The sequence below is a fragment of the Ictidomys tridecemlineatus genome, chromosome 5, assembly GCF_052094955.1.
Source record: "Ictidomys tridecemlineatus isolate mIctTri1 chromosome 5, mIctTri1.hap1, whole genome shotgun sequence".
Taxonomy (NCBI): domain Eukaryota; kingdom Metazoa; phylum Chordata; class Mammalia; order Rodentia; family Sciuridae; genus Ictidomys; species Ictidomys tridecemlineatus.
Genome location: NC_135481.1, coordinates 175,271,234 through 175,343,322, shown reverse-complemented (window position 1 = coordinate 175,343,322; position 72,089 = coordinate 175,271,234). Strand labels below are relative to the sequence as shown.

General features: G+C 41.8%; 3 protein-coding genes across 3 annotated transcripts in view; 2 read left to right on the top strand and 1 right to left on the bottom strand.

Annotated features, from left to right (window-relative positions):
- Nucleotides 1-26,089: 26,089 nt before the first annotated feature.
- Nucleotides 26,090-30,263, top strand: Defb116 (defensin beta 116). The gene is made up of 2 exons (XM_078049078.1): nt 26,090-26,125; nt 29,769-30,263. Exons 1-2 carry the CDS (start codon nt 26,090-26,092, stop codon nt 30,000-30,002), a joined length of 270 nt encoding a protein of 89 aa, XP_077905204.1. The 3' UTR covers nt 30,003-30,263.
- Nucleotides 30,264-54,736: 24,473 nt separating this feature from the next.
- On the bottom strand, nt 54,737-59,225 carry LOC101954789 (beta-defensin 115). The gene is made up of 3 exons (XM_040274758.2): nt 58,965-59,225; nt 56,878-57,033; nt 54,737-54,877 (listed from the first exon to the last, which is right to left on the bottom strand). Exons 1-3 carry the CDS (start codon nt 59,056-59,058, stop codon nt 54,867-54,869), a joined length of 261 nt encoding a protein of 86 aa, XP_040130692.1. The 5' UTR covers nt 59,059-59,225; the 3' UTR covers nt 54,737-54,866.
- Nucleotides 59,226-66,161: 6,936 nt separating this feature from the next.
- Nucleotides 66,162-72,089, top strand: part of Defb125 (defensin beta 125) — a 14,626-nt gene continuing 8,698 nt past the window's right edge. Inside the window, exon 1 of the mRNA XM_078051573.1 lies at nt 66,162-66,501. The gene's annotated coding sequence lies outside the window, so the exon portion shown is untranslated. The remainder of the gene's footprint in view (nt 66,502-72,089) is intronic.

The window sequence follows — 72,089 nt, the reverse complement described above, 5'->3', positions numbered from 1 at the left end:
AAATTGATTCTCAGGATGAGACTCTGCTGCTCTCTTTCTGAACTCATGCAATGCTGATGAAATTGCATGCCCTATATTTTATTTGTTAAAATCTCTCTCTCTCTTTTTTCTACTGTATTATAAATTTTAAACTTGTGTCTCCCTCCCACTCTTAGTAATCATTGGTATCCCAGCATTGTTCCTTGAGATATACATCCTACTCACTGTGAGTGAAACAAATCTCAACAGTGGTAAAACATTCCCTCCTCCTATGCAGTCTGTTAGAAAAGCAGATACTATTCAGGTGATAAACTGTTCTCATGAAGATGAATGCTGCGGTGTCCTGTGAAATTAACCTTCCCTTCCACGATGTGTAGGATTGCGATTGGTTGTCGTATCTGTTACACCAGTCACTTCTATCTCATCTCAAAGATCAGAAAGTCAGAAAGGGATCATGGATCCTTTCCACTCCTCCCAAGAACTAATCAAGTGAAATGACCCCACCAGTTTGTTATCTAATCCAAATGTTGGACTCCTTTGAATTAATGATGGCCACGAAGAAAATATGGACACAACCGTATCATTTTACTCGAGACTTCAGATAGATCTGTTCCCTCCCATGTTCTCAGGAGCTGCATGACCGTGGGAGAGACAGCACTATTCCTTCTCCAGCCTCCCCTTCTACCGCTCTATCTGTAATTGCTGTACATGCCGTTATTTAGCATAGAGGTGGACGCAGGTCACTGCCCACGTTGCTTTCCTGCCTTTCTTCTGCCCCCGGTTCTTGTTCCCACCTGTCGGCCTCTGTCTCAACAGTGCCTGGCGCAGCTGAAGGTGTGGGAGGTTCTTCCTGACTCCTTCCCCGCAGGAGAACCGGGGCAGTGGATTATTTTTAAAGTTTGTCTTTGTTCTTTAAACATTTATTTTTTTCAGTTGTAGGTGGACACAATACCTTTATTTTATTTTTATGTGGTGCTGGGGCTTGAGCATGATTACCCCAGCCCTTCACTGTTTTTCCTTAACAATGATCTATATATTTCAAAAAGAAGAAAGGATTTTGAATGTTTTCACCAGTAGAAAATGTTGAATGTTTGAGAAGTCAGATATGTTCACCCTGATTTAAACATGGTATACACATTATGGGAACTTCACATGGTACCCATCAATATGGACAATTTGTATGTTTTTATGTATCCGTTAAAAAGTAAATTACCCCCAAACTTTCCATTGTTCCATTTGTGTTTCACACAAAAAAGACAAATGGATTTTTTTGAATAATAATAATGAAATCTATTTTTTTAGCTTTACTAAGGTGTAATTAGCAAAATATATATTTAAGTTGCATGAACTGATGTTTTGAAATATATATATATATATATATATATATATTTAGTGGAATGATTACCATAATCAAGGTAATTAGCATACCCATCAACTTACACCATTTTCTTTACTTTGTTTAATTTAATACCAGACAAAATAGACTTTCAGAGAAAAAGAATCATTGTATTTAGACCTGGTGGTGCATGCTTGTAATCCCAGCTATTTGGGAGCCTGAGGCAGGAGGAGCACAAGTTCCTGGCCATCCCGGGCAACTTAGTAAGACCCTGGCTCAAGATGGAAAATAAACTGTTTATTTTTATTTTAATAAAATGTTTATCTAATTACAAAAATGTTTCTAAGTATATTTTTATACCTAACAACATAGCATAGAAAAAATATATATATGTATATAGAAAGAGTCAGAAATAAACAGAAGTAAACAAAGGAATAGATGAACCTACAATTCAAGTGGGAGATTTAAAAATGCCATTTTGATAGATGATATCAGTAAACACTAATGAATAAGATTAAGCTAATATACATTATAGAACACTGTGAAGATATTATACCATAAAATCTAACAATGTGACTCTCTACCTGAACAGATGAAAAGACGCCTGTGGTGGCCTCAAATGATACAGACAAACTTAGAAATTTCAAAAACCAGCTATAGCAAATAGCTAATTGAGAAAAGGCAAGAACTCACCACACATGCTGCAAATTAAATGCCACAAGTTTGTGGGGACTGTTACAGATATTAAAGGAATGGGAGCTCCCTTTCAACAAGGAGTCCCACTAACATCTCAGCGGAGAGCCTGGCCCGGGACATTAGCAGAGCTGATTCTCCAGGGAAGGGGAGATGGACACACTAGCTCAAGGGTTTATGGAAACAAGTGGGTGAAGAAGAGCCAAGATCATTTGGAAGAACAAAATTATAGACGTTACATTTCTGAATACTGAGATTTATTAGAAGACCATATTGATTAGGAAGATGTGCTTCTGATACAAAGATCAATAAATGAGGAAAACAAAACGGAGTCTGGAAACAGAACGAGTTCTGCATGATCACAGGAGACAAGGAGCACAGTGGAGTACCAGGGGCACGACAGGGGTTTCTCAATAGATGGTCCTTCGTCAGGTGAGTCGCAGACCTGTGCACCTGTCTCCTGAATGACAGGCACCCTCTAGCCTATCTGCTCCATGTGGGTATGGGAGAACACTTCCATCCTTCAGTCAAGTTTGCTATGTGGGTCCAGTCACCAGGAGTTTCAGTCTGTAACACCAGCGTTCAGATTGCACAGCTACGGTGGAGTCGTCCCTCATATAGGTAAAACTGCCTTTAACTTTTCCATAGATGGTTCCATGCCCAGTACTGAATTGCTCCCATAACTAGGTTCCATCCCGTGGTTTGGTACTAGTGAGTGTATCCTGTACCTGTCCAATGGCTACTTCTTGTTAGTGTACAGAGGTGACAGCTTATGGCAATTTTTCATCTATATTTTGTTACAACAAAATTTTTAGGTGTCTAGTTCCAAATTATCCCCCAATCTAATTCTAATTTTGATTTTATATGAATTATATGTTTCTGCAATTGCTTTAAAGCATGGTCTGTCAGCATTTCTAAATCAGAAGAGTTAATACGTGTAGCCTTGTTTCTGAGCCCTCCTAACATGAGTTAATGTCTCTCTCAGTTCAGCCATGACCCTAGTTTGTTCCTTCAGTAAAAATTCTCCATAAGGGGGGGCTGGGGTTGTGGCTCAGTGGTGGAGCACTTGCCTAGAATGTGTGAGGCATTGGGTTCAATCCTCAGAACTGCATATAAATAAATAAAAGTCCATTGACAACTAAAAAAAATATTAAAAAAAAAATTCTTCATAATGGTAAAGCTCATTGTGTACAAGGAAAATCAGTCACTGGTGCTGGTCCGTGTGGGAAGCGTGTGTCCTGTATTGTCGCTCCTTCAGTTTGATGCTGGTGTGAGTTATGAGTAGTAAGGGCCATCCCAGCACGATGACCACCCAGCCCGTTGCTATGGAAACTGCCTCCATGTCAGCCTGGTAAGACGCCTTCTTAAGGTGTTGTTCCATAATCTGGCCACACGATGGCGGAAGGAGCCCAGGGAATCAAGCAAGCCCTTTGTATCTGAATTAGGTGTTGGGCAGGGTAGTAGGAAAAAGTTCAAGGAAGATATATTGAAAAGATGACTCCAGCATAGATAAGAAATCTGAACATTGGTATTACTGGGTGAAGGATATAAGTGTTCTCCTATACTGACATGGAACAAATAGGCTAGATGGGTGCCTGTCATTCAAGGAGACAGTTGTTGTAACTCAACTGACAAAGAACCATTTATTGAAAAAATCTCTTTCTCCTTCTACTCCATGTACTTCTTTTTTTTAATATTTATTTTTTTAGTTTTTGGTGGACACATCTTTGTTTATATGTGGTGCTGAGATTCGAACCCGGACCGCACGCAGGCCAGGCGAGCGTGCTACCGCTTGAGCCACATCCCCAGCCCAACTCCATGTGCTTCTTGTCTCACGTAATCATGAAGGACTAGTTCTGTTTTCAGAAGATTTTGTTCTCTGGGTTTACTGATCTTTGCATCAGAAGCACATCTTCCTAATCACTATAACTTTCTGGTGAATCTCAGTTTTCAGAAATTTAACTTCTATAATTTTATTCTTCAAAATGATCTTGGCATCAAAGGGGGGTGAGTAGAATAGAAAATGGGGAGCAGGGGGTGGAGGTTATGGAGGGCCGGTTGAAGTGCTGGGGAGTGATAGTGTCCAAAATATATTGTTATGTTGTGTGCGCTATGAATATGTAACAACAAAATCCACCATTATGTATAACCGTAATGCACCAATAAAAGGTGAAAAGTAAAAACTAATTTAAATGTCTTGCCTGTTCTCTGTCCATTTGTTTCCATAAATCTTCGCATTACCTTGTCAATTTTGAAAGAGCTAAAAAACCAACTTGTGTTTTGCTAATGGCGCGGGCCAGGCTCTCCACTGCAATATTAGAGGGAATATTTGCACTGTTAGTGGAATCCTCGTTTTCCTTCCATTTCTTTCTTTTAAAAATTTGTTCTTTTTAGATATACATGACAGTAGAGTGTATTTTGACATATTAAATATTCATGGAGTATAACATTCTAATTAGGGTCCCTTTCTTGGGGTTGTACGTATATAATGTGCTTTCAGTGGTCATGTATTCATACACGAACATAGGCGAGTTAAGTCCAGTTCATTCTACTGTCTATCCTATTCCCACCCACTCCCTTCCTTTCATTTCTCTTTGTCCACTCCAATGAACTTCTGTTCTTCCTCTGCCTCCTTGTGTGTGCTAACATCCACATATCAAAGAGAACATTTGGCCTTTGATTTTTGGGGAATGGCTTACTTCACTTAGCATGACAGTCTCCAGGTCCATCCATTTACCAGCAATGCCATAATTTGATTTTTCTTTATAGCTGCATATGTATATACATACCACATTCACAGTGGAACATTACTCAGCATTGTATATACCTACCACATTTTCTTCATCCTTTCTTCTGTTGATATGCACCTAGGTTGGTTCCATAGCTTAGCTATTGTGAATTGAGCTGCTATGAACATTGATGTGGTCCTGTAGTATGCTGATTTTAAGTTCTTTGGGTATATACTAAGGAGTGGGATAACTAGGTCCAATGGTGGTTCCATTCCAAGTGTTCCAAGGAATCTCCATACTGCTTTCCATATTGGCTGCACCAATTTGCAGTCACATCGGCAATGTAGAGTGTATCTTTTCCCCCCACATCCTCGCCAACCTCTATTGTTACTTGTATCCTTGATAATTGCCATTCTTACTAGAGATGGAATCTCAGTGTAGTTTTAATTTGCATTTCTCTAATTGCTAGAGATGCTGAATTTTTTATACATTGATTTATCATTTATATTTCTTCTGTGAAATGCCTGTTCAGTTTCTTTGCCCATTTATTGATTGGGTTATTTGTTTTATTGTTGTTAGTTTTTTTTGAGTTCTTTATATATCCTGGAGACTAATGCTCTCTCTATCTGAGGTGCAGGTGGCAAAGATTTTTCTCCCATTCTGAAGACTCTGTCTTCAAGTTCTTGATTGTTACCTTTGCCCTGAATAACCTTTTTAGTTTGATATTGTCCCACTTATTGATTCTGATTTTATTTCTGTGTTTTAGGAGTCTTCTTGAGGAAATCAGTCCCTAAGCTGACATGATGGAGAGTTGGTCCTACATTTTCTTTTACAGGGTGCAGGGTCTCTGGTCTAATGCCTAGGACTTTGATCCACTTTGAGTTTTGTGCATGTTGAGCAATAGGGATTAAATTTCATTCACCTACATATGGATTTCCAGTTTTCCCAGCACCATTTGTTGAAGAGGATATCTTTTCTCCAATGTACATTTTTGGTGCCTTTTTCAAATATAAGATAACTGTAGTTATGTGGGTTAGACTCTGTGTTCTCTATTCTGTATCATTTGTCTACAAGTCTATTTTGGTGCCAATACCATGCTATTTTTGTTACTACTGCTCTGTAGTATAATTTAAGGTCTGAAATAGTAATGCCACCAGCTTCACTCTTCTTGCTAAGGATTGCTTTGGCTATTCTGGGTCTCTTATTTTTTCAAATGAATTTCATGATTGCTTTTTCTATTTCTATGAGGAATGTCATTGGGATTCTGATTGGGTTGCATTAAATCTGTATAGTGCTTTTGGTCGTATGGTCATTTTGACAATATTAATTTTGCCTATCCAAGAACAAGGTAGATCCTTCCATCTTCTAAGGTCTTCTTTAGCGTGTTGTATTTTTTCATTGTAGAGGTCTTTCACCTCTTTTGTTGATTCCCAAGTTTTTTTTTTTTTTTTTGAGGCTATTGGAAATGGGTGGTTTTCCTAGTTTCTCTTTCAGTGGATTTGTCACTGATGTACAGAAATGCCTTTGATTTATGGGTGTTGATTTTATATTCAGCTACTTTACTGAATTCATTTATTAGTTCTAGGAGATTTCTGGTGGAATATTTTGGATCTTTTAGGTATAGAATCATGTCATCTGCAAATAGTGATAATTTGAATTCTTCTTTTCCTATCTGTATCCCTTTAATTTCTTTTGTCTGTCTGATTTCTCTGGCTGGGTGCTGTATTTTGTCAAATGCTTTTTCTGCACCCATAGAGATAATCGTGTGATTCTTATCTTTAAGTCAATAAATTACCTTATTGATCTCCGTATGTTGAGCCAAGCTTGCATCCATGGAATGAACCCTACTTGATCATGGTGCACTGTCTCTTTAATATGTTTTTATATACAATTTGCCAGTATTTTAGTAAGACTTCTTGCATATATGTTCATCAGGGATATTGGTCTGTTGTTTTCTTTCTTTGATGTGTCTTTGTCCGGTTTTGGCATCTGGTTGATACTAGCTTCATAGAATGTATTTGGAAGGTTTCCCTCCTTTTCTATTTCATAGAATAATTTGAGGAGGATTGGCATTAGTTTTCATTTGAAGGCCGGTAGAACTTGGCTAAAAATCTGTGTGGTCCTCGGCTTTTTTTTTATTGGTCAGCTTTTGTGGACATTGCTTTAAACTGATCTGTTTAAATTTTCTATGTCCTCTTACCTCAATTTGGGTAGGTCATATGTCTCTAGAAATTTATTGATGTCTTCAAGACTTTCTAATAGAGTATAAGTTTTTGAAATAGTTTCTGATTATTGTCTGTATTTCAGTAGTCCATCGTGGTTATATCCTTTTTCATAATGGATTTTAGTAATTTGAGTTTTAATAATTTTGAGTTTTCTTAGTAATTTGAGTTAAATAATTTGAGTTATTTGAGTTGGTAATTTGAGAATGGCTAGGTATTTATCAATTTTATGTATTTTTTTCCAAGAACTAAATTTTGGTTGATTTTTCGGTTTTTTTGTTTGTTTGTTTCAATTTCCTTGATTTCAGCTCTGATTTTAATTATTTCCTGTCTTCTACTGTTTTGGCTATTGATTTGTTCTTCTTTTTCTAGGACTTTGAGATATAATGTTAGGTTATTTATTTCATGACTTTCTATTCTTTTAATGAATAGAAAGTCATGAAATAAATAAAGTCATGAAATTTAGCTCAATGCTATGAACTTTCCTCTTATAATTGCCTTTGTAGTTCCCAGAGATTTTGATATGTTCTGTCACTGTTTTCAGTTACCTGTAACTATTTTTTTTTACTTCATCCCTGATTTCTTCTGCTAACCACTGGACACTCAATAGCATATTACTTAATACCCAAGTGTTATAATAACTTCTATTTTTCATTTTATCATTGATTTCTAATTCCATTCCATTATGATTGGATAAAATGCAAAGTATTATCTCTATTTTTTTTATTTGCTAGGAGTTACTTTGTGGCCTATTTTAGGAAATGATCCATGGGGAGGGGATGTGGGGGTAGAAAGATGATGGAATGAAAAGGACATCATTACCCTAAGTACAAGTATGAAGACACGAATGATGTAACTCTACTTTGTGTACAACCAGAGACATGAAAAGTTGTGCTCTATATGTGTACAATGAATCAAAATGCATTCTGCTGTCATGTATAACAAATTAGAATAAATAACATAAAATTTTTTAAAAAAGAAAATGATCCATGTACTGCTTAGAAGACAGGGTATTTAGTCATTGATGGATGAAATATTCTATATATGTCTGTTAAGTCTAAATTGTTAATTGTATTTTTTAGTTCTATGGCTTCTTTATTTAGTTTTTGTTTGGAAGATCTATCCAGTGATGAGAGAGTTGTGTTAAAGCCACCTAGTATTATTGTGTGGTGGTCTATTTTATTCTTAAAATTGAGAAGAGTTAGTTTGATGTACACAGATGCTCCACTGTTTGCAGCATAAATATTTATGATTCTTATATCTTGTTGATATATAATTCCCCTGAGCAGTATGAAATGACCTTCTTTGTCTCTTCTGATTAACTTTGGCTTGAAGTCCACTTGATCTGAGAATAGAAATCCCTGCTTGTTTATAAGATTCATGTGAATAATATGTTTTTTTTACTCATCCTTTCATTTTTGTTCTATAAATATCTCTGCCTATGAGGTGAATCTCTTAGAGACAGCATATGATTGGGTCTTATTTTTTAATCCAATCTGCCAGTCTATGTCTTTCAATTGATGAGTTTAGATCATTTACATTCAATGTTATTATTAAGAAATGACTTTTATTCCCTGTCATTTTGATTATTTCTATTTTTTAACTTAGTTTATCCTTTAATTGACTATCCTTCCTGTATAGTTCCTCCCTTTGCTGGTTGCAATTTTATTTTTCATTTCTTCTTCATGAAATATTTTACTGATTATGTTTTGAAGTAAAGGCTTTCTAGCTGTGAATTCTTTCAACTTTTGTTTATCATGGAAGGTTTTTATTTCATCACCAATTCTGAAGCTTAATTTTGCTGGATATAGTATTCACATCCTATATGATTCACATCCATTTCTTTCAGAGGTTAGTATATATTATTCTGAGACCTTCTAAGCTTTTAGGGTCTGAGTTGAGAAATAAGCTGAGATATGGATTGGTTTCCCTCTAAATCTGCCCTCTCATTTATCTCTGGCAGCATTTAAAATTATATTTTTATTTTGTATGTTGGTATTTTCACAATAATGTGCCTCAGTGTGGGTCTATTGTAATATTGTATATTTGGGGTCCTGTATGCCTCCTGTATTTGATTTTCCATTTCATTCCCAAAGCTTGGTAAATTTTTTTATATTATTTCATTGAAAAGATTGTGCATCCCTTTGGTTTGTATCTCCATGCCTTCATCTATCTAGATAAATCTTAAATTTGGTCTTTTCATGATATCTTATATTTGTTTCTTTGAAGTTCTCTTTATGGTCTTTTAAACATTTTTTTTCTCCATGGTCAACATTATTTTCAAGATTATATATTTTGTCTTTGCTGCCTGAAACTCTGTCTTTCAGCTGCTCTAGTCTGTTGGTGATGCTCTCCATTGAATTATTAATTTGGTTTACTGATTCTTTCATTTTGAAGATTTCCATTTCATGGTTTTTTTTTCAGAATCCCTCTCTCTTTATTGAAGTGTCTTTCACTTTCTGTATTTTCTTTCTGATTTGACCCCTTACACCGGTGTATTCTTTACCTCACAGATCAGTTTAACCACACCCTTTCTAAACACCTTCTTTGACATTTCTCCCACTGTGGTATTGGTGGATTTTGTTGTTGAAGTATTTTGGTTTGTTTGGGATGAATTGTTCCTATGCTTTTTCATGTTGTTTGTGTGTCCACCCATCTAACCGAATGGGTCTGAAGCAATAGTGTTTCTACCCTATGTACTTGTAGTATCCCTGAGGGTTTCTAGTACCCCATTGTTTAGGGGGAGACAAATAATAACAACCAATGCAAACAATATACAGCATTAAGCCAAGTAGTTCCTGCTATGACATATACAGTGTTAATTGTCACAATAAACAGATGTTTTTAGTTATTGCCCAAAGTAAATCAGTAAGTTGGCAAAAGGTTAATAATCTTGAATGGTTTACAGGAGAGAACAGAGAGATGTAAGGTGTAATGATTATGAGGGAGGAGGAGAGAAAATAGAAGTAAAAAATTAAACAAAGAGTGAAAAAGAGAACAGTACACTTTAGTTGTTAGCAGAAGTAAAGAGAGAATTTGAATCAAGGGAAATAAGTGAGAGAAAAAATAGGTAAAATAAAAATTAAAAAATAAACAAATAAATACAAACTTAAAAATAAACAACAATAATAAAAAAATATAAAACCAAACCAAAATATCCTAATCAAACCCCAAGCCCTCAAATACTGACACATGAAAAATAACTGACTTCAAAAAGTGCCAGAAATGATTAAAAAAGAAACAAACATATATAAGTGTCCATGACCCATTAAGGTCACAATTAAACAGGTGGAAAAAAGAATTGCTTCTACTGGAGTTCACAAACTTCTCTTCTCAGCAGTGTTTGGTGGGGTGGGCTTGAGTGTAGTGTCTTCCTCCACCCTGAGGGTGGGGTCGCTGGAGTATGGGAGGAGGCGGGGCTCCTGGAGGGGCGGGGCTTCTGGAGGGGGCGGGGCTTCTGGAGGCGGGGCTTCTGGAGGCGGGGCTCCTGGAGGCGAGGTTCCTGGAGGCAGGGCTCCTGGAGGTTTAGGTCGAGATAGGCTCCAGGTTCTTTGCTGAATGGGGATTGTTCTAAAGATTTTAAATCAGAGCACCTCCAGGGCCCAGCATTTGCAGGTCCACACTGGGGGACTGCACCCCAGGAATCTGCCATGGGTTCCACTTGTGCAGCAGAGGAAACAATCCTGTGTCCTCTCTGTCACCCACGAACCCCACATTTCCCGATCTGTGGGGCTGTCTCCAAAACTCAATCCCTCCCGACCCCGCCCTTTCATGTGTGTATCTCCCAGCCGGCGCTTGGAGCCACCAGACTCAAGGGGAAGGGGGGAGCCAGGTGGCTCTGCCTTTGATGTTCTCCTTGTCACTCAGGCACTCTGTGTCCTGCGGTGTGGGTCTGTCAGACCTGTGTGCTGGGCCCTGCTCAGGTTGGCCGGGGATCAGCTCCCACAGCTGCTGGCGGCCACGGCCCAGCTGCAGAAGGGTCCCTTCCTCTCTGCTCCCGGCTGCTGTGAGAGACGAGCCTTCTTTCCACCCAAGGGCAGTGGGCAGCGCGCCTTTCGGGTCAGTCGGGCAGTGTCGTGGATCTCTGATCTCTCCATACCTACACGTGCCACAGGCCTCCTAAAAATGCGGGTTCCCTTATCTGTCCACTCTGCTGGTGGGGGGACGCTTTGGCTGGTGCTGGCTGCGGTGGTGCTGGGCATTTCTTCCTTATTGTACAGTATTACTCCAACCTTCTGAGTCCCCTTCTGTCTTGAATGTCCAGAATTAATTCCCAGTAAGGTCCCCATGAAGTAGGTAGGAAAGTGACCTCCTCTATTTTGCCATCTTAAAAAAAAATATTTATTTTTCAGTTGTAGTTGGACACAACACCTTTATTCCGTTTATTTGTTTTTATGCGGTGCTGAGGATCGAACCCAGGGACTCACACGTGCTAGGCGAGCCCTCTACCGCTGAGCCCCAGCCCCAGCCCCAATTTTGCCATCTTGAAACCAAAGAAAGAGCTTCTTTCCAATTTCAAGGGGAATATAAAGTTCCTTGAATAAATGTAACATTTCACCACAAGATTTTGGTGTGTTTGCTAAGTTCTTTTCTTTTCTCAATTAGTTAAGATATTCTATTACTGGTTTTGAAATCTCTAAGCTTGTATCATTTGAGGTCATCATAGGAGTCTTCTCATCTATTCAGGTAGAGGATTAAGTTGTTAGATTTTCTCATGTATTTATCTTTGGAGAAATGTCTGTTCAAGTTTTTTTGCCCATTTCCATACCTAGCTTTCTTGAGGTATAATTCAATAATAGAAATTGAAAATATTTAGGAGACACAAAGATATATAATACATTTAAACTGATGCTTTGATATATATGCTATATATATAATATATATATAAATATTATATATAATATATTTCTCTCCATATTATATATAATATGTATAACATATATATTTATATATATATTGAAATAATCGCTGAAATCAAGCTAATTAACATATTCATTCCCTCATATTGGTTATCATTTTGTGAGTGTGTATGTGTGTGTGTGTGTGTGTGTGTGTGTGTGTGTGTGGGTGGGTGGGTGGTGGTGGGAACCCTTAAGTCTATGCTCTTAGCAAAATTCAAATATAGAATACAGTATTTTAAATATATATTTATTATTGATTTTAACTGACATCTAAAAGTGATACATGTCCATAGGGTACCATGCAATGTTTCAGTACATGTCCACATTGTGTAATGTTTCAATCAGGTTAACCATATCTGTCTCCTCAACAATCTATCATGACGAAAATGTTCAAAATCATTTCTTCTAGATTTTTGAGACGCTGGACATGATGGTTATCTGTAGTCACCCTGCTGTGTAATACCATATCAGAGAGTCCTACTCCTAAGTAGCTGCAATTTAGTACCCACTGATCATCCTTTCCCCTTCCCTTCCTCTCGATTACTCTCTCCTGCCTCAGATAACCACCATTCTATTCTCAACTTCTACGAGATCACTTTTTTCCTATCTTCTACGTACGAGTGAGATCATATGTTACTTGTCTTTGTGTGTCTGGCTTATTTTTCTTAATGTAATGATCTCTAGTTCCATCCACATTGTTCCGATTGAGAGGATTTCATTTCTTTTTATGGCTACATAGTATTCCATTGTGTATATGGACCACATTTTCTTTAATCCATTTATCAGTTAGTAGACACGTAGGTTGATTCCATTTCTTTGCTAGTATGCTTAGTGCTGCAATAAACATGGAGTGCAGATGACTCTTCAGCATTATGCTTTTTTTTTTTTTTGGATATATGCCCAGTAGTAGTGGGATTCCTGGATAATGGTTTTATTTTTAATGTTTTGAGGCACCTCTATATTGTTTTCCATAATAACTGTACTAATGTACATTTCTACCAACAGGGTGAAACTGTTCCCTTCTCTCCACATCCTCATCAGTACTTGTTATCTTTGGTGATTTTAATAACAACCATTCTTACTGCAGTGATGTCATAGCTGATTGTTGTTTCAAATTTGCATTTCCCTGATGAATTAGTGATGTTCAGCGGTTTTTCCACCTATCTCTTGCCATTTATATGACTTCTTTTGAGAAATATCTGTTTAGCCCATATTTAAATTGGGTTTGGGTGGTTTTGTTTTTTTTAATCTTTTGTTCTTTTTCATTTGCTATTGTTTTTTGAGTTCCTTATCTAGTCTGAATATTAATCCTGTAAAAATGTATAGTCTAAAAGTATTCTCTGCCATTCTGTACAGTGTCGCTCTACTCTGATGATTGTCTTCTTTGATGTAATTCCATTTGTCTATTTTTTGGCTTTGTTTCCAGGGCTTTTGGGGTTTTATATTATCCTTGCCCATTCTAATATCCTGAAGTATTTCCCCTGTTTTCTTCTAGTAGTTTTATAGTCTCAGGTGTTAAGTGTTTCATCCATTTGACTTTTTTAATTTGTGAGAGATTGCAGTCTAGTTTTACTTTTCTGCATATGAACACTCTTTCTTCTTAGTCAATTGTTTTAAAGGCTGTCCTTTTTCCAGTGAATGTTCTTAGCATCTTTGACAGAAATCAGATGGGGAGAGATGAGTCAAGTTATTTCTGGGCATTCAATGCTGTTCTTTCTCTCTTTCTTCCTTTTTAAAATGTAGGTACTTATTGCTATAAGTTCCTTCTAAATTTGGCTTTTTCCCTATCCCATAGGTTTCAGCATGTTTTATTTCATTTGTTTCAAGAAATTCCTTAATTTCCCTTTTGATTTATTCTTTGACTCATTGGTCATCAGCCACATTTAATTTCTATGTTTTTGTAGTTTCTAAAATTCCTCTTCTTTATTTTTAGTTTTAGTCCATTGTGGTCAGAAAAGATGCATGCCATGATTTTTATTTTGTAAAATTCACTGAGACTTATTTATGTCCTACAATATGGTCTGTCTCGGGGAATGTTCCACTTGCTGATGAGAATGTGAAATCTGTAACTGTTGGATGAAATGTTCTGTAAATGTCTGTAGGGTCCATTTGGTCTAGTATAGTTTAATTCTGTGTTTCTTTGTTGATTTTCTGTCTGGATTCTCTACCAATTTCTGAAAGTGGGGCATTTAAATTTCCAAGTCTTGTTTTGAGGTCTATCTCTCCCTTTAGGTCTAATAATGTTGCTTTATATAATTGGGGGCCCTGGCATTGAGTGCACATATATTTTAAATTATTACTTCCTCTTGTTGAATTGATTTCTTTATCATTATATAATGACCTCTCTTTTGACAGTGTTTGACCTGAAATCTATTTGACCTGAGATAAGTGTAGCTACTCTTGCTCACTTTTGGCTTCTCTTTATGTGGAATATCTTTCTATTCTTTCACCTGAAGTCTTTGTGTGTCTTTATTGTTGAAAAGAATTCCTTGTAATATCGGGTCTTATTTTTTCTTAAATACATTCAGCCAGGGTAAATCTTTTAATTGCGGAATTTAATTCATTTACACCCAAGGGCATTGTTAATAGGTAAGGTCTTACTCCTATTATTTTGGTAAAATTTTCCTGGTTGTATCCCGTATCCTTTATTTCTTTTCTTTTTGTTTACCTTTGTGGTTTTTTGGTTTATATTGATAAGGCTTGGTTCTTTTCTTCTTTTTCTTTTGTATGTCTGCTCCACTAAGGATTGTTAAACTCTCTCATGTTTTTATGTCCTCCTTTTCCTTATGTCACTAATTCTCTCATTGCTTGCTTGCTGAATCATGCATTCATTCAGATTTATGTCACACAAAGTGCCAACTGGTTGTAACTTGCCTCTGGTTCTCCCTGGGAGGGCAGGCCTACTTTGGCACCTGTGTTGCTGGGAAATCTCCACAATTCAGAGTGTGCAGCTGACTGGGAAAACTGAATAGCTATGTATAGAAAAATGATATTAGACCCCTCTCTCTCACCCTGCATAAAAGTCAAATAGAAGTGGATCAAAGACTTAGGAGCTAGACCAGGATCTTCACAACTGCTAGAAGAACAACCATCATGTAGGTCAACACTCCATTATAAAGGTGCAGGCACTGACTTCCTTAACAAGACCCCCAAAGGGCAAGAAATAAAACCCAAGAATCAATAAGTGAAATGCCACCAAATTAAAAAGCTTCTGCACAGCAAAGGAAACAATTAAGAGCATGAAAATAGTCTACAGAATGGGAGAAAAATCTTGGCCAGCTCCTCCTCTGAGAGGAGATTAATATCCAAAATACACAAAGAACTCAAAACACACACACACACACACAAAAAAAAAAACAAATAAAATCAAACAAAATCCAAAACAAATAACAAAATCAATCTCAATCAATGAACAAAGAACTAAACAGAAGTTTCTCAAAAGAAGAAACACAAATGACTAACACATATATGAAAAAAAAAAAGTTCAACACCTTAAGCAACCAGGGAAATGCAAATCAAAACTACACTTAGATTTTATCTCACTCCAGTCAGAATATGGCCATGATCAAGAATATGAAGTACTATAAATGCTGGAGAGGTTGTGGGAGAAAAGGTGCACTCGTACATTGTTGGTGGGACTGCAGACTAGTCCAACCACTCTGGAAAGCAGTATGGAGAGTCCTCAAAACAACATGGATAGAATCACCACATGATACAGCTGTCCCCTTCCTTGGTATTTTCCCCAAAGACCTAAAATCAGCATACTACAGTGATGTAGCTACCTCAATGTTTATAGCAGCACAATTCACAATAGCTAAATTATGAATTCGAACCAGATGCTCCATTAATAGATGAATGGATTGATTTCATTCTTTTTTTATGGATTAAGCCATAAAAAAGAATGAAATTATGGCGTTTGCTGGTAAATGGATGGAAATGAAAGACATCATGCTAAGTGAAATAAGCCAGACTCGCAAAAATCAAAGGTCAAATCTTTTCTTTCAATTGTGCAAGTTAGAGTAAAACAAAGGAGATGGAGAGGGAAAGATAGAATGATATAAAGAATCAAACAAATATAATTTAATAGATGAGCAAAAGGAAGTCAAGTGGAGTAGAGAATGGGAAAGGAGAGGGAAAAGGGGAGGGTCATGAACTGAACCCCATGCATGCAGGAGTCTGTTGGGATAAATCCAACCACTATGTATAATATAAGGCTCTAATAAAAAAAAAAAGTGTGCAGCTGAGATGTGTGACCCATGTCGTCCTTCTGCTTGACTGACTGACTGTCTCCATCCCTTTTAGTTCACTGCACACAATCCTGGCCCTTTTCCCAAACTAATAAAGGCAGAACACTGTCCAGCCACAGTGATTGCTATTCAGTCACCTGCAACGCTGCCCTCTGTTTTCCTGGGACATGTCAGTCATGAAGCCCTATTTAATGACCATGGCCATCCTTCTGACTCTGGTTCAAAAGTCTCCAGGTAACTCAGACCTGCTCAAAGGTTCTGGGGTCTTGCCTGTAGTGTTGGCATCTTGGTGGCCTCTGAGGTGACTCCAACTCATGTGGAGTAGGTACCACTTCGGCCTTCTCTGGCCTCAGGTTGCAGGTGTTGTCCCCAAGGCTCATCACGTGTTGAGGTCTCCTCTGGTTCTTCTCGGCCCGGGCAGATCTAGGAGGTGGTGGCTCCTGTGGAGAATCAAAGCATGGGTCACTTTAGGTAGAGCTGTCATGGGGACGGTCTAGGCGTGAGAGACGGGGTACAAGCTGGGGAGCTGTGGGAGGGACGAAGGGCAGGTGGAGAGTGGAGAGTGGCTTGGCATTGAGTGGTTTTCATGGTGCTGTGTTTGTGTTATGTTGTGTCATTGGGCCTGGGTGTCATCAGAAGAGAGAGGCTGGAATGGAAGTTGGGTGTTTGACTCAAGTGGGTATCTTAGGCAGGGTCTCTGTGGGGCTCATCTTGGTCGGGGCTGTTTATCCTGGGTTTTGGGGTGGTTTAGCTTGAGTAAGAAAGTTGAATTCATCTTAGCAGGTCTATGGCTATCAAAATGGGGAGAATATTATGTATCTTTATCAGAGACATAATTTGCAAATATTTTCTCCCATTTTGAGGCTGCTTTTTTTTTCCTTTTTGGATAATTTCCTTGGGTGTGCAGAAGTGATATATATATATATATATATATATATATATATATATATATATTATCCTATTTATCCCACTTATCTTTGTTGCCTGTGCTTTTAAGGTCATATCCAAGAAATCTGAGACCAATGTCAGGAAACTTTTCCTTTAGGTTTTCTTCTTAGAGTTTCCGGTCTTGTAAGTCTAATATATTTCAAGTGAATTTTTGTGTGTGGTGTAAGATAAGGGTCCAGTTTCGTAGATATCCCTACAGCACTCATTGGGGAGGGTGGCTTTTGTGTATAGATGCTCAGAATCTACTGTACAACATAGCTTTATAGTTGACAGTACTGTATGGTATGTTTAAAATTTCCCAAGAGAGTAGATCTTAACACAAGATTTGATGAACAAAAAATAATAAATAAGAGGACAAGAGAACACATTTGGAAGTGATGGATGGGTTTATGGTATAGATAGTGAAGATGATTTTGTGGGTGAATATTTATCTCCAAACTCATCAAGATGTATAAATTAAATCTGCATAGATATTTTTTGGCATATCAATTGCACCTCAATAAATTTTTTGGGGGACATGAGGGATTGAACCCAGAGACATTTAGCCACTGAGCCACATCCCTGGCCATTTTAAATTTCTATTTTGAGACAGGGTTTTGCGAAGTTGCTGAGGCTGGCCTGGAACTTGTGATCCTCCTGTTTCAGCCTCCTGATTGACTAGGGTTACAGGTGTGCACCACCATGCCCAATAAAACATTTCTTTAAAAAAGAAATGGGAAGTGTAAACACTGGGTGGAAACTATCCAGCATTATTTTCCAATTCTGAGGAAATTTCTCCAGTGTGATTTCCAGGGGAAACTGAAGAACAACTGTAGGAAGTGAAGATAAATCAAATCAAGTAGCTGCAATGTCCTCCAGGTCTCCTCTCCAACCTTGGCATGTAGAGGAAGGTATAGGAGCAGCCTCAGCCCTGCCCTGGGGAAACCCAGGCTGCTGCTTTCCTGAAGTGAGTTCAGAGGTTTTCTTTTTCTTTCCTTCTTTTTTTTAAACTCCTCCACTTTCTTCTCCCTCAACCTTCCTCCTTCCTGCTTCCTGCTTCCTCCTGCTTTGTGTCCTCCTCCCCACACAGGTCTCACCTTCTCCCATACCCTTATGGAGGGACACTTGTTCTCGGGCTCAGTAGACTCAGTTCCACGTTGGACGAGTGTAGATACCACAGGTGGATTTGAAAAAAAACACCACCACAAAAATGAAGGCAGTGTTCCACGCTTCAAAAGCGGAACACGGTGTCGCTTCCTTAATAACTACATATACGACTATCACCTGGCGGAATTTATGGGCAGGCACTGTTCTGGACAATCTTTTCTACCAGGGCAATCAAAGTCATTTCCCCCCTTTCATCAGCCCAAACATATGCATATGAAATTGAATTGATTGAATGCCAAATTTCTGTCTTTAAATTGATGTATTCCCCATACTGAGTGGAGGGCTTTTCATAGAGTTGATTTTAATGAATGTCTATTAAATGAGTGGATATATAGACGGCTTCACAGACATACATGGATGGGGCAGGATCATGTCTGGGTGCCCAGGGAGCACAGAAATGATGTGTCCCATTGGTCTGGGGCCCAGACAGAGTTGTTGGGAAGGCCCAGGGCATATATTTTGTTGTTTGTTTGTTTGGTTGGTTTATGATAGTTTAATTTGCTACTAAAACACTTCCACTGGGCAATGTCTATGGCTGAACATAAGAAGGCCCTGCAGGACATGGCTCTCGTTCAAGCAGAAGCCCAGAGTGTTTTCTTAGGACTTCTTGCAAAGCAGCCTTACTCTGGCCTCTTCTAAGGCTGACTGAATCAGAAATTCTAGAGACACCATGTGAGTATCCTTAAAAATTCCCTAGATCATCACACAGCACCAAGTATTGACTGCCTCCATCACAAACACAGCTGAGATTTTCTGATCTGGTGCAAACTCCCCCGTTCCCCTTCCTCACACAGGGTTACTAAGTTCAGGGAGCTAACACTGAACATGGGACAGAGGAGCAGGGACCATGCTGGGAGGTAGGAGAGGTCTCCTGTGACCTCCATCTGAAGATGAAGGGATCACCAAGGTGCTGTTTCTACCACATGGGTGTTGAAATCTGTGGCCACGCACGACAAAGTAGAAATGGGTTAGAAATGACCTAGGAGTGAGAAGTGATACAGTTTTATGACAAAACTTTATTTAAAAAGTTTTTTTTTATACCACTGTAGGTATAATCCTCTGGGGGCTGCCATGTGGAGGGGTTAAGGGAAGGGTAGCTTGCCAGATCTTCAGGGTCCCCACCTGTCCCTCTGGTAACCTCAGAGAGGGGATCTTGTGTGTCCTCACTTCCATTCTGTGTCTTTGGGAGATGGGGGAAGTCCCCCAGGTCAGGTGGCAGTCAGAAGAACATGGGTGTCACTCTAAGGAGGACCCCTGCAGGTCTTTTCCTGTGAACAAAGAGAGGGGGACACAAAGAGCAGGCCCCATGATGGGGGCGAGGATCAAGGTGGGACACACAGAGGTACCCCGATGGTGGAGAATAAGCCATTTTTGATTCCCTCTGATTAACCAGCGGCTGCTGATGTAATAATCCAGTTCCTCCTCTGGATTTGGGGGGCAGTTTATATATATATACCAGCTCCCAAATGTTAAGGCACCACCAAGGCATTTTTTCTTTTCTTCTTTATTTCCCTTCCTGTTCTCCAACTTCCCCTGAATTTGAAAACATTGGCACAGGGCTCCTCTTTCCATGCAGGTAATAACATCAAACTTTCTCTGTCCCACTTTTTTAAATGTTAATAGTGAATCAATTTATTTATTAACTGGAGCCCTCAGTGCGGTTAGAAATGGGGTGGCTTGGCACAGAGTCAGTGTTGACGATGGCCGTGGGGGTGACAGATGGGGGAATGTTTGAAAGAGTCCTTGAATACTGAACTGAGGATTTGGGATTGTCTGTTGAACAAGCTGTAGAAGGCCCCGGGTCTTTCAGACATGACGCAGGGAGACGTTACCTATGAAATCCTCTCATAGAGAAGGAATGTGTTGTGGGGAGCCATTCTCACACGTGACTGGGCGACTCCCGGTTTGGGTCTGAGGCGTTCTGGCTGTGTCGGAACTTTCCCGGCCCTCTCCTGATGAGAGAACCCGTCCGTGTGGGGGTGTGACTGACCACTGACCCCGGGGGCCCAATCACTGACCCTGACCTTGAAGTACGGCCCCCCCTCAACTTTCATTGGATGGAATTCTCCCCTGAATTTCTTGTTCCCCAATAAAAGGCTACTCCCTGGAGCGCTTGCGCTCTCTCTCCTGCTAGCCCTGAGTAATCCTTGCTGCCCTGCCGGGCGGTTAGAGGTGGGAACCAGAGAGGGGAGCCGTCTCGGACCTGGTCATAGAAATAAGGTAACTGAGTCTGTGTGTTTTATTTCGATCTCTGCTAGCTAACTTTTATGCCAAGAACCTCATTAATGAAACCATTGTGCTGGCCACATGGTGGAATTGGCGCCCAACGTGGGGCATTCTAGATTAGCTAGATTGAGTGGGAGCGCGCTATAAAGATAAAGATAAAAAATAAAGATAAAGGAAGTGGTGACAATTTGGGTCACAAAAGTACCTGAAGATATTGAAGGAAAGAGTCGTTAAATTAATTAAAATGGGAAATTCAACTTCTATGGATAAGGAAATGTATCTGACTATTTTAGACAGTATAATTAATCAGAAAGGAAAACAGATAAAGAAAACTCAGTTATTAGAATTTTTAAAGATTGTAGGTGAATATTGTCCTTGGTTTTATGAACAAGAGTCTCCAGATTTACTTACTTGGGAGAAATTAGGAAGGAAGTTACAAAAAGTCTGTCTTTCTAATTAATTACCTGGAGGCATAGATAATATTCAGAAAACTTGGACGGCTCTAGAAGTTTGTCTTTTTGAATATATGGGCCAGAGTTTGTGGCCCCCTGAAGACCTGTTAAAAGGCATTCAGAGGGCTGTTAGGTCTATTCAAATGGAAAATCCGCTTGAGGCTAAGTTAATTCCCTTTCCTTTAAGCCGTTTAAAAACAAAGGCACTAGTGGCCAAGCCAAAGCTTAAAAATGTGAACTTAAACTTGCAAGATCAGGCTAGCCCGCAAGGAGATTATAGAGAGTCCTAGAAAGTTCCCCGGAAGAGGTAGACGATCTTCCTGGGGAGGAAAATCCAGAAGAGATTCCTAGAGGAATCTCCAGAGTTCTTTTCCACCACGTGGCTTAGAAGCCCAATTTCAAAATGGCGACAGCGCAGAGTCTGACCATGACTTGCGGTCTGAGGGAGAAAAATCAGACGTTGAAATTCAGGACTTACAGAGAAATTTTAACAGGCTGCGTTTAACACCGCCTGCCCAGGCTATTCGAATTCAGCCAGTACCTGCTAAAAGGACAAAATTTAATAGGTTTGCTGGATTAACAATGACTTTTCTTACTCCAGTCCAGAGAGGCATTAAGAAGGCTCAAGAATCGGAGGAGGATACTAGCGGTTTTCAACTTTTTCCAGTTTTTGAGCAAGTTAATGAGCAAGATCAGAGAGTTAGAGTTCATGCTGTAATCCCATTTAAAACCATTAAGGAACTAAAAAGTGCATGTGAGACGTATGGTCCAAATTCGCCTTTTGTACAGAGCCTGATAGAAAATATTTGCTCACAGCCCCTTCCTCCTAGCTATTGGATTTCTTTAGCCAGATCTTGTCTGAGCGGGAGAGGTTTCTTGCTCTGGAGAACTTATTGGACTGATTTTTGAACTGAACAGGCAGAAAAGAACAAAAGACAGGATATAGAAACGCCAGTAGAAATGTTTCTAGGGACAGGTGATTTTGCTGATTTAGAAAGACAGTTAAATTATGAATTTGTAGTATACAATCAAATAACTGTGTGAAACGTGCCTGGAGACAGATTGTCTCCAAAGACCAATCCAATTTAGTTCTTACCAAAATCAGACAGGGTGCCAGTGAACCGTACTCAGATTTCGTAGCCCGATTGTACCAGGCTGCAAACAGGTGGATTGGGGACCCAGGGGTGAGTGAGTTCATTGTTAGGCAATTGGCATTTGAAAATGCAAATAAGTACTGTCAAGATGTTCTCAGGCCACACTGTAAAAAAGGGACAATTTCTGAGTTTATCCGCTTATGTTCTGACATAGACTCTACCCATTTGCAGATAGTAGCCCTAGCCGTGGCACTAAAAGAAACTTTGAGGCCACAGGATTTAAGACAAAAGTCCCATGGGAGATGTTACGTTTGTGGGAAAAATAATCATTTTGCATGCGAGTGTCGCATGCGCAATTTTAAGTTCAGGGCTCTATCTACTGGCGATAATAGATATTGCAGAACTCAACCCCACGTGGCGGATCAAGATGGCGTGGATCAGCCCGCCTCCTCACCATCATTTCCTCCTAGCGGGAGGACAAAAAACTTCCGGTCGGCCCCTCCCCAGGCCGAGCAACAATACGGGGAATTTGAGGAGAGGTCGCACAGTTTGACGTCACTGGAGCCGACCAGGACAGCCCGCGATTTTTACCGGAACAGAGATCGCAGACAGTTTTCTTAGGACCTTCAAGGACAGTTGAAGTAAATCCTGAAACAGGGCCAGAACAAATCCCTACTGGGATAATACTATAGGTTTAATTTTGGGATGTAATAATTTAAAGGGAGCCATTGAGGTGATACCTGGTGTGATAGATTCAAATTTTAAAGGTCAATTAAATGTTACTGTAAGGTCCAATTATGCCCTAAGGCTCACTCCAAAGGATACATTTGCCCAATTAATATTATTGCCTTGTGACTCAGGAAGGCACCTGCTGGTAGATTCAGTTTCTAAATCGCCGGGCAGAGTATACTGGTCACAGTTAGTACTACAAGAACCCCCTTTATTAGAACTTAAAATTAATAATAAAAAGTTCCTAGGAATAGTAGACACAGGGGCTTATATCTCTGTCTTTTCTAGTAGATTCTGGCCTAGGAACTGGCCTTTACATGTAGCACCAGCTAACCTAGAGGGAATAGGACAGGTTTCACAGCCCGCTCTAAGTGCCAACTATCTCCGTTGGGAAGATTCTGATGGGAACAGTGGAGTATTTAAGCCTTGTGTGTTAGAGTCTTTACCAGCCAACCTATGGGGAAGAGATATTTTAGCCAAAATGGGATTGTTATTAGTTACTCCAAACTCTATAAGGTCAGTTGAGGAAGTTAATCAGAGGTATTTTCCTGGAGATGATAAGAAGACTCTTCAGGAAGAGGATCTGTTTACCAACCAGTCTCCACAACAAAGATTAGTAAATGCTCCAAGCCAAAATTTTTACTAGGGTCCCTGAGTACTTCCCCGATCCCTAAGACAGCTGAAAAAATCACCTGGCTCACAGAGGAGCCTATATGGGTTTCTCAGTGGCCCATCTCAGGGGAAAAGCTTAAAATAATTCATAAGTTAATTGAGGAACAACTTCAGGCTGGTCATATTGAACCAACGCTTAGTCCTTGGAACACACCTATTTTTGTTATCAAGAAAAAGTCAGGAAATTGGAGATTGCTACAGGATTTAAGGGCGATAAATCATGCAATTCGGCCTATGGGATCATTACAGCCAGGACTTCCCTCCCCCACAGCCATCCCTTTAGATTATAGCTTGATGGTAATAGATTTAAAAGACTGCTTTTTCTCTATAAGGTTACATCCTGGAGATTGTGAAAGATTTGCTTTCACTGTCCCAGCAATTAATTTTAAGGAACCTGTTAAAAGATATTGCTGGAAAGTACTGCCCTGGGGAATGCGTAATAGTCCTGCACTGTGCCAAAAATACGTTGACCAGGCGATGGATCCCATAAGAAATGGCTTTCCTGATGCGTATATTATTCATTTTATGGATGATATATTATTGGCTCATGCTAATCCAGAGGTATACTTTCAGGAATTTTTACTCAGTTAGAGACTTCACTTACAACAATGGGTTTATGCATAGCTCCTCAAAAAATTCAAAAGGTGTCTCCTTTTCAATATCTAGGTCAGATAATTCAAGGATGTACAATCTGTCCTCAAAATCTTCAGATAAGAGTTAAGGAGTTACATACCCTTAATGATTTTCAAAAACTATTAGGAGATATTAATTGGCTGAGGCCATCCTTAAAACTAACTACTTCTAAGTTAAGTCCTTTATTTCAGATATTACAAGGAAATCCCTCTCCAACCTCTCCACGTCAGCTAACCTTAGAAGCTAAAACAGCTTTAAGGAGAGTGGAATATGCAATTAAAAATGCACAGCTTACTAGAATTGATCCTAAAGAAATAGTGTATTTATTAATATTTCCAACTGAACATACCCCAATAGGAGCCATATGGCAAAGATTAGGAGTTATTGAGTGGATTTATTTATCCCACTCCCCTCAAAAAACATTAATTCCTTTTCATGATTCCATAGCTCAATTAGTAATTAAGGGCAGAACTAGGATATTACAATTAATTGGATCTGAGCCTGATATCATAATTATTCCATTTTCTGTTCAACAGACTAATTGGCTTTTTCAAACTTCTAGCTCATGGCAGATAGCTTTTGCTGATTTTCCTGGCCAGATAGATAGCCATTATCCTCGTGATAAGATTATACAATTTGCATCATTAAGGTCACTTATTTTTCCAAAGATTGTAGGTGCACATCCTATAGATGAAGCTTTATCGGTGTTCACGGATGGTTCTAACTCAGGTAAAGCAGGTTTTTATAGTCATGTTCACACAGAGATAATATAAACTTCTTATACTTCTGCCTAAAGAGTAGAGCTTCAAGCTCTGATTTGTGCCTTAGATTACTTTTCAAATGAGCCTATTAATATTTATTCTGACAGCTTATATGCAGTCGGAGTTACCAAAAATATTGAAACTTCAGTTATTGGGTATACTTCATCACAGGAGTTATTTGAATTATTTCATAATTTACAAAAGACAGTGCTAATGCGAAAGTACCCATGTTTCATGGGACACATACGAGCCCATACTAATCTTCCAGGACCCTTAGTTTCAGGTAATGACAAAATTGATAAATGAGTAGCTTTTTGTCAACAGATGTCTTTATATGACTGTGCACTAGCTTCCCATTCCTTGCATCATCAAAATGCTTCAAGCTTACGTAAAAAGTTTAATATTACCAGAGAACAAGCTCATCAGATTGTAAGCCCATGCCCTAAGTGTGTTATTCACACTCCATCTCTGCCATCAGGGGTAAATCCCCGTGGATTAAAACCAAATCAAATATGGCAAATGGATTTGACTCATATTCCTCAATTTGGTAAACAATGTTATGTGCATGTCATAGTGGACACTGATTCTAGATTTATTTTTGCCACAGCACGTACTAAGGAAAATACTCAACATGTAATTTCTCATTGCTTAGCAGCTTTTTCCATTTTAGGGTGCCCTATGCAGATTAAAACAGATAATGCTCCAGCTTATGTAAGCTCTTCTTTTCAACAATTTTGCCAAGAGCTTAAAATTAATCATAAAACAGCAATTCCTTATAACCCCCAAGGTCAAGCCATTTGTGGAACGAGCTCATTTATCTATTAAGCTTCAATTACAAAAATTAAAGGGGGGGAATAGAGTTGTGACTCCCCAAAATAGCCTTAATCATGCCTTGTTTGTTTTAAATTTTTTAAACTGTGACGCAGAAGGCCACACGGCTGCTGAGAGACAAATGTCTCCCTCAGTAACAGGCCCTTTAGGCAGAGTTTTGTGGAAAGATTTACAGACTGGTCAGTGGAAAGGCCCAGACCCAGTGATGATGTGGGGCAGAGGTCATGCTTGTATCTTCCCAGAAGGTGCTTTTCGTCCTATCTGGGTGCCTGAACGTGCTATCAGACATGGAGGAGATAGAGCCCAGATTCAAGCGACTGAGGATCGACCCGGAGGAGCCCCTACCCAGAAGGAGGAGATATCGGAAAAGGATGAAGAAAGACCAGATTGAACCAGCCGAAAAGCTAATTTCATGGGAAGACATGAAGAAGCTAACAACCCAGGCTTCCCGAATACTTTGACACCTAGGAGAGAACAGGACCCCGGGATGATGATAGCAACAGTAATTGCCCTACTGGGCTGTCAGGTAAAGGGGAATCAAGTAGACACTTACTGGACATATTTCCCAGATCCACCCCTGGTACACCCAGCTGTGTGGACTGGAGAATCTATTCCAGTATTTACTAATGACTCATTCATGATGGGAGGATTTACAGATACTCATATTACTCCCAATCATGTGACTAGATTTAATTATTCTGGCTACAGTGCCCAATTACCTTTGTGTTGGTCACACGATAAACATGCTGGCTGTCTGAAAGTATCATTCGAAGAAAAGACAGCGATTGGTAGACCTAGACTGACAAATAATTCTATTTATGGGGACTTAAAACCTTATACTAGATCAGTAATTAAGATGGGACTTTCCCATGACAAGCCAGTCATTTCTGCAAAACCTCCACCGATACCCCACTGTCCAAATAGTTCTACAATTGAAATTGGCACCTTTCCTAGATGGATGGATTATTTAAATACCCTTCCCATACAACATAAGGTGTCTAAAGATAGTGGGTATATTTTAGACTGGTCTCCAAAAATTGATAAGAGACAATTACGAAGAAATTTTGCTATGACACCTGCAGGATTTGTTAGTAATATTTTGACTTATAGTGAAGGAGGTGTTCAAAAGGATGTTTGAAGTTTAATTGCTGCCTCAGAATTCTTACATTTTACAGATAAACCTTTACCAAAATTTGTCGGCAAGAACTATAAAGAGGGATCTTGCTATGGCTTACGAGCCTGTGTCCAATCTCCTTATGTTTTAATTATTGGAAATGTAAAAGTTAAATGGATAGATTACAGATATATTGTTACTTGTAATAAATGTAACCTAACCATTTGTATTACTAGGTATAATGGAGGAAAAGGAGTGCTGATACTTCATCAGCCCTCCTTCGTTTTATTACCTGCAAATATTTCAGAGCCATGGTATGCTGATACTGGTTTTCAAGTCTTACAGCAAATTCATGCCCAGTTAGCAACACCTAAACGTGCTATTGGAGTTATAATTGTTGGTGTTTTGGCTCTAGTCTCTTTTATTGCCCCAGTTATCTCTGCGTCTCTGACATTGTCTCAGAATATTCAGCATGCAAAATTTCTTAATAATTTAGCTCAAAATACTTCCAAGGCTCTGCGTAATCAAGTAAATATTGATGAAAGGATTGAAACTAAATTAAACGCCTTAGAGGCGACTGTTATAGACATAGGTAATGAACTTTCAGCCTTAAAATTTAAAGAAAGGCTTAAATGCCATGCTAATTATAAGTATGTGTGTGTTACAGCTGCCAAGTACAATGCTTCTCTCTGGGATTGGGAGAAGGTTAAAAACCATTTGTTAGGTATTTGGCAAAATAGTAATAATAGCTTGGATATTCTGGAACTTCATCACCATATCCAAGACATCCAAAATAATAGAGCTGATTTTTCGGATCCTTCTTCTTTGGCTAACCAAATATTAAAGGAGTTGAATGGATTCAACCCTAGAAATATTCTTAAACACTCCGCTTGGTAGATTATTGGATTATTCTCTTTGCTGTTAATTCTCTTTTGCGTTGTAATCATAGGATGGCGAGTCTTCAGAACAAGAATACAGAAACTCCAGAGAGTGAACCGCCACCTCATTGTTAAGAAAAGAAAGGGGGGATATGTGGGGAGCCATTCTCACACGTGACTGGGAGACTCCCAGTTTGGGTCTGAGGCGTTCTGGCTGTGTGGGAACTTTCCCGGCCCTCTCCTGATGAGAGAACCCGTCCGTGTCGGGGTGTGACTGACCACTGACCCCGGGGGCCCAATCACTGACCCTGACCTTGGAGTGCGCCCCCCCCTCAACCTTCATTGGATGGAATTCTCCCCTGAATCTCTTGTTCCCCAATAAAAGGCTGATGCCCGGCGTGCTCGCTCTCTCTCTCCTGCTAGCCCTGGGTAATCCTTGCTGCCCTGCCGGGCGGTTAGAGGTGGGAACCAGAGAGGGGAGCCGTCTCGGACCTGGTCATAGAAATAAGGTAACTGAGTCTGTGTGTTTTATTTCGATCTCTGCTAGCTAACTTTTACGCCAAGAACCTCATTAATGAAACCATTGTGCTGGCCGCATGGTGGAATGTGTCACAGAGGAAAGGACCTGGGCTTGATGGCATGTGGGCCGGGACTTGAATACTGGCTTGGTCGAGTATGAGCTGTGGGAATATGGACAGAACAGAGTCTCTCTTTGAACTTTAGGATCTTTACCTAAACAGTGGAGATTATAGCAGGGTTTTATGTGGGTTTAGTGAGATATCAGTTGTAGAATATCCGATACATAGTAGATTCTGGATCATACTGTAATAGATGGTTAATATCACTTTCTAATAGCTCCTTTGTCTTTGGAAAAGAAGAGCTAACTAATACCATTGGTGACTAGTATTTATTAAATTCTGGTTAAGTGTCAGGAATTGTGTGGATATTTTTCAGCAAAGAACCTGTATACACACACACACACCTGCACGTGCACATGTTGCTGTCAGGGTGGGCTTTAGCCATATATGGATTTTCTTTTTCTTTCCTTTTTTTTGGGGGGGGGCGGGTACTGGGGTTTGAACTCATGCCGCAGTCCGGCTGCAGCAAAATAACTGGGGGGGTGATGAACAACTTGTGTACATTGATACAGCAGGAGTGGAAGCCGTTTATTGTAGGACAGGAGTGGTATTTATACATTCTACACAGCTTATCTAATTAACATAAACTAGATACAGCAGTCAACCAATAAGGAATCTCCACACTTAATGGCTCGCTGGCGTTACTTCACAAACCACTCCCTCTGGCAAAATGCCAGGCTCCATCCAGACTTGTTTACAGACTCTAACAAACTCAGGGGCGCTAGACCACTGAGTCATGTCCAAAGCCCTATTTTGTATTTTGTTTAGAGACAGGGTCTCACTGAGTTACTTAGTGCCTTGCTTTTGCTGAGGCTGGCTTTGAACTCGCGATCCTCCTGCCTCAGCCTTCTGAACCACTGGGATTACAGGTGTGCACCACCAAGCCTGGTGCTTTAGCCATATATGGAAGGCACATGGTAGGGGTCTTTAAGGTGAACACATGTGTAAACACTTCATTTATGTGTGAATGTGAATCTGTGGAAAGATCTGACTTGTGCCTGGGATCCCGTATGCACTACTGCCCTGCTCGTGTTGCCTGGGACCTGTTTCTCTGGGGCCAATATAGAAAAAGAGACTTCCACGTTTGTGCCTGTGTTTCAAAGCGTAAAGATCTGCATGCTTAAGGGTTCAGATATGTGTGTCCTGTCTCTGAGTTGACCCTGGTGTCTCTGAGGAGCTGTGTGTAAGGAGATCTCAAACCTATAGGAACTTTGGAAGGTGTCCCACATGGGCTCACAGTGACCGCCACTGAAGCGCTGGATCCTCAGGAAAGACATTCCTATCAACACCACCTAATATCTAATTATTATATGCCAGAGGCCTTTCTGAGCTTTCTATATCTGCTAATTTAGCCATCACAAAAGCTTTAGGAACTTGGTTCTATTATTATCTCATCAAAGATGGCACTAGTAAGTGACTGAGCCCCTGGTTGGATGCAGGTGGTTTTGACTCCAGGTCCTGTGACTTAATGTGCTTGTTCTCTCTTGCTCTGCTCACGTTTCCTCACCTCTGTCCTCACTGCTTCGCAGAAACTGACCGTGGCTGTCTTTCCCAGGTGGCCTGTTCAGATCCAACAACAAGAAGGAGCACTGGAATCCGTGTGAGCTTTACCGAGGAGGCAAGTGCAGAGACGCCTGCGGCCACGACGAAATTCAGTACCTCTCCTGCCTCCCCGACCTCAAGTGCTGCCTGAAAATCTCTACGTATTTAACCAATTCTGACTCCAGCTCCAGCTTGCCAGTTACAAACACGTCCAGCTCCGCTCCAAGTTGAAGATCAACCACGTCTCCCGCTTGTTGTAGTCATTCCTCCCCCATCCTGCAACCCCTGCCCATAAAAATGCATTCCCTTTCCCGTGTGTGTCTTTCATCTGGGAGTAGTTAGGGCCGGACAGGAGAGGTTAGGCTGGGAGCTGGGAAGACACAGGAGAGGAAGGGGCCCTGTAGTACGGTGCAGTGATCTCCAGAGGAACCGAACGGGATGGATGCATAGAACTGACTGCAGGAATCTGTTGGGCAAATTAGGGTAAAACTTTCTGCTACAGCTGTCCAAAGTAGAATAAATGGGTTTTTACCCATTCACCCTGTGTTAAATTCTGGTTAAGTGTCAGGAATTGTGTGGGTATTTTTTCAGCAAAGAACCTGTATACACACCCGCACACCTGCATGAGTGACATGTCACTGTCAAGGTGGCTCTTCTTCTGTAGCTAATGTTGCATTTTCCGTCTCTTTGACTATGAACTTCTAGAACTGTTGTTCTTAAGTAAGGTCTCAAAGTTCTAGATTCCCAAGCTCGCCTCCGCTAAGAGAAACCTGGGTTTTGTGCTGATCACGCCATTGAAGTGGCCTTGGTCTCGTTTACCGCTGCCTCCCATGTTGAAAAATGTGAGCATTCTTTGCGTTTTTTTTTAATATTTATTTTTTAGTAGTAGTTGGACACAGTATCTTTATTTCACTTATTTATTTTTATGTGGTGCTGAGGATAGAACCCAGGGTCTTGAACGTGTGAGGCGAGCGCTCTACCGCTGAGCCACATCCCAAGCCCATTCTTTGCGTTTAACTTTGACTTTGCTACCATTTCTTGGTCCTTTCTTAAGTTCTTATCTGCCTTGACTTCTGGGTGCTCTTTCTTAGTTACTTTTAGAATTTATTCTGCCATCTGCTCCATGATATTTACAGTCGTTTCTCTCTCTCTCTCTCTCTCTCAGTTCCTCTCTCTCCCTTCCTCACCCTCACATTGCTCATTATTAGACAATGGACATTCCCAGTCCAAGCCAACGGATCAAAGGACATGTACCAGAATGTGCAGTTGCCTTTTATTTTGCATGTGGTTTAGCAATCTGGTGGTAAAGTTTAATTCTGTTTACATCTTTGAGACTCACTGACATTCAGACACACCGGGTGGGACAGAGGGTGAGGGCTTAGCAGAAGCTGGGTTTCAAGGCAGGACACAGAAATTTGCTAGCACAAGTCACATGATAAAAAGAAATATGATTTAATATTGGGAATAAGATATTGGTTCTGGGTTCTGCACAGCAGTCAGGAAAGATGACTGGAACTCCAGGTTTAAAGCACAAATTCCACTTCCCTGGTATCCACGTGTCAGACGAAGACCCGTGAATATGGAGTTGGAAGGATTCGTCCCTCTCCTGAATCACTGCCCAGCAGCTCTGCAATCTTGAGCAGCATCTGTCTTCCTCTATTCAGTCCAGATCACACCTTTGAGGTCCAGACTCAAGTATTGAATTACGTATTTATATATTCTCTGGGATGTCTTAGCCATCTCATACGCAAAATACCTCAACTGAACCCTAAATCTGTTCCCTCAGCCTTTTATCATCTTCTCTTCCCTAGTATTTAGCATCTACAGTTTGTCCCGTGGCTCAGTTCAGACACTTGGAAGTCACTCATGTCCCCCCAACTTATCTCAAGTCATCAAGGGAAAACCATCAAATGTGCTTTTAGCCCCTCCTCTTAAACTAATCTCAACTTAATGATGCAATTGGCATTTGTGTGATTAAAAAGAGGACTCGCTCCAGAGAACATGAAAAATCTCAGCTGATTGTTTTATTCCCTCAAATGCACATTTTTGTTCCTTTAGGGACCTGCTGATGACATATTCTTAACAAATCATGGGATTCCCTTTTGAAAAAAAATACACCTTTGTGTATCTTCATTTTGAGGGCTATCAGAACTTGTACCAATTAGAGGTCTGCTATTTCATAAGGTCTGTCTTCTTCTCTCCAACGTAGCGTCACTTTTTCGTACTCAAGTTCACTTTCTCCATGCCTCATCCAACAGAAATCTTTTGTTTTTTCACCAGGGACTGAACCCAGGGGTGCTTCACTGCTGAGCCACATCTCCAGCCCTTTATATGTTTTATTTAGAGAAAGGGTCTCGCTAAGTTGCTCAGGATCTCGCTAAGTTACTGAGACTAGCCTTGAACTTGAGATCCTCCTGCCTTAGTCTCCCGAGTTGCTGGGTCACAGGTGCCACCATGCATGGCTCAGTACCAATTCCACAGAGATTTGGGGGCATGTTAAGTCATATAAATCCTTTGATTTGGGTGTGTGAAGCACTGGAAATAAGTTGGTTCTCAGTTCCCGGCTGATGGGCATCTTCTCTTTCCTTCCTGAAAAACAGTTCTACTAAATGGCAAATGTGTATTCACAGAGTTTGAGTCTGATCAGTCTTGTGAAACGATTCGGCATAGTTTGTGAGAGGCTGGGAAGATGGAGGTGGAGTACAGGATGTGAACTGAGTTCACACATGGCTTTGCTTTCAGATCCTCTTCGGCGGCCACCTTCTGCTCCCCAGGGAGAGCCTGACCCCCCCCTCGAGCTCAGCGACCCATTGCACCTCAGTAGAGATGAGTAACTGAGGCCCACCACCCACACCTGAGGAAAATCAGGTCACTTTTGTTGAGTCACACCCCACTCTCTGGCATCTTCAGTCAAATGGTCAAGGAAAACAAGTCACATCTGCTTGGCTTATTTTAGATTTGTAATTGGTGACCAGCGATAACCCCCCAACTAGTGGTATTATTTCCTGCTTTATCCTGAGGGTAGGATGTCCCCAAATATTTAAAAGAAAAATCTAGAAATCTACCTCTTGGGCCAGAAAGCAGTCATGATATTTTTGAGGGAAAAAGGAGACTCACAAAGAAAATAAAAATTCTCTCTCTCCTTTGCAGGTACGCCTTCGAGAGACTGAAAAACAATAATGAACCTCAAAGGGAAAAAAAGACTCTCGAAGCCTTTTCAGATACATGTAAAAGCCCACTAGAAAGAGAGGGAGGGAGGGAGAGGGAGGTGGGAGAGAACAGAGAAAGAGAGAGACAGAGAAAGAAGGAAGACATTTGGTTTTGTTTTCACAATTGAAAACCAACCTGATCCCTGAGTTTGTATACCTCCAATATTTTTTAAATGGAGATTTTATAAAGTCTATTAAATTGCCTCAATATAAGAGTGAGTCCTAAAAGCATTCTTTCTAAAATTTCTTAGTGTATAAAAGAACACACCCTGGAAATAATGATAAATACCAACTATTCTACTTGGGTCAAATATACCAATGATATTTCACCAAATGAACTCTACTCTATAGAAATTAACCAGGCATTGTCTTGCACACTGGTAATTCCAGCTACGCGGGAGGTGGAGGCAGAAGGATTGCAAGTTCAAGGCCAGCCCCCGGAGACTTAGTGAGACCCTGTCTCAAAATTAAAAGGTCTGAGGATGTAGCTCAGTGGTAGAGCATTTGCCTAGCTGTTCTAGGCTCTGGATTCAATCCCCGGTACAGGAAAAAAAAAAAAAAAAAAAAGCCTCTTCTGCTGACCAAAACATAAAATAGAACAGTAGAGAATTCTCCCCTCAGATTATATTTAGGATTAGAAATGGTAAGGAAATAAGAGGAATTTATTTTATTTTGACTGATTATTTATTATCTCTAACAAGCTCTAACATTAAATACTTGCAACATTAAGCAATTCTGTGTTAACATATCAGATAATCTTTATTCTATAGATAAAAGAATAAATCCCTTCATCTATCTTTATTTATACATCTTATTTATTTAAAGGGATTTATTCCTTTATCTATATAATAAAGCATCATCCCCAAATAAAAACATTAAATATGCATTCTAAGTTTTTAACTAAAATGATGTTTGGAAAGGGACCAGTCTAGCAAACAATTGCTAAGAAAAAGAACCCCAAATTTGAAAATAAGTAAAAAAAAAAAAAAGATAGGTATCTTTTTAATAGAATGCTGGACAAATTCTAGCGATCTTCCTAGGATTATATTATTCCACTAGGGCTGCACACCTTTGAGCAATCTGACACTAGGCTATTTTGAAAGTTTCTAGAGGTAGATTACAAGTTAAAAAAATGATGTCTTAAAAAAAATCTGAAGAGACGTGCAAACTGTCCCCATACTTAACGCTGCTCAGGGACCCGGTGGAATCAATGCCGTTGAATCCCCTCGTTTTCCATCTGGCAGGACAGTACCTTTGCATGTCCTTGCCCTTTGGGATGTCAAATAGGTTTACATCGGTTTGCAAATTGGCCCCAGAATCCTTTTGATCATTTATATCATCACTTCTCCTCTGAAAACCAGTCCAAATATCTTACTGGCTTCTTCATTATTCATGAGTTCAATGCAATCATTGCCGTTTGTTTATTTGATATTCGCATGTGTCACTTTTTTACATTAGCATCTTCATGTTATGATTTCTACTTTACACTTCATCACAGTAAAGACACGGAACAACTAAAGCATAAAATGTGTAGAATTTATATTTTCTATCCGGTGACTTTTTTTGCGAGAAACGTGGAGAAATGGCAAATATCTTAGTTTGAAATAAGATTATATAAACTGTTTTTAGGTGACTAGTGCTTTTCTTCACACCATAGACACAATGATAAATACAAGCTATTTATCATAATTTGGGCCTGTAAGATCATAATTTGGGCCTGAAACAAGCAAGTCACAGATTAAGAACCCCAGAAGTATTTGAACCTAAGATCAGGGTCCCCTCATAGGATGGGTCATTTTGCTATTAATACAGTCAGATCGATCCATCTTTTATTCAAGGGTAACACTTTCTGCATTTTGAAAAAGAAATATTTTCCTACAATAAGGACAGAAAAATATTAGCCTGTATCTTCTGAATATTTTAGGATGTCTTGTTCATCCTAACACCTGCTCTGCTCCCAGAAGCCTAGAAGACAGTTGGCCCTCAGTATGTTTTTGTGGGTTAAAAAAAAAATGAACATTTTCTCATTTTGTTTTGTTTTCAGAAGTTTAAGTTTTTATACTAGGTTATTTATGTGGAGCATATTCATCTTACTTTTGTGAAAAGCAGGACTATGATTGCATTTCCCAATAGGTCGGACTAAATTTTCCAGCTGTCCCTCTTTTCCTGCTGATTCTCTATCTGCATTCATCAAGTATCAAAATTCCCTGTATAAGCCAGCAGGGGCAGTGGCTCCCACTTGTAATCCCACGGGCTCAGGAGGCTGAGGCAGGAGGATCCTGAGGGTGAGGTGCTAAGCAACACAGTGAGACCCTATCTCTAAATAAAATACACAGTAGGGCTGGGGATGTGGCTCAGTGGTTGAGTGCCCCTGAGGTCATCCCAGGTAGTCCCCTCTCAAAAAAAAAAAAATCCCTATATAAGCGAGCAATTTCTGGGCTTCCTACTTTGTTGCACTGGTATTTCGCCGGGCATCAAGATTTCTGTCTTAGCAATTATAATCGTGTAAGTAGTTCACATATTTAGTAGGTTCACTCACCTTCCTCATTATTTGTGCTCAGAATTTTCTTGTCAATTTTTGGCCTTCTATACTTGATATAATTTTTATTCATTCTTTAAACATATTATAAAAATATGTTGTGATTTTGATTGGCACTACATCAAATCTGTAGACCAACTTGGGGAAAAAGCAATATCTTTTCAAAATTGTATCTTAAGATCCATGATCGAGGACTATATCTCCACTTATTTAGGATTTCTTTATGACCTCTGGAAGAACCCCCGTCTCAAGGGTTGCTTCTGGGTTTCCAAGGCTATGAAAGGTAAGAGAATGCAGGCCATTAGCCAAGCTCAAAAGTGTCATTTGCCATTTCTCTCCTTTTATCATTGATTGGAACTGTATGGCCAAGAAACCACAAGCCTCCGCTGAAATTTTTTGACATTCTGATCATTAGTACCACTCCTGGGCTGGGGCTATAGCTCATTTGGTAGAGTACTTGCCTCACATGCACAAGATCCTGGGTTCAAACCCCAGCACCACACACACACAAAAATATCAACCTCAATGGGGCTGGGGTTGTGGCTCAGAGCACTTGCCTGGTACATGTGAGGCCTTGGGCTCCACTCTCAGCACCACATACAGATAAGTAAATAAATGTCTGTCAATGATTAAAAAATTTTTTTAAAAATCAACTCCTGCTCCCTCTTGTTAGAGCAGGGAAGGCCTTCACTGTACCCCCTCGGTGGGAGGTCAGCTTCCTTACCTCCGACTCAGCCAAGAACACAAGACAAGGTGGAAGTGCCTAGAAGGTGGTGAAAGACCCCCGAGACCCCAACCCAGAATGGAACACACGAGTCACTGGATGCAATCAGCAGGAGGGTTTATTCTTACATAGGCGCCCATGGATGCAAAGCAGTACCTCGGCCGTAGCTTTGGCAGCTTGCATGCATGGGCTAGGGGTTACAGGATTTTTATAGGCTGCAAGGGACAAGATTCCAACGTGGCACAGTAACAGCTATTTCATTGGCCCCCTCATGACAGCTTGGCACAGTAACAACTATTTTAAATGCCCCCCTCTCAAGCCCCTAAAAGTGGTCACAGGGGGCAGAGTGGTTTTGGGGACCCCACCCATGTGTTCCTATTTTTGTCCCCTTTTGCTTAAGTTTGCCCCTCTGGAATGTCTCGTGGTTTCTTGACTGTCTGGGACATTTTGCGGTTGCTTTGTGCAAGACTTGAGGGGCTATGTGCTGCTGAGTTTAGACATGAGGGCGTTAACATATGGGTTACAACATGGGGGGGGGTGTGGGGCATGGGTTGCCGTTAGGAGGAAGCATCTTGTGACTGCAGAGCAAAAGGTTATATATATTTCTTTTTTTAACATTAAGCTTAAGGCTTTAAGGCTGGGGTCTTTCAGTGGGCCCAGAGACCACAAGAACGTTCTCCCCCGTCCCCCCGAGAACCTGCGTTTCCTAAGTGAAATCTGCCCCCTTCACCATGTGCCTATTTGGATTGTAGAATTTGGTTTAATGACTATGACGCGTCTGTTTTTCCCCTTTTCTGAACTGGGGTCCTTGCTGTGGTTGTCGCTTTTGTTTTAAATCAGGAGTGGGGCGGTTGGGGGTGGCGCGGAGCTTGCCTTTGGTTTGGAGGCCACCGGGCTGAGAGGAGAGGCTGTGGGGAAGTGCACTCAGGGACAATTGTGGGGACTCGAAATACCGGAGACCCTGCCCTTGTTCATTATAGATATAGATTATACATATACCTAAAATTGTTGGTTTTGTTTTGTTTTGTTTTTTGGTACTGGGGCTTGAACCCACAGATACTTAGCTACTGAGCCCCATCCCCAGCCCTTTTTATATTTTATTTAGAGACAGGGTCTCTGAGTGGCTTAGGGCCTCACTCAGTTGCTGAGGCTGGCTTTGAACTCACAATCCCCCTGCTTCAACCTTGAAAGCTGCTGGGATTGCAGGCATGTGTCACGGCTCCGGGCTTGGGGTCACATAATTATACAAGCATGAAAGATAATTTGCTCCAATTCAGTCCCCAGTACTGTCCCTTTCCCTTCTCTTCTCTCTCCCCTGTGCCCTTTCCTCCACTCCTGCTGAGGTTCTCTCTCTCTCTCTCTCTCTCTCTCATATATATATATATATATATTAAACTAGTGCATTATGGATAAAGATACAGGTGCAGTTCCCTGTGCATAATCATCCATGTACCTAGGGAAGTTCAGTCAGAGTCATTCCACCGTTCTTCCCTTTTCCCAGCCCTCCTCCCTCCCCTCAGCCCTCTGGCAAAGAGTGGCTGGATAATCTAAAATTCTCTTTTTCCTTCCTGAGCTCCTAAGACCACGCATCCGAGGCTCCTTTGCCGTTAACTTGAGACCGTGAAAGTGTTCTGCCGGTGGATTAGGAGCAAAATGAAATACACCATTGAAGGTCCTGCTCTCAGAAGCTCTGCAGAGTCAGCAGCTCTTCCCATCCCAGACTTGTGCAGCTGGGAGCACAGCACTTACAGGTGGCCCAGTCACAAAACAGAAAGAGCCCAGAGCGGATCACAACCCGGCACCACTGTCCTGAGTTTTGAAGAGTCGGTGGACCAGTGGTGGAATGTGACAGGAGCAAGACGTTGCGTTTTAAACATTGAACCAATGAGATCTTGGGCACTGTTTGTTGTGGTAACAGAGTTGATTATTCCATGACCCACGGGGCTATTCCTTGCATCCCTGTAAAGAGCAGAGAGACTCTCTCTCCTTGGCTGTTCTCTGTTCGTAGGTCCACTCAGGATTCCTGGGGTTCCATTTCTGTTTCTAAGCATGTTCTGAGGAAGGCGTCGGATCATCTTAATTTACAATTTCCTGAAGGAGTTTTCTGTTGGGTGGGCGCCTGGTGGAGTCTTAGGGAGATCCCGAGGTTGTTCAGAGCAGCCTGGGGACTAGCCTATGCTACAAAGTTTTCTTTTTCCTATGCTCTTTTCTTCACCAACTTTTCAGGATTTTCTGTCGTCTCTATATTTCTGCCAGCAAGTTTTTAGGTTCTACTTCAAGAAAGAGGAAGGAAAATCCCATTGAAACAAAGCTACCAATTATCAATCAATCATGAAAAATATAATAATATAATAATAAATGTGAGTCATTTGTAAATTTAACAACAGCTATGTGTAATAAATATGATTCTGTTTTTTAGCCCTGGGTCTGATATATGAGGACATGTTCATCCATACATGTTAGAATAAGTTGAAAATGATATGCTCGATCAAGTTGAGAAATACAGCTGATGCCATAGTATTGTACTATGCTTTGAAATTGTACTGTCGATCCCAAAATTGTTAAACAGGTCAAGATCACTATAGAGGATTTTAAAAGCAGTTTGAAAACATGATCCTATGCATAATTGCCAGGGCTAAAACTTTCTAGGTTGATATTTTCATGATGTCTTATGTATTTATTTTGCTTTGTTTTGTGGTTGTTTATTTATTTGGTGCTAGAGTACTAAGGATTGAACCAGGGGTCTTCACCACTGAGCCACATCCCAGTCCTTTTTATTTTTTATTTTGAGACAGGGTCTTGCTAAGTTGCTTGGGCCTCACTAATTGCTGAGACTGGCCTCAAACCAGCAATCCTCCTGCCTACCCTCCCAATCACTGAGTTTTCAGGCATGTGTCACTGCACCTGGCTATCTTATATGCATTTTAAATCATGAAAGAATATCTAAGAATGAGATTGTTCCAAAAGATCTGATTTTTTTTTCTTTCTTTCTTTCTTTCTTTTTTTTTTTTTGCAGGCATACAGAGAAAAGGATGTGTCAGAAGTGAGGCGCTGTCAGAGTCCTTGGTGTATGAGATTTTGTTGCAGTACAGTTTCAAGGCATACTATAATACCATGGCACGTAACTGGACTGAGTTAAATAACCTGATTTTTTGTGTCTCTCCACATTCCCCTAATCCTGTCTGCTTCTCCAGCCTTTGGTCATTTGCTCCAAGAAGAGGCCTGGCCACCACGGCCTTCAGCCCACCCTTTGTCAGCCGTTCTCTCTGGAATGAGGGCTGGGATCCCACGCAATGCCTGCTTCACACAGCCTTGGCACAGGGCCCAACCTGAGCAGATCCCTGGAGCCTCTGCCGGCCTTCGCCATATCTGGAGAAGGGCTCCATCGTGGGGATCAGGTGACTTTCTGCAGGGGCTGCTTGAGGGGCCGGTGGAAGAGCAGGAGACCTGAGGGGAGGAGGCACAGGTAGGTCGTACTCACCTGCCCCTGCCCCATGTGCTGCTCTGCTTGGCTGTGGCCACTCTGCCCTGGGATCACCAAGGGAGTGGTAGGACACAGGACTTGCCTCCTTCTTGGCTCCCTTGGTCATTGGTTCGACCCTAATTCCTGGGCCTGCCTCCAGAGTTCTTGATGCTGTCCATCTGGGACAGAGGAAGGATTTGTATTTCTAATCCATTTGTAGGTGATGCTGACATAACTGGAGCATGCTCTGAGGACCCTAGGTTTCAGGCAACCCATGTGAGACGATTGGTCTCCAGAGCAGTCCTGGGAAGCAGAGCAGTGGACGGGATTGGAGCTGACTCCTCCGCCCCCAAGAAAAGACAGGAACCCTACTGTTGGTGACAAGCAGGGTGATAACAGCCCCTGGGCAGATCACTACTTCTGAGCCTTTCAGCTGTGGTTCAAGGGGATGGGGTACAGGCCAATGCAAGCACCTTGCAAGATCAAGCGGCTGCTCTCCTTGACTAGTACAGGGAGGGTGGCAATCAGAATCGTGGTGTGGAGCTGTGACAGAGAAAAAAGAAAATAAAAGGCTTAAAGCAACTAATGGCCCAAACGCATTCTGTTCTGAAATCTAGAAGTCCTCTCCGGCAGCTTAAAGCAGACTCTCTTTTCCCACAGTCAGAGATCACGGACACTGACTGCACTGAGACTCAGGCTGAGGATGTGATTATAATAGCAAGGGACACTAAGCGCACAGGATCCATGAGTTTCCTATGTCAGAGGCAGGATCCCGATAGGGAAAGTGTGGGAGGGAACACTGATCTGGGGTGGAGCACTGGGGCAGGAGGGGTTTGGGGGGAGAACCTGAGAATCTTAAACATGGGATTTCAGTACTATAGGATGAGGCTTCATTGTGTCCTCCCTGCCCCATTTACATCCTCAACCACTCACCTATATGATCCTTTACTTCTCTACCTATGAAAAGAATTTGCATAAATGCTGATCCATTTCTCTCTGGGCTCTACTCTTCACTAGCTGTGTGACTACAGGAAAGTTAATTTCCTCTCTGAATTCCCATTTGTCCTCTAAATTTCCTTTTCCTTGAACATCTAGACTACTGCATCAATGAACAGGGAATGAGTGAAACTTAAATTGTTTCTTCTGTGGCATTTTGTACAGGCTGATCTATAATAGAATCAGAGTACCTATGACTTAACTTTTGCTTATTACCTTCCCTCTTTCCCCCTCTATTCCAACATCCCTCATTTAAATTTCCCCCACCTTTTTTCCCTCTTTAAAAAAAAAAAAACACTAATGATGACTGAGTGTACTGGTGCATGCTTGTAATCCCAGCAACTCAGGAGGCTGAGGCAGGAGGATTGCAAGTTCAAAGCCTTAGCAACTTAGCGAGGTCCTAAGGAACTATCTCAAAATAAAAATTAAAAAAAAATTGCAGATGTGGCTCAATGGTTAAGCATCCCTGGGTTCCATTTCTGGTACCAATAAAAAAAAAGAATTGATGTGACTAATAAAGAACTGGGTACAAGATGCTGTAGATTTATGGGATATCTTACTGACAGGGGGATGAAGACAATTTTTTTTTTAACATTTATTCATTTCTTCTGACTATTTTGCTGGTTTGTTGATTGTTTAACTGATGGATCCACTCATTCATTCTCCTTTGTCTTACACAAATATTCTAATTGTGCTCTGTTTCTTACTAGGCAGGAAGGCCCAGTTTGGTGTGGGTGCTGGCAAAGCTCCTACGCTCAGCTCGGGTGCCCAACTGAGACAAGACATGTCATCCTTCTGCCTGGCTGACCTCAGCATATGCTTCACCCCCACTCCAGCCCACACCCCTGGCCCACTCCTGAAGCTCATAAAGGCAAAGCACTCCCTGCCACAAAGACCTCTGCCCAGTCCCCGCGCGCGTCCTTCCTTCCTTCAGGACCGTCAGTCATGAAGTCCTATGTTTTGACAATTGCCATCGCTCTGATCCTCATTCATAAGACTGCAGGTAACTCAAACCTCTTTCTATGCTTCTGGGATCAGCACATAATATTGTAATTTTGGTGACCTGGTATGAAGCAGCTAAGAAATGTTACCCTCAGATTCGTAGCGTGTCTAAATCTCTTACTGGCTTCGTACTTCCAATATCAAATGGAGCATTTGACACTCCTGGTAGAGTGGTAGAGAGGACTGCATAAAAAAAATGCAGGGTAGCAAAGTCCTTGGGTTGAGAGTTTGGAATATGGGTTAGGTATGAGGAACTGAGCTCAAGTCAAGGATTTTGAGGGTAAATCAGGAATTACTTGGGAGATTGGGGAGTGAATTATGGTGCAGAAAAAAATCTGACTGTTGGGTTGGGGTAATGGTAGAAAAATAAACAGGGATGAGCTGGAAAAGGAGGACTGTATTTTGGAATTAGATTGGGCTGATGGTTTGGGAAAGACTGAGTTGGGGGTTACATTTGTGGTTGAATGGATCCGGCAGTGAGATTAGGTAGAGATGGGAATTGGCGTAGACACTTTTTGTAGACAGGCTGGATGTTGGGTTGACTCTGGTTGGCGTTGTCCAATGTGGTGGCATTGCCTGAAACCACACCCAGTATCTGGAGACTTTCAGACTTGGTGAGAGGGTCTACATTTTCCTGTTGCCAGAGACCGGACCTTTAGGATGCTGTTTTTAACACATTATTTTATATTTTTATTTAAAAATATTACTGCATCTAACATCTAGAGTTTTCCAGAATACAAAAGTAAGTTTAAGTATAGAAATATGTTGTCCAGTGTGACAGACTGTAGCCATACGTGACTATTGAGCATTTGAGATGTGAGTATTAGTGTCATATACGTACTGGATTTTGATGATAAAAAGGTTAAAAACTTGCAGAATATTTCACCAATAATTTTATGTCCATTAATTCTGAAATGATATTTTGGGTATATTATAATTTGGATATATTATAAGCAAAATTACATTAAAATAGAATACACTAAAAGTAAAACAGTGTCTAATAAACCAGTGAAATAGAGACTAGAAAAACCCAATAGAAAAGATCAATGAAAGTAAAAATTGTTTTTTAAAAAATATGAACGAAACATTGTCATAGCTACACTAACTATGTAAAAAAGAAGACCCAAATAAATAAAATTAGAAATTAAAGAGGAGATCTTATAACTGATAACCACATAAATGCCAAAGATCAAAAGAGTCTCCTATGAACAATTTATACAGTTACAAATTAGATGACACAGAATAAATAAATAAATTCTTAGGAACACAGACTTATCAAGATTGAACTGTGAAGTAATGGAAAATCTGAAAAGATCCATAATTTACCAAAGGTTTAATGAAAAACTAACACCAATCCTTCTCAAACTTCTCAAAAACATTGAGAGAAGAGAACACATCCAAACACTTTTTTCGAGACCAGCATTACCATGATATGAAGGCAAATCAGAGACCTCACCCAATAAATTAATAAATAAATAAATAAGTAAACAATATACCAAAATCAAATTACCTTGATGCAGACATCCTTAACAAAATATTAGAAAACCACCCTCAAGTTCAAGAGCACATTAAAAGGACTGTTCACCACAATCAAGAGGCAGTTTATCCCAGGGATGAAAACACAGTTGAGCCTACATAAAACTGCACAAGATACACCACATTGACATTATCAAGGACACAAAACACACGATCATCTCAATAGGTCATGCAGAAAAATCGCCTGACAAATTCATCACCCTTTGATTTTAACATGCTCAACAATTCATTTGTAGAAACAGTGGGCCTCGACACACCAAGACAGACATGATAAGCCCCAGCTAGCATCCCACTCAGTAATGAGAAGTTGAAAGTGTCTCTTCTAAGATCAGAAACAAGTCAAGGATGACCACTTTCCCTAGAGAACCGGAAGTCCTAGCCAGAGGAAGTAGGCAAGAGCAGGCATCCAGAATTAAATCTGCCCCTGTTTTCAGACAACATGATGTTACGTATAGAAAACCCTGAAGACTCCACCAGGAGGCTCAGAGCTAATAGATGAATTCACTGGAATGACAGGACACAGAATCAACTTCAGAAAGTCGGTAGTGTTTCCAGACTCTCACAATGAACTTTCCATGAAAAGAAATCGAGCAAACGATCCCAAAGTAGCTCCAAAAAATTAAAAAAATAAAATAAAAACTGAGATACTTAGGAATAAGTTTAATCAAGGAGGTGGAAGACCCGTACACTGAGAGCTAAAAACACCCAGGAAAGAAATTGAAAAGGGTACCAATAAATGGAAATCCACCCTGTGTTCACAGACTGGGAGGATTAACATGTCCAAATGTCCCTACGATCCAAAGAAATCTACAGGTTCAGGACAATCACTATCAAAATTTCAGTTACCTTTTCCACAAAAATAGAAAAAAAGAATCTTAAAAATGTCACACCTACTCCTCACCAGGCCCCACAAGCTCCTTTGGTCCAGATGTGGATGTTTGGTGTTTTTCATAGGGAAATGAGGACAAAGTTTCCTGGTCCACCAAGAGCTGATGTCACTGCAGAATTCCAAGTTATGTCAGATCAGAAGTGACATCTTACATCACACCCTCAGTAATTTGGGGACCGTTGCAGGAACGCGGTCCCTCGCTGTGTCTCCATTTCTCATTTGAAAAATGGAGGTGATGATAGGGTTATTGTAAGTTTTCATCGACAGTCACATAAAAATTCTTGGAGCAAGTGGTGCTAAGTGTAATCACTGAAGTATTTTGGGGCAAAAGGTCTTGTGTGCTCATGCGTATGCCTAAGTTACTAGGTGGTTGGTGAGTACCCTGATAGGCTGTTATGAAGTCACCCATAGTAAGCACCAGTGCCTGTTTCAGTTGTTTTTTGTGATTGTGGATCTGTGAATGACCTGAGTTGTGCTTAAGTGCCTCTGTCCATGCCAAAATGTGGCTCATGGACCTGTTTCGTGCAATCCAAGGCTTAGGGGATTGCACATAAAGTACAAGTTTATTCCTTCAAAGCATAGAGCCACTGACACGCAGGTGCACTGATATGTGTATGTCCCTCCTTGGAGCAAATCTTGGCGATACGCAGTGAGTCAGACATAGGAAACACACATCTGTGCAGGTCAATGGCATGTCCAGCGATGCTCACAGAGGCAACCCTTGCAGTTCTGAACTCTTAGGAAAAGACCCTGAATAACATGAATAGTAGCCAGGCGCGGTGGCGCACACCTGTAATCCCAGCAGCTCTGGAGGCTAAGACAGGAGGATGGTGAGTTCAAAGCCAGCCTCAGCAACAGCAAGGCACTAAGCAACTCAGTGAGACCCTATCTCTAAATAAAAAATACAAAATAGGGCTGGGGATGTGGCTCAGTGGTCGAATGCCCCTGAGTTCATCCCTATTACCCACTAATAATAATAATAACAGTGGGAATCAAAGCAACAAAGGTTGTCATTTGGTTACTTCTTACTAAATGTGAGACATTATTTTAAACACTTTATATACATTATCTCATTTAATAGTCATGACCTGGTTTACTGTGTCCATCCTACATAGGAGGCAAGTGAAGGAACAGATGGATGAAGGTACTTGCTCAAAGTGTGAGATGTACACAGTAAACAACAGAACCCAGGTTTCAGATGATTTGAGTCCAACTTCTTTGCACTTAACCTTGTACAGCCTGTGTTCTCATGAATGCATAGATGCTAACCACAGCCATGTCTTCCCCAGGAAGCCTGAAGCAATTCCCACCAAGACCGAAGGCATATGAGATCTCGTGTGCCGAAGACCAAGGACTATGCAGATGGAAATGCAGAAAACCTGAAAATGAACTGAACTACTACTGTGAGAACCGCAAAAAGTGCTGTATGATTGGATTTCCAACTGCCATTAGTCAAACAACTGAGGCTAGCAAAATTGAGACCACAAGCATATTTTATTTCTGAAGTTTCCCAACCCTTTTCTTTCTTGGGGAAATCTTCCTCCTCAAATACTTTGACCATAAAACGTGTGTTCACTTCCTGTTATCTGTCTTTTATTTTAAGAAGACTCATGATTGAAAGAGAAAAGTTGGGCAAGAGCCATAAAATTTTTTTTAAAAGGCTCCAACAAAGAAAATAAAACATTGAGAGATCTCAAGAGATATAGAGCAAACAGAGGGAGGGAGCTTCTATTTTACCTTGATGTCTGCACAAAGAAAAAGGATGTGAGTGGGCACTTCACAAAATTGGGTATCTAGCTGACCACTAAACATACAACAGGTTGCCAGTATTCATTAGCTAGCAAGGAAAAGCCAATTAGAACCCCAATACGATATTTCTCAATGTAGGCCCAAATGGCTGCACACATGACAGTCCCGTGCTTTGCCAGGGACTGCGGAGGAATTGGAACGCTCATACGACTGGTGAGTATCTAAATGAAAAATTGTACACACGCATTCAATATGATTCACAAAATCCACTTGTAAGCATGTACATTAAGCATGAGTCTGAGCTGGGTGTGGTGGCACAAGCCTGTAATCCCAGCGGCTCTGGAGGCTGAGACAGGAGGATCGCTAGTTCAAAGCCAGCCTCAGCCAAAGCGAGGCACTAAGCAACTCAGTGAGACCCGGTCGCTAAATAAAACACAAACTAGGGCTGGGGATGTGGCTCAGTGGTCAAGTGCCCGAGTTCAATCCCCAGTACTAAAAGAAAAAAAAAAAAAAAAGAACAAGTATATATTTTCACCAAAAGGCATGCACAAATTCTTCCCAGAAGTATCAGAGAATACCTACCCTCTATGGCAATAAAAACGAAGACTGTGTCTCCACAGGATGACATCGATCCATCCCACAAATAGAATTGTGAGTGAAGAAAGCCACAATGTCTTTCTATGTAAAGATTAAAAAGAAAAAGTCATGTGACATTAGAGATCAGGGTAGCGGTAACTTCCGCAGAGGGAAATGAGGTAAAATGTCTAAAAATTTCTATCACATTAGCAAATCTCTCTCTCTTTTCTCTTTCTTCTTATCTGTTTTATTGATTTATTTTTTATGGGTGTGTTATAGTTACACATCACAGTGGAATTCACTCTGCAATATTTACCCATGCACATAACGTCACTTGGCCCATCTCCTTCCCCAGTATGAACTTCGATAAGGCTGTCACAGTGATATTTGTTTGACCTGAGTAATGGTTTCATGGGCTTTTTCATTTTGTGGAATTTTATGATTGTGTCCTCGTGATTTTTGTACTTTTTAAAGATGTTATACTTTGATGAATGTGATTACTCAGAAAGGGCTGGGCATTGTATCCAGATACTGACCTCTGATTGTTACAGTCCTATCCTTCAAGCACATGATGTCTTTGATACTTCTCCGCATGGATGCCAGTCAGACATTCTATCCAGGAAAGGGTGGCTAACTCCTGCAACCTTCTAGCAAATCCAGGCTACACTGAGACACCCGACATTGAAATCATAATCTATTCACATATGGAAGGTTTGCTGATCCCTCAGGAATTGAGACCCCAAAATGACCTATTAATAAATATTAATAGCCTATCAATGAAAGTGAAGATGGTCTATAGAGAAAATTCTATGAAGGTGGTAAGAGGATCAGTAATTCTTTGTAAAAGAATTACAAATCCTTTTCTTCTCTGCACAGTGACCTTGAAATGGGCTCTGGCAGATCCATTAAGAGGTAAAGCCTTCTTGCCGCTGCTTGACAGGGGCTTTGCCAGGTGACTTACTTAGGCCAATGGACTTTAGCAGCTAGTACAGACACAGGCTCCAAGAGTTCTGTGCTTGGGGTCTCCCGCTATTGTTGCACTATGACCCTGAGTCCACCAATAGATGGATCGACGCTAGACTGTTAAAAGTTAAGAAGTTGTATAAAGGAGGACTAAAATATCCTGCACGGCATCTGGTTAAATGCCTGGCCTGCGAGTGATGCTGTCCTGGATCCACCAACCAACCATCAGCTGCTGGCTGAGCACAAACGCACGAGAGAATCCAGGAGAGATTAGCCAGACGTGCTCAGGCCAGAAGAACTGTCAAATTAACCATAGAATCATGAACTAAATCAAATGACTGATTCAAGCCTGTAAGTTTTATGGAATAGAAGTGTGTATGTGTGTGTGTGTGTGTGTGTGTGTGTGTGTGTGTGTGTGTGTGTAGGCAGGAGTTGCTAGTGCACACTGGGACCTAGTAGCTTCTGGTTAGAAAATAAGAATTCAAGATTCTGACCCTGATAATATATATTTCCCCCAGGAGGCAGGAAGATGCCAATCCTAGCTCTCCCTAAAGTTTGTTGAATAGAAAGGTGGAACAAATGGTAATAAGAGAGCATGGATGCCCAGTGGGCATTATGGTATTAGGGTTCTGGCAGAGCAGGGGCATGAAAATAATAAAGCGTGTTGGGGAGAGGGAGAAAATACGTAATCTTTTCATATTTTGAAAGGTAACAACAAGTTCTAACGGATGTTATTAGGACTTTGATATCATCTGTGTCAGGTAAATATTCCTCTGGCTTTGAATGCAGGTAGGTGGTGGTGGGATGTGGTTAAGCTCTAGTGAGTTTAATCGGGGTCATTGTGACCTGAAAATGGCAGCAGAAAGAGGTCATATCCTGTGACACACACCGTACTTGCCAATCCCATTCATTATTCTGAGTACCTAGAGGGCAACATGCTCCTCCCTCTTTGTGGTCAGGTTGGGGCAACACATTGGATCCTGATCCCTGGGTAGGGGGAGAAAGGATGCCTGCTTCTTTAAGACCAGGCTTCTTTCCTGACTCAAGTCAATTTTTCTGAGATGTTGGAGTCACACGACGCCAAGAGATCACACCCTTGGCTCATGGCTTGAGAGAAAGGCTTCCAGAAATCCACAAGGTCTGTGATGCTATAAAGAAGAAACTGTTGAGCAAGAAGAATGTGAGGGCAGAGCAAATGACTGACAGGAGGAGCCCGGCACTCCCCAGAGAGAAAGACCCAAACCCCAAATAAACCACCATCTTGCAACAGGAGTGACTGAGAAGAGTGTTGGAATTCAGCAAAGGAGGGTGGAATCCCTGCGGCATGCCAAGCCAGGACGGCAGCACTGAGAGGGGAGCACTGCACCCTGCCTCTGCCACCCACCTCTCCTGCCGGGGGGGCCCAGAGCCAGGACCTTTTCCTTACAAGGAAAAGCTAAGTGTGAGGCTTCTGGCAGCCCCATTACCACAGAAGATATCTTTAGTCTTTGCTACAGGAAAATCCTGCAGCCCTTAAAAGCTTTGAGCTCAGTTTGGGGAATTGCCTGAGTTCATGTGGTTGCATTTCTCCAGAGAAGGAGCCCTATCGTGCATGATCCAAGATGCTATGGCATGGCACCACCTTGAAACCAGAGCCACTGACAGAATGCATCCACTCTGGGAGCCACGAGCCACAGAAACTCTGCATCTCTGCAGTCACCCCACTATTCCAGCACACTTACACAGGTGGTTGCAATGATATGACCCCAGATACTCAAAGTCTATGCCCAGCAGAATGACCAGGACCCCAGTTTCCAAGTCATCCAAAGAAAAGAAGATCCTGCGGAGGCAACCCTGATCAGCTGACCTACTGTGCACATGTGACATTAGTGCAAGAGCTAGACCGGTGACCCGACCCCCGGTGAGTTCACAGGTCAGAAGACCTGCCCTGTGTATATCCTCTGAGCCCAAGAACTAGCCCAGTTCCTCATGTTCAACAAACTGCCACAAATTCCTGGAATCTAGGCCACTGACACCCAGACATCACTGACATGAGTTACAGATGAAGACACAGCACAGAAACCACAATGCGGCCTCCACCCGGAACCCAAGCCATTGCACCTGGCCCATCCAACATTCTGGCACCCATGTACAGGAAAACCCACCACCAACAAAATGCAAAAACAAAGAAGACAAACGCTACTCTATAAAATCAGTAAAGATGGTGTGTTCCATCAGATGCACAAATCCCGACACAGGGACATAAGAAACATGAAAAAGCAAGGCAACCTGACACCTTCAGAGGAACCCAACAATGCCCCAGCACAGACTGCAAGAAAAAAGGGAATTTACAAAGTGCCAGAAAACGCATTCCAAATAATGATCTTAAGGACACTAAGAGAGAGATGAAAGAATGCAGATAAACAGTGGAACCAGAAAAACTACCCATGAATGAAATGAGAAATTTAACAAAGAGGTAAATACCATAGAAAAGAAAGAAACAAATCTTGGAGCTGAAGAATTCAATAAATGAAATAAAAAATGCAATTGACAACTTTAACAGTAGATAAGAGGAAGCAGAAAAAAAAAAAGACAGAGATAAACCCACACAAATAGCCATCTGATTTTGACAAAGTTTCCAAAAACACACATTAGAGAAAAGGCAGCCTTTTATCAAATGGTGCTGGGAAAACTGGATATTCATATGTAGAAGAATAAAACGAAATCCCTGTTTTAGTCAGCCTTTTCACTGCTTGACCAAAAGACCTGATAAGAACAGTCTTAGAGGAAAATGTTTATCTGGGAGCCCAAAATTTCAGAGGTCTCCATTCCTTGGGGCTCAAGGTGAGGTAAGACATCATGGCGGAAGAGTATGGTGGAAGGAAGTGGCTCCGGACATGATCAGGAAGCAGAGAGAGACTCGACTTTCCAGATACAAAATATATACCCCACAGGCACATCCCCAGGGACCCAGCTCTTCTAGCTACACCCTACTTGCCTTCATTTACCACCCGGTTAGTCCCCATTGGAGGATTAATTCAGTGATTGGATTAAGGCTCTCATAACCGTCTTTCACCTCTAAAGCTTCCTGCATTGTCTCTCTCATGAACTCTTGGGGACACCTCGCATCTAGACCATAATGATCCCCATCCCTCACCCTGCACAAAAGCCAACTCAAGATGGATCAAAGATCTAGGAATTATAATGGAAACTTTGCAACTGCTAGAAGAAAACACAGGGTCATTACCTCAACATGTAGGCACAGGCAGTGATTTCCTCAATGGTACTTCTAAAGCTCAGGAGATAAAACCAGTAATTAAACTTAAAAAGCTTCTGTACAGCAAAGGAAATAATTAGGAGCATGAAGAGAGCCTCTAAGATGGGAGGAAATCTTTGCCAGCTACTTTTCTGACAGACGATTAATATTCAGAATGTTTAAAGAATTCAAAAAGCTTAGTACCAAAACCCCCACAAATAATCCAGCCAAAAAAATGCACAAAGGAACCAACTTCTCAAAAGAAGAAATAAAAATGGCCAACAAACAAATTTTTAAAAAATGTCCATCATCCTTAGCCATCAGGGAAATGCAAATCAAAATCACAGTGAACCCCTGTAATCCTCAGTGATTTAGGAGGCTGAGACAGGAGGATCACAAGTTTGAAGTCAGCTCAGCAACGTCGTGAGACCCTGTGGCAAAAGAAAAAATAAAAAGGGCTGGGAAGAGAGCTCACTGGGTTTGCTTACCAGTACTTGGGGGAGGGGGGGAACTAAGCTGAAAATTCATTGCACCCCATTTAGAATGGCAATCATCAAGAATTTGAGTAACAAATGCTGGAGAGGAGGTGGAGTAAAGGGAACACATACATTGTTGGTGGGACTGTAAATTAGCACAACTACTATGGAAATCAGTATGGACCCACTCTATGGTCCAGCTGTACCACTCGTCAGTCTTTTCCCAAAAGAACTGAAGCCAGCGTACTAGAGTGATACATGCCTACCCATGTTTATAGCAGTGCAATTCACAAGAGCCAAGTTATGAATCAGCCCAGGTATCCATCAACAGATAAATGGATAAAGAAAATGTGATATATATTCACAATGATTTCTCTTCATCTATAAAGAAGAATGAAATTATGTCATTTGCAGGAAAATGGAGGGACTTGAGAGCATTATGTGAAGTGAAATAAGCCAGACTCAGAGAGTGAGGGCAGTGGCGAGACCCACAGAGGTGGGGGAGCACCAGGAACCGGGTGCTCCTCTCTGCCGCTTCCGTAGCAACCCTCCCCAGGATGGCGACCTCAGCCAGAGCCTGGCACGGTTCCTGTGCTGAGGCCTTCTGTGCCTATCTGGAGGTGGGCCAAAGGCAGGGACTTTTCTCCCCCGACTCCTTCAGCTGTAACACCAGCTGGAGTGAGACCAGAACCAGTCAGAGGAGGACAAAGTGGCTGTCCGCTAACTCACCATGCTTGCCCCAGGACAGAGGGACAGCGAGATCCGCAAGAGGGGCTCAGGTCCCCTTCAGCAAGCTCCTATGGGCAGGGAAGGACATCCAAACTACAGGTGGACACCACAAACCACAGGAGTCAAAACGGCACGGTGGCGGCAGGTGGGCTGGGGCTGCGTGGGAGAGCGCTCACCTAGCAAGTGCGAGGCCCTGGGTTCCATCCTCAGCACCTCATACAGATAAATAAGATCTAGGTATTGTGTGCACCCACAACTAAAAACTAAATATTTTTTTTAAAAAACCCAGCATGACGTTGGCATAAAAACAGACAGAGAGGGGCTGGGGCTGTGGCTCAGCGGTAGAGCACTCGCCTCGCACAGGTGAGACCCTGGGTTCGATCCTCAGCACCACATAACAATAAATAAGTGAAATAAAGGTATTGTGTCCAACTACAAGTAGAAAAAATAAAACAGAGAAATGAAACAGAGCAAAAATCCAGAAATAAGCCCCTGTGTCTTCAGCCAACTGAGTCTTGACAAAGGGACCAAAGACGGACATGACAGAAAGGACGGTCTCTTGAAATGGTGCTAGGAAAAGGGGACACCCACTTGCAACTTGACCCTTATCTCTTAATCTGTACAAATGCTAACTAGACATGGATGGAAGACCTGGGTGTAAGGTCTGAGACGACGAGAAGAAAACAGGGGCCACACTTCCAGACACTGGGACAGGCAATGGCTTTCCAGCTGGAAGGCCAACAGCACCGAAGACAAAAGCAAAATTGACAAATGGAATGAAATCAAATGACAAAGCTTCTCACCGCCAAGGAAGCCATCTGCAGGGTGAAGAGACAACATGACAGTGGGCACAGTGTCCGCCACTTCATGTGATGGAGCTAAAAGACAGAATAGGTAAAACAAAACAAAACAAAACAAAAAAACAACCATTTAAAATCCATTTAAAGGGCTGGGACTGTGGCTTAGCGGTAGAGCGCTCGCCTAGCACGGGTGGGACCCGGGTTCAATCCTCAGCACCACACACAAAAAAGGCATTGTGTTGTGTCCATAAAAAAAAAAATCCATTAAAAAATAGGCAAATGATCTGAAGAGATGCATCTCCAAAGAAGAAATAAAAGAGGCCAAAAATACATGGAAAAATGCTCCTGTTATTAGCCATCAGGGAAATAAAAGCCAAAACGGCAAGGAAACATCATCTTCCCCCAGTTACAACAGCTACTAGCAAAAAAAGCAAAGCTGTCGGGGGGAAAGGAAGGCTGATCCGTGGTTAGTGTGGCTGTAGATTAATGTAGCCTTTGTAGGGAACAGTTCAGAGGATTCTCAAAAGACTAAAAGTAGGTCTGCCATGTGACCTACTTTTCCCACTTCTGGGTGTGTACTCAAAGGAAATTAAATAGGTATCATAAAGAGTTTTTTGCATGCCCGTATTTAGTGTAATATTATTCACAAGAACTAAGATTTGAATCAGCCAAGGAACCCATCAACAGATGAATGAATAAAGAAAATGTGGTACATATACACAGTGGAGTATCATTCAGCCAGGAAGAGGAATGAAACGCTATCCTTGGTAGGAAAATGGAACTGGATGATAGTACGTCAGGTGAAATACGAAAGACAAGTACTATGCATTCTCTCTCATATGTGAAAGCTAAAATAACTGTCAACCTGAATGTAGAATAGTACTTACTTGGGATTAGAAGGAGCAGGGAGGAGAACAAAGAGAGCTTGGATTTGATCCGTGCACATGCATGTATGGAAATATCACAATGGACCAGAAATAGCACAATTAATATCTGTTCACCCAAAATAAAAGGAAAGAGCTTAATAAGAAGAAGAAGTCGGGATCATAGTTACCGCCTAGGTATGAAGTGTGGGGGGATCATCAGACTGCTAGTGATATTCTTTTTCTTGACTGCAGGGGTGTGAGCTGATCAAATTTCATAGAAACTTACATTTGAGTTTTGTGCACTCTTCAGTATGTGTATTTTATTTTAAAATAGTTAAACCTCTACGGAATGGAGTTGTTCATTTGTGTATTTTTAATTTTCCAAAAATCTCTATGGTAGCCTGTCATGAGACACTTCCCCATAGGTTTACCTTTTTGTTGCATAATCCTGATTATTTAGGGGAAAAAAAATTCTAACTTCCAATGTGTTCTCATTAAAATAAAGGTTTTCACTTACGTTTTGTTAGTCGAGCAGTGTTTTCAAAGTACCTAGTGTATTGTCATTCTTGCCAATTTTCTCCGATGTTAAACTGCTATAATTCTGATGGCCCTCGTTTATCAACGGCTTTGTATGTGATCAGAGCGATTTTCTAACATGACCATCAACATCTGGAAAAAAGCCTTGCCTGTGGAGCTATGTCTGAATGTCACTTTGTGATAATTTGCAGACCGTGTTTTGGATTTTCACAGTCAGCCCAGGGAAGACATGGATCTGCTGGATTTGGAGAGAGGAATAAGGTCATTAAGGAGTGGGGTGTTTGGGGATGGGGGACCAGTGCTCATAAGTGTTTGGCGAGAAGAACCCTCCAGGCAGAAGGAACAGCCTAGAGAAAGAATGGCGAGAAACTGGATGAATACGTCCCCGGATCACAAGCTGGGCGTGAGACTCATGGTGGGAGCTCAGGGAGGAGGGGCTACAGGTGAGAAGCAGAGGTGGACTGCGGGTTATTCTGGAGAGAGTTGTTCAGAATCGGTTCTGCTGTGAGCTGTACAGCTTTTGAAGAGTTGGAAAAGAAAAATAGGATTGACTGAGAAATATTTCCAAAACATTGAAAAATACCTGAATTTCAGGATAGCATTTAAGATACAAACGTTCTGGCACGTTCGCAAATGCATTTGCCAGGGCCGTCGTAACAAAGTCTCACAGAGTGGGTGGCTTGAACAACAGGAATTTATTTTCTCACAGTTCTGGAGTCTCACAGTCCGAGATCAAAATGTCAGTGGTGTTGCTTTCTTCCCAGGCTCCTCTCCTTGGCTCGCAGGCGCCATCCTCTTTTTGGATTTTAACAATTTCCTGCGTGCCAAAATGATTTGAGAATGATCATGTGCTGACATCTCTTCTTACCGGACCTCATTTCAACCTCTTTACCTCTTTAAAGACCGTGTCTCCAAGTGCACTCACATCTTGAGGGGCTGGGGATTGGGGGCTTTAACATAGACATTTGGGGAGCAGGGCAACGAGGTCCAGTCCACCGTGATGGTCAAGGAAAGATGGTGGCTGAACTACCGCTGTGGAGACGGGAGGGCGAGCAGGTGCTATGGAGGTAGACTTGGAGTGCTCAAGGGGCTGGGCAGTGGGGAACGGAAGGCTCTGTGTGTGTCTGAAGGTCTTGAGTACTTAGATTGAAGGTCATTTCTGATTTCCCCCGCCCTCTCTCCCTCTCTCCTCTCTTTCCTCTCTCTCTCTCCTCTTCTCCCTCTCTCTCCCTCCCCCATGCCTTGGCTCTCTCAGATGCCGCCTTCTGAAGTCAAGGAAATGGATTTCTACCCTAATGTAAAGAACGAGGAAGGTCTTAGGACTGAAAGGCGGTCCGACACTTCCATGTTGGAGATGGTCAAACCGAGGCTCAGAGTGGTGTCTGTGACTTAGTCGTATCCTCTGACTGCGTCTGAATGTCCTCTGCACCCTTCTCACTTCTTTGGGGTCATGGACCTGGAGTCACGTTGACACAACTCTGTAAGCCTCCGGGGTTCATCTGTGGGCCTAAGTCCTCCAGCCAAGAGGATCTACACGACCTGATGGATCCTGGCCTCTGGACGGACCCACTTCCCCCTGCACTGCCACCCCCCGGGTGGCCTCCTGGGTGCCTGCGTAGATCAGTTAGGGCTGACTGTGCTACACATTTAGCTGTCAGAGTACCAGAGGTTCTTCAGTCGCCACACCCTCCGCTTTAAGGTTGGTTCTGGGTGGGAAGAGTGAAGTGAGGTTCTTACTTCAGCTGTTTCTGAGAAGGGCTGTGCCCGGATTCAGGCGTGAAGGTTCCAAGGTCTGTGGCTGAACTAGCTCTCTCTCTGCCACTTGGGACAAGTCGTTTAAACTCTCTGCAACTGAGTAGCCTCTCTTGGCAAAGGGACATAATACTAGTCCTATCTCATAGATCTGCTGGAACAAAGTGAGTTTCTGTCTGTGAAGTGCCCAGGACAAGGTCTTGTACCTAATGTCTTCAATAAAAGTTGAGACTTTTTCCTTTTTTACTCTTTTTCCCTCCTGTTTGGTTTTGGGAGGATGGTTCCCTTCTGGTCAGTGGACAGGCCATCTTTGGAGAGTCAGCTGGAGTGAGGGACCTGGGTTGTAAGGGATAAATTCCAAGACTGGGGCCATAAAGCAGAGCCCAGAGCCAAACCTCAAGATAAAGAGGTGAGGGGAGACCTTCTGGGTCCCATGGGCCTATCTCAACTTTCCAGGATGAAATGTGACAATGACAGTTTGTGACCAAGGTGCAATTTACACTAACCTGGAAAGATTCTATACTCACGGACCCAGTCAAAGGCTCAGAAAGCCGGTCACAGAGGCGCACCCCTGTAACCCAGAGGCTTGGGAGGCTGAGGCAGGAGGATTACAGGTTCAAAGCCAGCCTCAGCAACTTAGTGAGCCTTAAATAAAATATAAAATATGGGCTGGGGATGTGGCTCCGTGGTTAAGCATCCTGGGTTTGATCCCTGGTACCAAAAAAAGAAAAAGAAGGAGAAAGGAAGCCCCTGAAATCCAGGATCCAGATCCTCTAACATTCTCTTAACGTGAGGATTAGTATTATCAGTCACATCCTGGGACACCCGTGAAAGTTGTTGGGCCATAGGCCACTAAAGAGGCACATTGACGGCCGAAGTGGATGTATTTTAATGGATCTGTGGAGACCCACCAGGGATTTAAGGATCCCGGACACCCATTTCTTGACTCATTATAATGACTCTAAAAATTTGTATATGAAAATATGCATCTACACAATGATTCTTAAAATATAAATATAATGAGTCTTCTGCACTCAGAAATCTCCAATAGATATAGAGCCTCACCTGTTATAGGTCTTGGGGAGAAATGTGATAATTTAGCGTTTTTTGATAGGAGGCAGCAAGTCAGAGTTTTCCCACATTTTTCTCTCTTCTTCTCTTCTTCTTTACATGATTTCCTGCATCTTCCCAGGCCATAATAGCACTTTTTAAGCCATCCATCTATCAAAATAAACAAAGAGATGAATATATAAGTACACACAAAAAAGGCAAATAATAGGATGCTAAAGACATTGGTAATAGCAACAGTGGTGACCATCAGGGTGAACACTGATCTTGACATCCACTAGCATCTTGGGACGCTCTGATTCTCTGCATGGAGAAGACACAGTGCTGGTCTTAACATGGGTTGGATGTGAGTCATTATTTCCCATCCCTCAACTAACGCTGAATTTTATTCCCCTGCCAATGATGTTTCCTTCTCTGTCATTATTCACAGACTTACTATCTAGTTCCACTTCCTTTCTAAATCTAGGAGCTTGCCAAGGAGGAGCCCTGAGCTTCCAATGATCTGTTTTTCCCTCTCCATTCTTTCTTAATTCAACAGCAGTTTGTTGAGCATCTACTACGTGCCAGGCACAGTTCTAGGAGCTTACTACTGAGGAGATTACAGAGCTGACCTTCAGGCTGACACCCTGGGGAGTGTAACGCTCTATCTTTCTCTGATTTCTGGTCTAGGACTTAGCCCTAGCTAGAGCAATAAAATTCTAAGTGCAGACTCAGCTCACCCAGCCTGTTGGGAGATCAGCTGAGAAATCATGGTATGTTAGTTTCAACGACAGATTCTCTCCACTTACCCTTTCACCAAATCTTCTCCTAAGACATCATCCCCATTCTCTCTCACTAGGACATTCAGACTGGAAAAAACCATCTCATTGACTGGCTTTTCTGTTTCAATAATCCGTGAGCCACTATCTTGATTCTTTCTCCAAAATCTAATAATCTCACATCCCATAATTCCTGCTCTATTGCAATTTCCCTCATCAGAGTTTAAGGCAGGCTGAAACCAACTCAAACTCAGCCCCAGCCCATCCAGGATAGGCTGGGATTTCCAACAGCAGTGAGCCAAAGGATATCACGGAATTAAAAGTCACAGGGAAACCTATGGGGAAACATTTCCATTAGAAAGTTATTTACCACCCAGCAGTGAAGCCTGCTTTCTTGCTGGAGCGCTCTGACCACATTCAATCTGTAATGCAGACCCTCCTGCTGCAACCCGCAGATGCACATCTTGAGACTATTTGTAGAAACCTGTCAATACCCAATATCAACCTAAAGTTTTTTACCCCCTTTTTTTTTTTTTTTTTTTTGCAATGCCAGAGACCAAACTCAGAGCCTCGCCCATGAGGGGCAAGTGCTCTACCACGGGACCATATCCCTTCACCACTCATTCTAAGAGAAGAACAAGAGACTTCCTCTGCTGGCTTGAAAGGAGCATTCAAGCCAGTGACTCAGGAGGCTGAGACAGGCTTACTGCAAGTTCAAGGCCAGCCTGGACAAATTGGCAAGACTCTGTCTCAAAAAAAAAAAAAAAATGGGAAGGCCACCCCTGGGCTCAACCAGCTGGGGGGTCGGGGGAGAGAGGAAAAAGAAAAAGAAAAAACACAGAAAATAAATAAAGGAGCTTGCAAGGCCAAACCAGAATGGAGACGCGAAATGAAGACATTGGTTATTGCAAGAAATATCATCAACTGAAGTGGGATTAAAGCAACAGACGGGTGGGATGAGACGGAGCACTTGGAGCAGAGGCAGTCGGGACATCAGGGAGTGTGTGCATATGAAGGGACCTCACAGGAGACGCCTACTGTCTGCTGGGTTCTCCAGGCTTCCTGATGGAGTATGGCCTGGCGCTTCCCTTGGGAGGTATGTTCTTTGTTGTTGTTGTTGTTCTGGAGATGGAACCCAGGGCCCCTGTGTGATGGGCAAACCCTCTTCTACTGACTACACCGCCCATCCCAGGGCCACGTCCATCCTCAGCCCTTCACCCGAGGGCAACCGTCTCGTGGGCCGTCCTTCCTCCCACGCACACTGGGTTTCCCAGTGATTCCCCCAGGATCCCACTCTTCCTCTCTTTTCTCCACGGAGCAGGTTACCTGGGGAAGTCTGAGCCAGGACCACGAGGACAGCTAAGGCCAGGAACAAGAGTTTGATGCTTCCTGAGGGAGTGGAGGAGCGGTCCGGCAGCATGCTGAGCCTGCTGGGGACCAGGGGTGTCGCTCAGGGTTTTATTGGCCTAGGTAGGGCTGAGTCACAGACAATAAACCAGAGAAATGCAGTGTTCCACCACCCAGATGGTAGCCTGCAGGCCAGAGCTGCCGTCGGTCACCCGGTGTCCAGGGTCCTGCTCTGGACCTCCTCTGGGAAGGGGAAGGCGCCAAGGGAGGCTGCGGCTTGGTGAAGGCCACGGATCCACACCGCCCTCCCTCTGCCGGGGAGCTCGGCCCCCTCCTAAGCTCTAGCCTGGCTGCTTCTTTCTTTCTGCACAGTGTTTTTCCTGAGGCACCAAAGTATTTTCTAGTGCATTCTCCTATCAGGCGGATAACTCCAAGGGCAGCTTTCAACAGTGAGGCCCTTGAAACCTGGGACTGGCTGTCACTCCTGTCGGTCCTGAGCAGGCACCGGGCGAGTGCTGCGACACTGAGGGGTGCACATGGGCTGGCTCCCGGGGTGAAAAAGCACCCCCCAAGGTCACACGGTGAACAAGAGAAAAACAGGCCAGCGGAAGCCCCCATTGCCCAACCAACATGCAGCTCAGTTCTTCGTGACTCTGCGTTTTCCTCCTGGTGTCCGACTCCAGATTCTTAATGTTGGCCATTTAGGGGCCTTTCATGGACTCCATCCCCAAAGAGTAAGACGGTGGAGAAGAGGCTACTTCCGGGCTCCTTTAGGAGAGCTGTGTGTGGGGCTGCTGGGCTTTCTTTTGGGGGTCCTTGGTCTTGTCTCCTGGTCTTTTTATGCCTCTTCATGGGTCAGAATTCTGTTCAACCCTCCTCTCCTTATAAACAGGTGGCAGGGGCTGTCTGACGTCTCTTTCCTTAAGGTATGAGTTCTTGTTTTGTCCCTAGGATCTGGGCAGGACCTTGGCAGGGACTGAATTTGTCTCGTCAGCAGCGATTCTAAGTGCTATGTGCCCAGGGCCCCGGGACCCTCCTGAGACCCCTGGTAGGCTGCTGAGATTCGCTCAGGGTTGTGCAGGGCCAGGGGCAGGGTGAGGTCCAACCCAGATCTGGTTGGCCTGTCCCCAGAGGTAAACAGAAAGAACATGTGTCCCCGGAGGATTCTGGATCATGACAGAAGGAGGGGCCTCTTTACCCCGAGAAGCAGCCACCAGCTGAGGGCCGTCGAGGCCTCTGTCTAGAAGTAGCGGAAGGGCACGTTCTGTAGAGGCCCAGAGCAGAACTCCAAGCCCCGCCTGGGTGGGCAGGGGGCAGGTTTAATCTCACCGGAAAGACCTCAGATGAGGGACACCTCTGGAAAATGGTGGGACTTCCTGGGGAGGTGGTGGCTGCCAGGGTCCTAGCGCTCTGCAAACTGAGCTACTGACCATTCCCCTTAGCTCCTCCGAGCTGGGCTGCTGGATGGAAGGAATGTGGGGCTACCCACTAAGCACAGTTCCAGGCACCTGCCGTTCTGGCTGGGGAGAGCGACAAGAAACTCCTAAGACCAGGGAGAAACGCTCTAAAGGAAGATACACAGTCGGGGGGTGGGGCACACCTACATGGGGGTGCTGTTTTGAGCAGGGTAGTCAAGGAGGACTCTATGAGGAAATGACATTAAGGAGAACCTGAATGTACTGAGGAATGGAGCCGCCTAGGTATCTAGAATCTTCCATGCAGAAAGGACAAGAAGCGCAAAGCCCCAAGGCAAGCCAGTGCCAGGCATCCTGAAGAACAAGAAATCGAGGGGGGCTGGAGGGAGTAAGGGAGGGGATGAATCAGAGCCACCGAACCCCCAGGCAGGCAGCGCGCCCGTGTCAGGGATTATGGGGCCTTATCCAAGGCTCTGGAACTTATTCAGAATGCGATGAAGAGTTGAAAGGGATCTTTCAAATCTGAAAGTTCATTTCTGTCTAGGACATGTCACTGAATCTAACTGAAAAGTAAAGCACTTGGGACTAAGCCAGTGTTTCCTGAAATGTGTGGCCCAAGTCACTGGCAGCGTGTGTGATTACTTAGGTGGCACAAAGTATATGGTTTTGAGTATTTATTTTAATGCTCATTTGAGGAAAAACATCACTAGCTCCTAGTGGGGTGTGGTGTTATGCTCAGGAGGCTCAGACAGGAGGATAACAAGTTTGAGGCCAGCCTCAGCAGGAGAGGCCTGGAAATGTAGCTCAGTGGTAACATGCCCCAGGGTTCATCCCAACACCACACCCCAAAACCCTAGCTCTTGATCTAGTGACTTTTTAGTAATGTCACTTAGGTTTGGGCTGATTCAGATTTAATGAAATGGTCTGTGTTGATCTCTATTAAAAAATTAAGTGATATGACAGCTATAGATGATATGGCAAAAATAAAAGTGTGTAAAGTCACGTACAAATGGCTAAAGTCTGTGCTAGAAAATTGATACAGAGTATTCTGTGGAATAGAAAAACTAAAGTTCAGAGAGGGCAATTGACCTTCATGAAGGCACAGAGCCAGTAAGCTCCTTTTAGGCCCCTTTATGGTCACATTCAACTCCTTACCTCTCCACCTCCTGTAACCCCTGGAAACTACTATTTTGTTCTCCATCTTTACAAGTTCCCAATTTGGAGAATGTTATTTAAGTGGACTCTTACAGTATGTAGCCTTTTGAGATTATTGTGTCTATCCCTGAGGCTGAGGATCTTTGCATATACTTAGGTATCAATTTATCCTCTTTGGCTAAATGTCTGTTATTCTCTTCATCCAGGTTCTAAATGGGTATTTTTTTCATTTTTTTTAAGAGAAAGAGAATTTTTTTAATATTTATTTTTCAGTTTTCGGCGGGCACAACATCTTTGTTTGTATGTGGTGCTGAGGGTCGAACCTGGGCGGCACGCATGCCAGGCGAGCGCGCTACCGCTTGAGCCACATCCCCAGCCCTAAATGGGTTGTTTTTAATTATTGAATTTTGAGAGGTCTTTCCTTAAGGTATGAGTTCTTTGATGGATATGTGTTTTGCTGATTATCTCTTTATCTCAGCCTTCCTTTCAATTCTCTTCACAGGGTTTTTAATGACAGTTTTACTTACTAAAGTTTTTAATTGTGGTGAAGTACAATTTAGTGTTTGCTCTTTAAGAATCATGTTCTTGGTGTTATGTATAAGAACTCTTCACAAAGCTTTAGGTCCGAAATTTACATCCATGGTTTATTTTGAATTAATTTTTAAAGTGCAAGGTTTTAGACTGAGTTAGATTGAGGTGTGTGTTTGTGTGTTTTATTTGTTTGTTTGTTTTGTTTTGTTTTTTGCCCTGTAGGTAGTCCAGTTGTTCTGACGCTGTTAAAAAGACCATCTTTCTTTTATTGAATTGATTTTGTACTTTGATCAAAATCAATCCATTGGTTGCATTTGGGAGACCTATTTCTGTATTCTCTCTTCTATTTCATTGATCTGCGTGTCTGCAAGTTCAGAGATCTCCAAGATCCCCCTCACTGGTTTAAGGCTCCCAAGACAACCCCGGGGCTTATTGGTTAATCTGCCAGTAGGACTCACAGAACTCAGAAAGGCCATTCTACTTACGATTATCATTTATAACAGAGAAAAACACAGATAAACATCAGCAGCAGGAAGACACTTGGGGCAGGATGCAGAAAGCAGGGGGCAGAGCCTCCAATGGCCGTCTCTCTCCCAGCCGAGCTGAGCAGGCAAGACCTGTTTCCCACAACCACGTGCCAGTACAGTAGGCATTGCCAGCCGGGGCGCTCACCCAGGCCTCGAGTCCAGGACATGTTTACAGAAATGTGGTTGACCACCACGCATGGCTGACCTCAGGCCCCAGCACCCCAGGGGTCAGACTGCAACCAAATGGCCCAGAGCATCCCACCATCAATCACAGGGTTAGCATAGACTTCCCAGCGTGTGCCGAGGTCCCCAGGAAAACAAAGGTGCTCTTCTCAGGAAAGAGAGTCTCGGGCTCAAGGGTGGCCTCCACAAGCTGAGGCACAAAACCTCTCTCTGGGGGAGGTACTGTTCAGTATTTAAGCCTCCACCAATACCGCATCCTCCTGACTCTCACTCCAAGGTAAGCCTCACTATGGGGAAGAGTGATTCCTCCCACTTCATTTTCAGATTGATTTGGGCTATTCTAGTTTTAGTAATTTTCCATATATCTTCAGGATAAGGTTTTATGCATAAAAAAACACCTTGCTGGGATTTTGAAAAGAATTACATTAATCTTGTATATCAGTTGGGGAAGAACTGACATTTTGACTGTAAATAATCTCCCAATCTATGAACATAATACGTTCGTCTCTTTCTTTAGATCATCTTTGATTTCTTTCATTAGTGTTTTGTAGTTTTCATCCCATAAGTTTTGTGCGTGATTTTTAGGTATACACCTAGGTATTTAATTTTCATTGAAGTGATTATAAATAGTATTTTATCTTTAATTCGAGTCTTCTTACATTTGTTGCTAAGTAAATAGCTTTTATTTCAGTATGTTCATCTTGCATTCTGCAATGTTGCTGAATTCACTTGTTCTAGGAATTTTCTTTTCGATTCCTTAGGTTTTTATTGTAGAGACCATTTTGTCATCTGTAAATAGGGGTGTTATTTTTCCTCATCTATATGGCTTTTATGTCCTTTTCTGTCCTACCACACTAGCAAGAAATTCCAGCATTATGTTAAATAAAAATTTCTGAATCTGTTTGTTCATTTGTTTCACATGTATTCATGACTACTTGTTGAAGCATTTTTGGTGATGGTAATTTTTAAAATCCTGTTGAGTAATTATAACATCTTGTCTTTGTACTCATATTTTGATTGTCCTTTCTCATTCAATTTGTGGTTTTCCTTGTTCTTAGAATTTCTAGTGATTTTTTTTAAATTATTGAAATGCAGACCTTTGGGTAGCATGTTATGACAGTCTGGATTTTACTGAACCATGTCTTAGCAAGCCTCTGTCCAGTGCTTTTTAGAGGAAAGGGCCATTGCATTTTTGATGCCAGGTCAGGTGGACTATAGATTCTTTACTCAGCCTCTGCCGACAGCTGGGAATGGGGGACGCTCGTGGATACAGAGCGGCAGAGGTTGGGATTCCACTGGACCTTCACTGCTCCCACCCTGGGATGGTCTCTTCTGACACAAAGGTAGGAATGCCATTAACGTTCTGACTGTCCACCAGGCCTCTCTGACTCCGATTTAGCAAGAAGCAGGAGTGGTGTGCGGGGCACAGGTTAAAAGTCCGGTATGTTCACAAGATCTCCACTGGCGTCTGGGAATGTGGTTCCCACACAAGCTGCTCTGAGCCAAAGCATCCACCATCCATCCCACTGTTAGCACAGACTATCTGGCAGTAACAGGAGGTTCTCTGCTGGCAGGTGGGGTGGTTAGAATGCAGTGTTTTCTGTGGTATTTGGTTGGAGTGGTGACGTTTTTGTCTGTCTCTGTATTCTGATGCTTCCCTTTTTCTCTGTTCACAGCTTTGAGATACAGATTATATGCAAATAACTGCATAGACAGCATATGCATGAGTTTGAAAATATGTATATTCCTGTGAGATGATCAACAAAGTCAAGGTAATAAATGCATCCATCACCTCCCCAAACTTCTTTGGGTCTCTTTACTTTTGTGGAGGTAAGAACCTTTAAGATAATATTTATTGTCCAGAAATTCTCAGTGCACAATACCATACGCTTAACTACAGGCACTGCTGCAGCGGGTTGCCAGAGCTTACATATCATGTTGAAATGCAGCTTTAAACCCACTGCACGACAACTACCCCTCCTACCTGCTCCAGCCTTTGGCAAACACTATTCCTTCTTATGTGCCCGTAAGTGTCGCTAGTTTAGATACTTCATATGAGTGGAATCATACAGCCCTGTCCTGTAACTGACATATTTGCTTCACCTAATGACTTTCAGAGTCATCTGTGTTGTTGCAAATGACAGAATTTTCATCCTTTGTTAAGAATGAATACTGTTTTACTGTTTGTGGAGATCACATTTTTAAAAATCCATTTGACTCTGGATGGGCATTGGGCTGCTTTCAAATCCTGGCTAATATAAATACTGACGCAATGTATGTAAGAATGCACATATGCTAGGTCCTGACTTGAATTCTTTTGAATAGATACTCAGAAGTGGGATTGCTGGATCAGACGATAAATCTATTTTTTAAGAGCTTTCATATTGTTTTTCATAGTGACTGCACCATTTCTCATTTCCACCAATATACAAGGGTTTCCTTTGCTCTACTATCACCTCCAATGCTGGTTATCTTGCATTCCCTTAATGATCGGTGAGTTGGAATTATTATTATTATGTGTGTGTGTGTGTGTGTCTAGGGGTTGAACCCAGGGCCTGATACATGCTAGACAAGTGCTCTGTCTCTGAGCTGTAGCCCAGCCCAATGATTGGTAGGTTGAACACCATTTTTCTCTACCTGTACATGTCTTCTTTGGTAAAATGTCTATTCAGGTCCTTTTGACATTTATTCCTTGAGTTTCTGTTTCTTTTTCTGCATTGTGTAGTAGTCTTTTGAGTTATGTTGTATTTCCATTTTCATTTGTTTCAATAAATTTTTCAATTTCCCATCCTTCCCTTTCCCTCAGTGACCTACTGTTCTTTCAAAGGTGTCTTGTTTGGTTTCCATGCATTTGTATATTTCTAAAATTGTCTTTGTTGTTGACTTCTAGTTTTATTCCATTGTGATCAGAAAAGATACAAGATACGATTTTGATTATTTTTAAAACTGTGCTTAGACTTGTTTTTTTCATAATGTGCCAATAAAAGGGGGGGAGAGAACATCTTAAATTTGTAAAAGCTTCCAAATATATTCCAAATATGTAATATGGAGAAATAAGTGTGTTAAGTAAACCTCATTTACAAAATGAAAAAAAAAAAAAGACTTGTTTTGTAGTTTGACATATGGTCTATTCCAGACAGAATTCCACACTCTGCTTAAAAGGATATACCGTCTGCAGCTGTTGAATGAATGTCTATTAGGTCTGTTTGGACTAGAGCATAGCTGGATGCTTATTGATTTGTTTTGTTTTGTTTTGTTTGGATGATCTTTTCATCAGTGAAAGTGGAGTGTTGGAATCCCTCCTGCTGTTGTGTTGGAGCCTATTTCTCCCATGAGGTTTAGGGGTATTTATTTTATAAAATGGGGGGCTCTCACATTAGGTGCAGAGAGATTCGCAGTCAGATCTTCTTGTTAAATTGATCCCTGGGTCATTGCACAGTGACCTTCTTTGTCTCTGAGTCGATTTTATTAGATACAAGCACAGACCCTCAGGCTCATTCTGGGATTTCATTGGCTTGGACTGTCATTTTCATCTGTTCATTTTAGGTCTATTTACTGGTGAAGTGAGTATCTTCTTTCTTTTTCTGTTTTTAATTTTATAGTAGGATACATTTTGACATATTGTACACAAATGGAACACAACTTCTCATTCTTCTGGCTGTGCATGGTGCAGAGACACCCCCAGGAGTCATACATGTATATGAGGTAAGAATGTCTGTCTCATTCTATCGTCCTTCCCATCCCCAAAACCCCACCCCTTCCCTCACTCCCCTCTATACAAGCCAAATTTCCTTCATTCTTCCCTCTGCCCTACTATGGATCAGCATCCACTTATCAGAGAAAATATTCAGCTTTTGGTATTTTGGGTTTGGCTTATTTCACTTAGCATGATATTCTCTAGTTCCATACATTTATGTGCAAATGCTATGATTTCATTCTCCTTTAAGGCTGAGTAATATTCCATTGTATATATGTACTACAGTTTCTTTATCCATTCATCTGTTGAAGGGCACCTAGGTTGGTTCCATGGCTTAGCTATTGTGAATTGAGCTGCTATAAACACTGATGCGGCTGCGTCACTGTAGTATGCTGATTTTAAGTCCTTTGGGTATAAACTGAGGAGTGGGATAGCAAGGTGAGTATCATATAGTCAGTGTAGAATTGGGACAATTTTTTTAATACATCCAGCCAGTCTGTTTTCATTAGAGAAGTCTGTTTACGGGCAAGTTTATAAATGATAGGTAAAGACTTAACTTTTGTCATCTTGTTTATTTTTTTCCAATTGTTTTTACATATTCTTGGTTCTTTTCTTCCTCTCTGGTTCATCTCTGTGGTTTGATGGTTTACTGCTCTGATAATGTTCGATTATTTTCTATTTCCCTTTTGTGTATCTACTCTTTTAGTGGGAGTTACACTTTCACCTGTTACCTGTCTTTCACTTCTGAGTGTAAGATTCCTTTACACATCTTTTGTTCGGGCTGGTCTGGTGGTCATGAAATCCCTGGGGTTTTGCCTGTCTTGGAAGGTCTTTATTTCTTCTTCATTTCTGAAGAATAGTCTTAATATTTGCTGGTAGTTTATGTTTTTCGGGACCTGGACTAGGTCCTACCATTCCTTCCTAGCTTGTAGGGTTTCTGTTGAAAAATGTGCTGTTGGTCTAATGGTGATGACCTTATATGTGACTTGGCCCCTTTCTCTTGCAGATTTTAGAATTTTTTTGTTTGTCTCATATTTTTGACCGACAGTTTGATTAGAATATATTGTGTTGAAGATATTTTCTGGTAGCTTCTATCTGGGGTCCTAGAAGCCTTCTGATTTGGTTGTCCATATGTTTCCCAAGATTAGGAAGGTTTTCTGCCATTTGCTTACTTAATTCAGTAATTTTTCTGTGCCCTTAATTTTTTTCTTCTTGCCTTTGGTTGTTCAAAACATACAGGTGTTTGCTTATTTAATGACATCCCATATGTCATTTTTTTCTTTTTAAATTTTTTTCTTTTCTATTCACCTGGGATTCCTCAAAAGACTGACCTTCAAGTTCAGATATCCTCTCTTCCACTCAATCTGGTCTGTTCTTGGGTGTGTTTTGACTGTATTTTTATTTGACTTACTGAGTTCTTCCAAAATTTCTCTCTGATTCTTTTTCAAAATCTCCATCTCTTTGTTGAATTCCTCACTCATATTCTGCCTCCTAATTTCACTTAATTATGTGTCTGTATTCTCTTGGACCCTGTTGAACTTTTTATATAATTATTTATCAGGCATTCCAGTGTTTCAATTTCTTTGGAATCTGTTGCCGGAAATCTGTTGCTATTATGTTCTTTTGGAGGTACCATATTACCTTTTTTTTCATATTTTTTCTGCTCCTATATTCAGATTTCCCTATTTGCTGGATGTCTGTCACTTTTATGGGGCAGCCTTCTGAGTAACTATCCTTTACCTGGAGATGTATCTTGGCTGTCAGCTCGTTATGCAATTGGCTTTATTTCCAGCTGGGCACCATAGTGTCTCCTCCCTATATCTTCTTCAGTTGTGGCTGATGACTTTGGTCACGGTGTGTGCCCTGGCAGAATCAGAGAGGCCCACTGCCTCTACAGACCACACAAGAGTGGGGACACTCTAGCTGTTCAGGCAGCTGTGACGCAGACAGAAACCGTGTGGGGAGCTGCTATTGTAAGAGGAGCTCACTGTGTAGCTCTGGTAATAGGAGTACTGGACCCTCTCAGGCAGTGGGGGTTCCTGGGCACCACTGATGCTAGTTCTGCTCCTAGCAAGGGCCTCTGGCACTGGCAGCCCCAGCAGTGGTGAGACACCCGAAGCCCTAGTCCTCTAGCCAGGCAGGGGGACAGGCCCAGGTGCTACACCAGGAAATGCAGTGACAGTAACCACAGCACCGTCACAACCAGTCTTGACAGCAGTGTGTGATTGACCAGGTGTGGGGGCAGGGCAGCAGTAGGAGCCATGTCGGAGGGGTGGCAGGAGCCATGGTGCTCTTCTCTGCCACTTTGGTGACAGTGCCCACTGGCAAGAATGAGCCCAACCAGAGCTGAGCAAAGTTTTTCAAGGGGTGCGGCACCTTTGGTCATGCATCCCTGGAGGCAGGGGGCTGGGATCACAGAGGTGCTCGAGGCCGCTGGAGCATGAACTGAAATGAAAGTCATGGTGCTTGCTCCTCCTCCTGTTGGTAACAGGCAGCCAGGCAGAGGGGAGGGCGGCGGGAACTGTGTGGCGCCTGCCTTCAGTCCTAGCACTGGTTCAAGTCCACCTGCAGCTGGCCACAGCCTTGGCCTCAGAAGGCAAGACCCTGATCTCTTGGTTCTCCAGGGCAGATCTTTCCATTCTCCTCTGTGTCCCCAACCAGCAGGGCACCCAGTGGGCTTAGGTCATTATCTCTCTGCGGGGACAAGTTGGGTTCCCAAAGTAGCCTTTCTCAAGCCAGCACAGTGGGGTGCCTGTGGGGTCCCAGAGATGGCAATATGCAAGGTTTCTGACCTCTAGAGCAGCCAAACTCAGACTGTGGTGTCCTGGTTCAAGACGGCTCCTGGGTGCCACACCCTGGGGGTTGCTGGGAGTTGACGTGAGATTCTTTTTCAAAGTGGATTTCACATCACTTAGCCACTTGGGCAGCAAGACTGTGAGAACTGTAGCTCAGAATGCTGGCATCCACATTGACAGAGTTTGCTGGGGCTTTATCTTTCACCCTTACCCCTGAGAAGGGGAGACTCCCCCTCCCCTGACTATGGATCTGGGGTAACAGCTGCTGGGAAGTTTTGTTTTCCTTATGCTGTTGTCTAAGGTCTCTAAACCTTTCAAGTTTCTAGTTTCTCCCTGGCTGATTTCCAGTATTCTACCATGGGCACCCACCTCAAAATGCAGCTACACCACCATTGCTTGGATTCTTCTTTGTAGAGGAGATGAGTGCTGGGCCCCTCTACTCAGCCATCTTGAATCTCCCAATCTCTCTTTTGGTTGTTCCTGTGCTTTTTGTTTAACTAAAGAAATCTTTGCCAGATCCAACTTCATGAAGATTTTCTCCCATGTTGTCTTTTAGAGTTTTGGCACCCTTGTCAAAAATCATTTAACCATTTATGTGAGGATTCCTTATCGGCTCCTTATTTTATTCCATTGTTCTATACTTCTCTTTATGTTAGCTCCATATTGAATACTTTATGCTTTTTTTTATTACATTGAGCATTTTAACTCTGTATTAAGATTTAAATTCTTTAGTTTTATATTAAGTTTTGAAATCAGAAAGTAGGAAACCTCCAACTTTGTTCTTCTTTTTCAAAAATTTCTGGCTAATCAGTTCCCTTGGATTCCCTGGGAATTTTTAGGATTTTTCCCTATTTCTGCAAAAAATCTTGGGGATTTTGATCAAATGGCATTGAATCTGTAGATAATTTGATGGTATTTATACTTTTAACAAGATTTTTTTAAGCCTTACAGTCTATGAACAGGGGATATCTTTCTAGCAATTCTATTTATTTATTTATTCTATTTATGTAGCAGTCCTGGGGGTCAACCCAGGGCCTTGTGCATACTAGGTAAGTGCACTTTACCACTAAGCTGTATTCCCAAGCCTGTTTTTTGTTTTTTGTTTTTTTTAAGACAGGGTCTCATTAAGTTGCCCAGACTGGCCTCAAACTTGTGCTCCTCCTACCTTAATCTCTTGAGTGTCTGGAGTTACCGGAATGTACCACCACACCTGGCTAACAATTCACTTTTGAATTTTGATTTGGAACCTGGGACCTTGCTAAATAATTCCAGGAATTTTTGTTTTATGTTATTTTTCAGATTCTTTGGGGGCATAAATAATCATTTTATCTGTCAATAAAATTAATGTTATTTCTTCCTTTCCAATTTTTAATTTTTCTTTTCTCACTGAACTAGCTAAGGCTTCTGATACAGCACTTATTATTTTATTTATTTATTTATTTATTTATTTATTGTACAGGGGATCGAACTCAAGGGCACTCCACCACTAAGCCACATCCCCAGCCCCATTTTTTTTGTATTTTATTTAGAGACAGGGTCTCACTGAGTTGCTTAGCACCTCGCTAAATTGCTGAGGCAGGCTTTGAACTCGCCATCCTGCTGCCTCAACCTCTCGAGCCGCTGGGATTACAGACGTGCACCACAGCCCAGCTCCTTGTTCTTGGTGTTTAGATGGCAAATGTTTAGTCCCTTTCCCTTAAGATGATGCCATCTCTGCAATATTTTTTCGTATTATGTATTAGGTTAGTGACATGTCCCTCTAGCCTTAGATTTTGGGGGCTTTTAAAAGTTTTTTATTTTGAATGAGCATTAACACTTGTTGAATTTTATTTTTCTGAATCTATTAACATGCTCACATAGTTGTTTCTTCTTCCGTCTGTTAGTATGGTGGATTATATTGACTATGAACATTGAGCCAGTGCAGCAATCCTGAGATGAATCTAAATTGCTTTTTATATGCTACAGGATTCTTTTGATAATGTCTTGTTAAGTGTTCTCACCCCTGTGTTCATGAGAGATACTGGTCTGCAGTTCATTTTCTTGTAAAGACTTAGTCCAGTTTTGTTATTAGGGTAATACCGATCTCAAAAAAAGTTCTTTCTCATGGTCTCTGGAAGATATTGTGTAGAGTTGGTATCATTACTATTGTAATTCAAGAGTGGAATCATCTGGGCCTTGAAGTTTTCTTTTTGGGAGATTTTGAACTATTGCGTTGTCTTCTTTCATTATGCATAAAATTATTCTGGTTATCTATTTCAGTGTTTGGGCATCTTTCAAGGCATTGGTTTATTTCATCTGTTTAATAAATAACATGGATATATAATTCATTGTATTCATTGTTTCTCTTTTAATGTCCAAGGGATAGGTGGTGAAAATCTTTCAATCTTGGTAATGGTAATTTGAATCTTCTTCTTCTTTTTTTTTTTTTTGTTATTGCTTAGCATGACTAGAGATTTATCAAGTGTGTCTTTTCAATGAACCAGCTTTTGGTTTTATTGGCTTTTCTCTATGGTTTTCCTATTTTCAATGCCATTATATCTTTTTGTAAGTAAAAATATAATCAAACATTTTAAACACCATTTTATTACTATAAGAACATAATAATTTGCCCTCTCAAACTATCTTGATATAAAAGAAAACATCAACATTAATAATATGTTATAATATTTCAATATGTGATTGAAAATGCTTCATTTTTAAAATTTTTGGTTTGAGACTTTATAATATATAAACTTAAAGATCTGGTTCTGAGCACAGTATATTTCTATATTTGTTAAAATTATTATTTGGACTTGGTGGCA

Coding starts and splice junctions, on each gene's coding strand:
- Defb116 (XM_078049078.1), top strand. CDS start 26,090: ATGATAGCAACAGTAATTGCCCTACTGGGCTGTCAG. Junction 26,126..29,768: donor TTGCCCTACTGGGCTGTCAG/GTAAAGGGGAAT, acceptor AGAAACTGACCG/TGGCTGTCTTTCCCAGGTGG.
- LOC101954789 (XM_040274758.2), bottom strand. CDS start 59,058: ATGCTGCCGGACCGCTCCTCCACTCCCTCAGGAAGCATCAAACTCTTG. Junction 57,034..58,964: donor CCTGGCTCAGACTTCCCCAG/GTAACCTGCTCC, acceptor TTATTTTGATAG/ATGGATGGCTTAAAAAGTGC.